We start from the raw sequence: 72,089 nt of genomic DNA, 5'->3' as shown, positions 1-72,089 counted from the left end.
GTATTTGTGTTACAAATGAATGCGTACTTGCACACATATGTATGAATGTATATAAGTGCGTATATAAGTAAAGTGTATATGCGCCAATAAATTGCTGTCTTAAGTGAGTTTGACCACAACTAACTTGGCTTTTTCGGGAGTTATGAACACATACAATGGCAACCCAACTATGATTTCCACTTCAGAAGAAGTAAAAGTACATTTCTGCAAAAAATTTCTCGATCTTTATAACAAATAATATTAAAATATTGTATTATTTAGAGGACTTACAACTTGTCATAACGCATCGTAAAATCATAAAATCGTAAATTTTTAGCCTTGTATAAAAACATTGTTGTGCCCAAAAAATAAGGTAACATTTGAATTTAAACTGCGCGCGTCGAAGGATTTGGAAAATTATTTTTTTTTTTTTAGGTTGGTAGTGCTGTCAGTCACTTTATGTTTATGTCAAATTTCATGTCAAAATATTCATTAGTGTTTGAGATACGTGTCCTTTTGTGAGCTTCTAAAAGCGAGTTTTTCGTTTTTTGTGATGTCGAAATTTGTTAAGCAAACAATTTGCATTAAATTTTGATTACGGAATCAATTTTCTACTGCGGATACGTTGAGAATGGTGCAGAAAGCCTTTGGTGATGAGGCTATGTCTAACAAGTAAGGAAGAGCTAAGTTCGGGTGTCACCGAACATTTTATACTCTCGCATGATAAAGTGATAATAATTTACATATTTTTATATTTTTCTGTAAAACTAATTAGATTAGATCAATTTGTGTACTTTGAGTATTAAATTGTATTTTCATTTCCTAATGTATATATTATACAGAGAATGCATCAGATGGAATTCAAAATAGCGTTATATTGGAAGAAGGCGTGGTTGTGAACCAATTTCACCCATATTTCGTACATGTCATCAGGGTGTTAGGAAAATATTACGTACCGAATTTCATTGAAATCGGTATAGTCGCTCCTGAGGTATGGTTTTTGGTCCATAAGTGGGCGACGCCTCGCCCATTTTAAATTAAAAAATAAAGCCTGGGCGCAGCTTCCTTCTGCACACTTTTTCCGTAAAATTTAGTGTTTCTGACTTATTTTGTTAGTCGGTTAACGCACTTTTAGTGATTTTCAACATAACCTTTGTATGGGAGGTGGGCGTGGTTATTATCCGATTTCTTCCATTTTTGAACTGTATATGGAAATGCCTGAAGGAAACGACTCTTTAGAGTTTGGTTGACATAGCTATAGGAGTTTCCGAGATATGTTCAAAAAACTTAGTAGGGGATGGGGCCACGCCCACTTTTCCAAAAAAAAATTACGTCCAAATATGCTCCTCCCTAATGCGATCCTTTGTGCCAAATTTTACTTTAATATCTTTATTTATGGCTTAGTTATGACAGTATATAGGTTTTCGGTTTCTGCCAGTTTGTGGGCGTGGCAGTTGGCTGATTTTGCCCATCTTCAAACTTAACCTTCTTATGGAGCCAAAAAATATGTGTACCAAGTTTCATCATGATATCTCAATTTTTACTCAAGTTACTGCTTGCACGGACGGACGGACCGAGAGACATCCGGATTTGAACTCTACTCGTCACCCTGATCACTTTGGTATATATAACCCTATATCTGACTCTTTTAGTTTTAGGACTTACAAACAACCGTTATGTGAACAAAACTATAATACTCTCCTTAGCAACTTTGTTGCGAGAGTATAAAAATATTTACAAGTGGTATAGTGAGTTCCAAGCCGGCCGTGAACGTGTCGAAGACGAAGAGCGTCCAGGGCGACCATCAACCTCAACCGACGAAGCTCACGTTCAGCAAATCAAAGATTTGGTGTTGAAAAACCGTCGATTAACAATTCGAGACCTTGTTGATGAAGTTGTCATATGGAAGGCTCAGCCAATACCATTTTGAAGGATGGTTTGGGCCTCAAGCGCGTCAAATCTCGATTGATACCGAAGACATTGAATTTTTTTGAAAAGGCGTCGCGTTGAAGTGTGTGAAACGATGCTTTCCGACTACCAGGGTGTCATGAAACGGATTATAACTGGCGATGAGACTTGAATCTATGCTTACGATCCCGAAACAACCGATCAGTCGAGCGAATGTCGTGCCAAAAGAGAGCCGAGACCACAAAAATCTCGCCAAAGTCGCTCAAAAATCAAGGTCATGTTGACTGTTTTCTTCGATAATCGTGGTGTTGTGCATTATGAATTCCTTCCAACCGGTCAAACAGTCAACAATGAATATTATTTGAACGTTATGCGTCGTTTGCGTAACGCTATCCGCCTAAAAAGGCCGGAATTGTGGAAAGACAATTCTTGGTTTTTACACCACGATAATGCACCATCACATACTGCCCTCGTAATTCGTGATCATTTCGCCAAAAACTCTTTTTGTTTTTGTTAGGAGTCAGAATAATTTAAATAGTTGGAAGCTCTGAAGCTATCATTAATTCATGAGTTTGGTTGCAAACTATCTTCGGCAGATGTACATAGGTTGTTGAAAAATCGCCGCAAACAAGCAAACGAAACTTTTCGGGAATACTTGTATCATCTCATGGAGGTAGGCAAACAGGTTAGTCTAGACGAAGAAAGCATTATAGATTATTTCATAGAAAGGGTTCCAGATACCAAGTTCAATAAGGCAATTTTGTATCAAGCTAAGAAGATAGAGAAACTAAAAGAGCAAATCAAAATTTACGAAAAAATACGGAATTAAAACTCAGGGATAAGAAAGATAATAAATGATACATCCTCTAATAAGACAAAAGAAGAATATGTTAAAATATGTTTCAAGTGCGGAGACAAATTCCACATAGCAGCTCAATGTCCACAAAAACAATATAAGTAAATGTTTTAAATGTTATGAGATGGGGCATCACTCGTTTGAGTGCAAAAATAAAAAGGCAAGGGATTTAGAGAAGTTAAAATCGAATCAAGTAGCATAAACACTTTAGGGAATACAAGTTTTCAACTAGTCGTTAATGAAGAATTACATTTCAAAACAATTACTTTAAACTGGTTTAGTTTCGAAGCTCTAATTGATTCTGGGTGTTCACTTAATTTAATACGTTACAATTCGCTGATACTAAGTGGGCTTAAACCAATACTAAGCAATGAGAAAAGAAAACTACATATATAGCGCTTGCTCAGATGTGATTGAGACAACCGTAAGTTTTGATTCTTTTATGAGATGAGTTATTGTTAAAGGCCAGATTTCATGTAGTCAGAGAACAAGATATTAAATTTGCAAGTATGTTAGGAAATGCTATCTCAAAAGACGTAGATATTGTTTTAACAGAAGATAAAGTAATATTTAAGAAAAAAGATAACTCGAGAGGTTATAAATCAGGTAGTTCCAAATTGAGGCATTATTCTAAACAGGTTATGAAGCAAGAACGCAATGCACCAATAGAAGCAGGAAATAAGTGGATTAAGGAATTTGATGCGATGAGTTTAAATGAATGAAAGGATGATACTAAATTGAATAAGGATATTTGAGTAAGGGATTAGCAAGAGAAGTTCAAAGCTTAGTTGATAAATAATACAACCAAGCACTTCCAATTATGCTTCACCAGTAGTGGTTGTTCCTAAAAAAGAATGAAACAGACGCTTATGTTGCGATTATAGACAATTAAATAAAAAGGTTCTAAGAGACAATTTTCCAATGGTTGTAATGGACTTTGTCGTATATAGCCTTCAAGAGGATGATCAAACGGATTTTCCACGCGCCATGTATTAGATTCATAATCTAGGAAGTTTACCGCTTTCGTTACCCACAATGGTCAATATGTTCCATTCGGTATTTCAAACTCACCAGCTGTCTTTTGTCGTTATGTTAATGCTGTTTTCCGGGCGCTAATCCAGAAGAGAACCGTAGTTACATATATGGACGATTTGATTATCCCCGCAATAGGCGATATTGAGGGTATTGAAAAACTACGAGAAGTTTTAGAAGTTAGCGAGTCGTATGGGTTAAAGATTAAATGGAAAAATTGTCAATTTCTTCAACGAAGCGTTGAGTTTCTGGGGTACATAATGGGAAACGCTACTTTCAAAATATCGGAAGAAAAGACGACTGCTGTACAAAAGTTTCCGCTTCCGTCTGACAAAAAAATGTTACAAAAGTTTCTGGGGTTGACGTCATATTTTCGATGTTTTGTATTGGACTACCTTTGGACTCTTGGACCCTTGTAGCATCTTCTAAGAAAAGATTCAGTTTTCCAGTTAGGCGAAGAGCAAGTCGCAGCATTTCAACAACTAAAGGCTAATTTACAAAAAGCGCCTATATTACAGTTATTTTCGCAAAAAGTAGCTACTGAGGTACAGACTAGTAAATGGGGATATGGGGCAATTTTGATACCTATAAAAAAGTTCGGATGATCATCTCTTACACCCGGTACAATATATGAGCCGGAAAACAAAGCCGGCGGAAGAAAACTATCCGGCGTATGAGTTAGCCGTACTGGCAATCATAGAGGCCTTAAAAAAATGGAGAATATACCTGTTAGGTATACACTTCAAAATTGTGACAGATTGTAACGCGTTCACTATGACTTTTAAGAATTAAGATGTACCGCCAAAAATAGCGAGATGGGCATTGTTTCTTCAAGACTTTAACTATGAAATCGAACACAGAGCAGGATCTAGAATGGTCCACGTTGACGCTTTAATTAGGGTGTACTGTTTAATGCTCGAAGACTCTTTAAAGTTTCGGCTTAAGCAAGCTCAACTGAATGACGAATGCACAAAAGCAGTACGTAAAGTTCTAGAAAAAAGACGAATACGAAGACTTTTACATAAAATTTTACATTCTTTTTCAAAAACCTGAAAAGAAATTAATTGTAGTACCGAAGCTAATGGAAGACAAAATCATTAAGTTGGCGCACAGGAAAGGGCATTTCTCTATAAAGAAAACTCTGGGTCTGTTAGAAAAGTCGTATTATATTCCCCAAGTCAAGGGTAAAGTTTGTCAGATAGTCCCAAGCTGTATTCAATGAATTGTTAATGAAGTCAAGAAAGAGGGATTCCTGAACAGCATAGACATAATCATAGAAACGACCAGTAAGTTGTAAAATTATATATTGGTGGTGGTGGATGCGTTCAGTAAATTTGTGTTGTTGTACCCTACTGAAAATACAGGAGTAGATGCAGTGTTAGATAGACTCACAAAGCAGGCAGCTGTATTCGGTAACCCAAGACGTATTATTTCTGATAGGGGGCCGCTTTTACATCAAATTTGCTTAGAGAATATCGTCAAAAGGAGAATTTTCAACATTTATGTACTAATAACAACGGGGGTTCCAAGACGAAACGTACAGGTGGAGAGAATTCATTAAATCGTTATACCTATGTTGTCAAAGTTGTGTACAGAAATCTCAACTAATTGGTATAAACATGTAGAAAAGGTGAACAGTTTATAAACAACACACCCCCTCGGAGTACGAAATGGTATCCCTTCAGGTTATTAACAGGACTTGACATTCGAATGGCCAACATGCCAGAGCCGAAGGACCTGCTAGAAGACACGGTTATAAATGACTTAAATGAAAATCGCGAAACAGTACGAAAACTAGCGAAAGAAAATATTTTAAAAATTCAGGAAGAAAACCGGAAGTCATATAATTTACAACGTCAGAGAGAGAAAAACTACAAAATTAACGATTTGGTAGCAATAAAGAGAACATAGTTTATTAGCGGGTTGAAACTGAAAAGAAAGTTATTAGGACCGTATAGGGGTGAAAAAGCTTAACCATGGTAGATATGAAGTAGAAAAGGTGGGGAAAGACTTCGACTGTCTCAGAATATATGAAGACATGGACTCAACCATTCGAGGATGAATGAAAACAGGATGGCCGAATGTGGTACCGAGTGTAGGATGAAGACGAAATACTATGTTACTGAACACGATAAAGACAAAGTACAACTATGGGCTGAAACGAAAACTCGTCGAAGCGTCAGAACGCTTGCGTCCAGTTCTAAGAAGCAATATAACGATGGCTGACAGAAAACATTCATTCTGAGACGGACTATTCTTATTATTATTAATTGGAGTAGACACCGCTTATGCGATTATAGCCGAGTTAACAACAGCGCGCCAGTCGTTTCTTCTTCTCGCTACGTGGCGCCAATTGGATATTCCAAGCGAAGCCAGGTCCTTCTCCACTTGGTCCTTCCAACGGAGTGGAGGTCTTCCTCTTCCTCTGCTTCCCCCGGCGGGTACTGGGACCTAGCCGGCGTAGCCGCTGCCTTTTAATTCGCTGAACTACGTCAATGTCGTACAGTTCATCGTTCCATCGAATGCGATATTCGCCGTGGCCAATGCGCAAAGGACCAAAAATCTTTCGCAGAATTTCTCTCTCGAAAACTCGTAACGTCGACTCATCAGTTGCTGTCATCACACAAGCCTCTGCACCATATAGCAGGACTGGAATTATGAGTGACTTATAGAGTTTAGCTTTTGTTCGTCGAGAGAGGACTTTACTTTTCAATTGCCTACTCAGTCCGAAGTAGCACCTGTTGCCAAGACCAATCCTGAGTTGGCTTTCCATGATGCCATTGTTGGGGCTGTTAATACTGGTTCCTAAATAGACGAAATTATCTACAACTTCAAAGTTATGACTGTCAGCAGTGACGTGAGAACCAAGTCGCGAGTGCGACGACTGTTTGTTTGATGACAGGAGATATTTCGTTTTGCTCTCGTTCACTGTCAGACCCATTTTCTGTGCTTCCCTGTCCAGCCCGGAGAAAGCAGAACTAACGGCGCGGGTGTTGAGGCCGATGATATCAATATCATCGGTATACGCCAACAGCTGTACACACTTATAGAAGATGGTACCTTCTCTATTTAGTTCTGCAGCTCGAATTATTTTCTCTAGAAGCAGGTTGAAGAAGTCGCACGATAGGGAGTCGCCTTGTCTGAAACCTCGTTTGGTATCGAACGGCTCGGAGAGGTCCTTCCCGATCCTGATGGAGCTTTTAGTGTTACTCAACGTCAGCTTACACAGCCGTATTAGTTTTGCGGGGATACCAAATTCAGATATCGCGGCATAAAGGCAGCTCCTTTTCATGCTGTCGAAAGCAGCTTTGAAATCGACGAAGAGGTGGTGTGAGTCGATTCTTCTTTCACGGGTATTTTCCAAAATTTGGCGCATGGTGAATATCTGGTCGGTTGTTGATTTTCCAGGTCTGAAGCCACACTGATAAGGTCCAATCAGTTTGTTGACGGTGGGCTTTAATCTTTCACACAATACGCTCGATAGAACCTTATATGCGATGTTGAGGAGGCTAATCCCACGGTAGTTGGCGCAGATTGTGGGGTCTCCTTTTTTATGGATTGGGCATAGCACACTTAAATTCCAATCGTTGGGCATGCTTTCATCCGACCATATTTTACAAAAAAGCTGATGCATGCTCCTTATCAGTTCTTCGCCGCCGTGTTTGAATAGCTCGGCCGGCAATCCATCGGTCCCCGCCGCTTTGTTGTTCTTCAGGCGAGTAATTGCTATTCGAACTTCTTCATGGTCGGGCAATGCAACGTCTGCTCCATCGTCATCGATTGGGGAATCGGGTTCTCCTTCTCCTAGCGTTGTGCGTTCACTGCCGTTCAACAGGCTGGAGAAGTGTTCCCTCCATAATTTAAGTATGCTCTGGGCATCGGTCACTAGATCACCTTGGGGTGTTCTACAAGAGTATGCTCCGGTCTTGAAACCTTCTGTAAGCCGCCGCATTTTTTCGTAGAATTTTCGAGCATTACCCCTACCGGCCAGCCTATCGAGCTCTTCGTACTGACGCATTTCAACCTCTTTCTTTTTCTGTCTGCAAATGCGTCTCGCTTCCCTTTTCAACTCTCGGTATCTATCCCATCCCGCCCGTGTTGTGATCGATCGTAACATTGCGAGGTAGGCAGCCTGTTTTCTCTCCGGTACGACACGGCACTCCTCGTCGTACCAGCTGTTCTTTTGCTCTTTCCGAAAACCAACGGCTTCGGTTGCAGCTGTACGTAAGGAATTTGAAATGCCGTCCCACAGTTCCCTTATACCGAGTTGTTGACGAGTGCTCTCAGAGAGCAGGAGTGCAAGCCGAGTGGAAAATCGTTCGGCTGTCTGTTGTGATTGCAGCTTCTCGACGTCGAACCTTCCTTGTGTTTGTTGGCGTGCGTTTTTTGCTGCACAGAGGCGGGTGCGAATCTTGGCTGCAACAAAATAGTGGTCCGAGTCGATGTTAGGACCTCGGGACGCACGCACATCTAAAACACTGGAGACGTGTCTTCCGTCTATCACACCATGATCGATCTGGTTGGTAGTTTTTCGATCCGGAGACAGCCAGGTAGCTTGATGAATCTTCTTATGCTGGAATCTAGTACTACAGATAACCATATTTCGGGCCCCGGTGAAGTCAATCAGCCTCAACCCAATTGAGGATGTTTCGTTGTGGAGACTGAATTTACCGACCGTAGTGCCAAAGATACCTTCTTTGCCCACCCTGGCGTTAAAGTCGCCAAACACGATTTTGACATCGTGGCGGGGCAGCTCTCATAAGCGCGCTCCAAGCACTCATAGAAGGCATATTTGGTCACATCGTCCTTCTCTTCCGTCGGGGCGTGGGCGCAAATCAGCGATATGTTGAAGAACCTCGCTTTGATGCGAATTGTGGCTAGTCGTTCATTCACCGGAGTGAATGATAGTACTCGGCGACGGAGTCTCTCTCCACCACGAATCCCACACCAAACTTGCGCTCCTTTATACGGCCACTGTAGTAAATACCACAAGGACCTACTCGTCTCAGTCCTTGTCCCGTCCATCGCATTTCTTGGACGGCGGTGATGTCAGCCTTTATTTGCGCGAGGACATCAACCAGCTGGGCAGCGGCACCTTCCCAATTAAGGGTCCGGACATTCCAGGTGCATGTCCTTATATCGTAGTACTTGTTTCGTTTGCCATGGTCGTCATCAAAAGGGGGATCTCTCATCCGAGGCTGTTTTGTCGTTTTCATTGGTACTGATTTTTACGCAGCGGGTCCCAAACCCAGCGCACAACCCTATGTAGGGGATGTTGCGCTTTCTCACTTTAGCTCGCCTTCGAACTGATGTCCTTCGGCTACCCAGAGGATACTTGGTCAAAGACCGGAAGTAGTGAGCTGCTTGAGCCATGTGTAAAAGAATCGTTTCTGTTCCCTCCCAAGTGAATGGCGATCAGAGAACTTTCCTCACTTGCGTGAACTTCTACACATGACTCCATCCTCCTGAGACGGACTGCATAAGAGAAAACTCAACACATAAGACCACAATGGACCCACTTATCGGAAGATAATCAAACTGTAATAAAACAACACAAGTAAACTAAATAAAATCATTCACGTTTTCCTACATATAAATGATCAGAGTGACGAGAAAAGATTCCGGTTGACTGTCTGTCTGACAGTTGTCCGTCCGTGCAAGCTATAACTTGAGTAAAAATTGGTATATCTCGATGACATTTTATATTTGGGTTCCTTGGTGCAAAAAAGAATTTTGAGTTCGTAGATGGGCGTAATCGGACCACTGTCACACCCACAAATCGCCACTAACCGAAAACACATAAACTGCCATAAATAAGCGCCACATTAAGATATAAAGCTTCAATTTAGTACAGAGAATTGCAGTAGCAATGGCACGCGTGGCCCGTTCTTTAGGAAGTTTAATCTACATATCTCCTAAATCAGTAAAGTACATCAACCAAATTTATTGAGTAAAAATTTTATAAGAACTTCTACCGACGATGTGAAAATTGATGAAAATGCACGATAACCCCGCTCCCTTCCCATATAACGATACTTTTAAAGGCGAGAGAAATCAATAACTAAATACGCCAGAGACATTAAATTTTACCAACAAGGTGGTATGAGAGAGCTTTATGAAAGCCGGGGTGAAAATTGGACGACGGGTGTAACACCGTTTTTAGTGAAATCTCATATCTTGGGATCCGACCAGCCGATTTCGATATTCATTCTTCTTACATTCTTATGTTACATTGTGAAAATGGACGAAAGCAGAAAACAACCACGCCTACTTTCCATAAAGCACTTTTTAAATAACATTTGATATTTTCAGTTTCCAGTAGACATATCAAGAAGCAATTAATAAAACGGGTTAAAACTTTGCACGAATAATGTTTCTAGTGTGTGTGTCATTAAGTCCAACAATTGTCTAAATTCAATAAAAACTGTTCAAGCCCCTAGGTACCGAATATTTGGATCCCAGTATCTATAGTTGACTTTTGATCGAAAATATGGGTCAATGAGTGATATATATAACTGAAAGTAAAGTGTAATCCTTTTCTTATAATGGTATGTCTGTATTTCAAAACTGGGTTGAATCGAACAAATACTTCTCTCAGCCTCACATACTTAATACATAGATTTTCGAACTTCGGGGTGACTTTGTACTGTACATATTGGCCAAGATGTGAGTTATGGGGGTCATCCCATGTGATGGGCTCAAAAAATCAACTTTTTTTTTCATAAATTGCTAGCTTAACATGTCTAGAATACGGTAGTAAAGGAATTTTTGAAAATTCCAAGTCGTTTTAAAGATACAGCTAGTAGAAGCAAGTGCTGTTCGGAGCGCTGAGTTGGCAGTTACGTCATAGTTTTAAATGGACTTGAAACTTTAAACGCGTTTTTCTCAAAACTGTGTTTTTCAAACTTTCCTCCATCGTATCTCAAAAACGGCTTGACCGAATGACTTGAAATTTATAGGACATACTCAATACATATAAACGCATCGAATGAACTATTATCAATGCAAAATTTCTATTTTTTTATCGCAAAAAACACAAAAAAAAAACGGAAAAATCGCAACTTTTATTTCAAATGTCTACCAAAAGTCCAGTTTTTTGTATATTCATTTGATAATAGTTCATTCCGTGCATTTAGGCATACAGTTTAAAACGCCGTTTTTTTTTCAGATAAGCCAATCAGCCGGAATTGTGGAGGAAGTGCAAGCTCATTTTTTCGAGACGGGGGTGTTCAGAACGCTGTAACTCTAGTTATACACAATATTTTTAGTTAAAAATTTATATTTGTATTGTCGAAATATATATTAATAAATAATATTAAACTTAAATCTCTATCTATTTACTGGTCGTAGAAAAAAAATCCTAAAAAATCCCTAAAAAACAGGCCATCACATGGGATGACCCCCTTATGCCAATGAAAATAAGAGCGCGTGTTTCATTTATAACAGTGTATGTTTATGTCAGTGGTCGGCGTGAGAGGATCTGTCACTGTGTTGGTGAGCACGAAAAAAAAGTTGCCCAGTGAGAAATTGGAATTAAAATTAAGCAAATGTTATAATTAATTAAGAGTATAATGAAAATTAACAAAAAGTCTTTTAAGGATATATTCCCTATTCTCTTTAAAAGACTTGGAACATAAAAGGCATTGCATGGCACCAAAGCCATTTAGAATCATAAAATATTTCTCGCAGGGCATATTTGGTTTTGCGCTATAGTCTTGCGTGATGTTAATTCGTTGCTGGCTCGACAACGACTGAACGATAGAGCGTAAGCGTACGTGTGAAGTTAGTTTGCAAAATTTTGCTATGAAATGCCGACCACTGGTTTATGTTTAAAATAGATAAATTTGAGCGAAGCCATGGTCTAGCCCCTATATAACTAATATCAATATTTTCGAACATACTGCTGACTTTACTCTATATGATTGGTTCTACATCTTGAAATACTATATTTTCCTGGATTTAATACTTGCAAAGTACAAGAGTATAAAATATTGACCTTATTTGTTTTAAATATATTTAAACCACAGATGCTTCTCCCTAATGTGATTCGTTCCGCCAATTTTGTGCTCTTAATCTCTATTTAGGGCTTAGTTGTGGCACTTTGTACTTTTTCGACTGATGGCACTTTTACTGAAGCTACCGCTTTCACAAGCGGACTGACTTGAGATATTGCTGAAGCAAACTGCAAAATACTCAATTGCATAACAGAGAATAGCTGCGATTGTGATGAAAACGTAAGTAGGCAAAAAAATAGCACACAGCCACATTCATATTCACAGCTTTTTACTGCCCGCTAACCGCCCATTACACTTTTTAATGGTTCACTTTCGCATGCTTTCCATCTCGTCTGATTTGAATCATGTGTGGCAAAAAATATATCAGCTTTGAAAATCTGCGCATGTTACAAATTTTCGATGCGTAAACAATGCAAATTCCATCGAGTGCGTACATACATACTATATACATACATTTATTGTATGTATGTACTCGATGGATTTTCCATTATACATATAACATGTGTATATATATACATACATGTATTTACAAACATATATATTTGAAACAGACAGAAGTGCACGAGTTTATCAGTGTTTAGGAGATGATACACAAACCGAACGCTGTCGATCATTTCAATTATTGAAGCATGAGTTTGCATCACTTCGGGTATTTTCTGCTGATGCGAACGTTCATAAACAAATCAGGTACATATAAGCTGATCGCCTGTGATTCAGAGTTGTTCTTTATCGCTGATTTGAAGACAAACGGTGCGCTTCGTGTACATGAACCGAACTGACAGAATCATACAGAGTAACGGATCAATACTTAAGTATAAACAAAAATTTATTACTCGTTGCAGTTCTCTGGCAGGGACATATCGTTCCACTTTGTTATACTTGTATGTTGTCATCGATGTTTTCGTTTCACCTTTCCAATTACGCGCTAATTTTTATACCCTGAACAGGGTATATTAAGTTTGTCACGAAGTTTGTAACTCCCAGAATGAAGCGTTGGAGACCCTATAAAGTATAAGTGTATATATAAATGATCAGTATGTTGAGCTGAGTCGATTTAGCCATGTCCGTCTGTCTGTCCGTCTGTATATATACGAACTGGTCCCTCAGTTTTTAAGATATCGTTTTGAAATTTTGCAACCGTCATTTTCTCTTCAAGAAGCTGTTCATTTGTCGGAACTGCCGATATCGGACCACTAAAACATATAGCTGCCATATAAACCGAACGATCGGAATCAAGTTCTTGTATGGAAAACTTTCACATTTGACAATGTATTTTCACAAAATTGGACATAGGTTATTTTCTATGACAACAATGTAATCTCCGAAAAAATTGTTCAGATCGGTTAACTATAGCATATAGTTACCACACAAATTGAACGATCGGAATCTAGTGCTGGTATGGAAAACTTTTGCATTTGAGGTGGTATCTTCACAAAATTTGTATGGATTAATTATAGCATATGGCTGCCATAAAAACTGAATGATCGGAATCAAATTCTTGCATGGGAAGCTTCCTCATTTGACGATATACTATCATCACGAAATGATATGAGTTATTGTTCATAGAAATAATGTATAATAGCTGCCGTACAAACGATCGGAATCTAGTGCTGGTATGGAAAACTTTCGCATTTGAGGTGGTATCTTCACGAAATTTGACATGGATTACTACTTAAGGTAATAGCATAAAAATTGTTCAGATCGGATTACTATAGCGTATAGCTTCCATACAAACTGAACACATAGTTACTAAAAGAAATACACCTGTGAAGGGTATATTAGCTTCGGTGCAGCCGAAGTTTACGTTTTCTCTTGTTTTTTTTTGTGAGTACATGTTAAATGTTTGTGTACATGTTTATCACTCATGTATCGCTAAATGGTTCTGTTCAGTAGTAATCAACTTTTTTCAGAATTAAATTAATACCTTCGTGTCTGTTTATTACCTAATCATTGTCACTTTTTCGTTTTCATATATTTCTTGTCTCTGTGGTTTGTATTTACTTGCTTTTTCTTGTCATTGTTTGGCTTTTGTCGCTTATTGTTTGGAGTTGCATTCATTATCTATTGTCAACTGTTTCGCAATTCTATTGTATAATTCATTTCGTGACAACTTAATTCTGAGTTTTTTGTTTTTTTTTTTATGTAAAGTGGTTATGTTATCTTGATTACCCAAACATATTAATCTAATTTCGACAGTGTGAGAACGCAAATACGTAATGACAAATGCCCATAAAAATATGTATCTGTTCATTGTAGTTACAAAGCTTCAACTAAGTTGTACTAATTTCATTGTCATAATTTATCATATAATGTGTATACTTATACTATATAAATATTTACCTAAAGGAATGGAATAAGGATATTCAGAAATTAGGTTCACATGAACCACGTTGTCCAAGGCTAATGATTAAATGTTTATACACAAATCTTTACATATGGAGCTGACTTGTCCGTAATATACAAGTATACTATTGACATGTCACAATATCTGATGCCGATCGAGTAGAAGAAAGCCCTAAAAAAACATCTTTTCAAAAATGTTACGTGTAAGAATTTTTGAAGTTCAATACTTCTTTATTGAGGGTTCTGACTGATTGGTGCACAGTATTATTATATACATACTATGCATACTATATGTTCTGAGGTTGGTATGTAACACAACTACATTTATTAACCAACTTTCAGCCTACGGCTTCACCAACAGCTTTAAAATTACCATTATCGTTAAGTCGCTGCAAATAATATATATATAAAGGTCGCTTTAACAACATACTGGTTTAAAAGCAAAAAAGAATAGTGAAAAAAGATAGAAACTTCTACAGATATATGGTTTTTTAGTCGTGCTGTTTTCAATCAAACAATCCTTCTTTGGATTTGGTATTTCTGACAGCTGTTATTTCGGAGGACAAGAAATAGGGAGACTTTTTAATTTAAATTTTGCACCGAAACTCATTCGTCGACATTTAATTCTTCTAGGTTGGTAGGACTGTCAGTGGCATCTGTGCAAATGAGTCATCTAAATAATTAAAAACTAAGTGTTTAGTGAACGCTTTTCTTTCTGAAGTAAAAGTAAAGTGCATTCGGCGATTTTACGATGAGTGAAATTATTCAACAAAGAATAAATTTTAAATTTCTGATGACGAGAAATTCAAAATGTTTGATAAAGCCTTCACTGAGCACTGTTTGGTAAAAATTATTCAAAAAGGGCCGAGAACGCGTTGGCGACGACCACGACGAGGACGGCCATTACCATCAACTGACGATGACAACGTTATCAAAATAAAGAAATTAATTAATTAATTTCTGGTGATTCAAAAATGAAGTATTGGATAAAACAAACTCATTTTAGGATACGTAGAGCAGCTAACTACTTACAGTATCATATGATCGCTTGAAGTCTATAAACAAGTGAAATGTCATAATATTATTTTTCTGCGTTTTTTCAGGAATTTGTCGTACTATACACATCTGAACGGAGGTGCCTTCTCCAGTTATAAATCCTGCTTGGTAGTCCCCTAGTTTTTTAGGCTATATTTTTGCACTTTATGACCAAAGCTTCTCCAAATCAAACCGAAACTGTTCAACTCCCTATGTACCGAATATGTCAACCCCAGTACCTATAGTTGACTTTTTACTCTAAATATAGGTTAGTGTGTAAGATATATGAATGAAATTTGAAGATAACTCTTTCTGATAATAGGACGTTTTGAAGCGGATCAATATCTCCATTAGCCCCCATATATCTAATATAAAGATTTTCGAGCTTGCGGTTGACTTTACATCACATAGACCACGCCAATTTTAATATAAATTTTTGCCAACTACTAGAGAAACATCCCCGCCTTTTGTTCTGGCAAGTTGCAAGGGTATAACGTGTTCGGTTACGACCGAACTTTGGCTTTCCATATTTGTTCCTTTATAAAAATCTACTACTTACATACACTCCACATAGTTTTAAATGAATTTTCTCTAAAACATGTTTATGTTTTTTTCTCAGATCAAACGGAAAGTAGCATATAGTCCGCTAACACATTGCCTTATAGTATTCACTCAATATCAACATTTTCAAGCAACTTTTTGCAAATTTGCATTATTATATTCCAGCTTTCTCATAGACAACTGTAACCGAATCATAATTAATCTACTTGACCACGCAGGCGAATAACTGAGCGGAAGCCAAAAAATAATAATAAAATGATTTCAGTCATATGTAAATTCTGCTGTGGAATGAAGACACGGCTGTTAGCTTATATGTTCTTGTATGTATACTCATGGCATTATCTGTAAAAAATATGTGCAGCATATAATAAAAGATTACACTGCGGAATTTGCCAATATCCAACTGAGCCTTAAGTGAGCGCGTGTGCGAAAATGTACAGAGCAGTGGGCGAATAATTTTAAAATTTATTTAAGTATTTGTTTTACAAATGTTTCGCAGTATATTTAGTGGTCTGTCAAAGTGGCTAGACGGATGGTCGCTTCACAATGGCTTTAATGTTGTTTAATGTTAAAATTAAACTTGTTATTTCAAAACAAAAAATAAATGCAATACAGAATCAATATTAATTAAACAAAAAACAATAAAGTTTCTCAAAATATAAAAATAAGTATTACTTTATATAGTGCTATGGAAAATCTAATATATTAGAAATTCAATCTATCTAGAATTATTGAATAACATTGACATTTTCCAATAATTCCACTAAAGGAAAACTGGAACGGATTTGTATTGATATTAAAATCTCCTAATTTTTACATCAGACTAGAATGACACTTTTTACATTAACTGCCAACAACTTCAAGTTGCTGAACAGATACAACTCACAGTTAGCGTAGTAGTTGATAAAAATAGCAAAGTTTGGCCTGAGAAAAACACTATTGCGTAGACAAAGGTCAAACAAATGCATAAGAACTGCAATGCGTCACGAATGACAAAACTTTACAAAACTAGTTCATTTGAAGTTTTATCGAAAATACATATTTGAAGCGTTATCAGACGTTTTTCTTACATTGTGTGAGTGTGCTGCGAAAATATTTTGGATTCGTATATCACATGGTAATGAAAATGTACATATTAATGCAATCAAAAGTAAAGTGAATTTATTTTGAAAATGTTAATTTCGAATTTATTCTTCTAAACAAATTTCGATCCCATAAATGTAATCCAAAGAACTCACTTTTGTAAAAATTTTTTCCAGTTCTTGAAATATTCGGATCAGTCCTTTTCTAGTATAGCCTTCAGAATCGTCTTCGATTCAAATTTTATCCCCTTAATCATGTCGAAATGACTTTTCCCTTTTCACGGCACCAAAACAACATTAAGGAGAACCGTAGTGTAACAACCAAAAAAAAAATCGATTTACGCAAGAAAAAAAATGAAATATTTTTTGAGTTATGCGGGATCTCCTACGTAGAAAACAAAATAATTCTTCTTAAACTAGAAGATATTTTATGTACAATGAACACAAACGTTGAATTTTACATCCCAAGTTTTTGGTGGTTTTTTGCCTGGCAAAATCCGATTTTTATCAGAACCAATGCAAATAGGTCACTATTTGTAGTTTATATGCTGAATATCCGGAAAAAAGGTCATGATGATTACGCCATTTGTCTTCGAGTTATCACTGCAAGAATTACGAAAAAAAATTTTTTTAGAAAATCGAGTTTAATAGCAAGTAAGGTAGGACTAAGCTCGAGTGTAACCTAACATTTCATACTCTTACAACATGCAGGATCAAAACCTATTTTTTCCATTTTGAGCACAAGGATGCACAGATAAACACGCACCCTTAATTTTGTCACTTATACCCTTAATTAATTTATTTATAATTTTAGTTCGAAAATCTTAATCTAAAGATATTCGGTATCTGGAGAATTGAATATTTTTCATCCGATTTAAATAATTTTTGGTAACAAAGTGGCTTACTGTTGGCTCATTCTTGATTTATATACTGGAAAATAAAAGAATCAGATGGACTTTAAATTGGGTCCTAAGATATGGGTTTTCGTTAAAACGCCAAATTTGGTCTTATGAAGTCCATTGATATTACCCAGGTATAAAAATTAGGGTCTCTGAAGTATTTTTTTTTATTTATCGCTCTTTCAGTATACCTTAACTGAATCGTTATAGAGGTAGTGGACGGAGTTATAACCCGATGTCATCCATTTTTCCATTGTTGGATGGATGGCTTTAGTGATTTGTCATGAGCTATTCGGATATTGTACCTGAAGTGGTTTAGGATATATGCACATTAAAGCTAGCGAGGCCACATCCATTTCTTCAAACTTTTTAGTTCACAGGTGACCCTTGCTACTGCGATCCCCTATGTCAAGTTACAGTTGAATATCTTAATTCAGGACTTAGTTATGTCATTTTATAGATTTTAATTTAATGGCGTTTTGTGGGCATGACGGTGGTCTAGATAGGTGTTCTACGAACTCGTCCTTACTGTTTTACAGGAAATACGTCTACTAACTTTTATCAGGATATCTTAATTTTTACTCAAGTTACAGCACGCATGGTTAGAAGAACGGACAGACACACGGACAATCACCTGAATTTTAACTCGTCTTTTCATCGTGATCATTTGTATATGTACGCATTCGTATTTTTAACGCAACATCTATCTCGATTAGTTTTAGGTGATAAGTACAACAGTTAGGTGAATAAAACTATAATAGCCCATAGTAACATGGTGAGAGAGTATAAAAAGAAATTTTGTTCCTGCTCTCTTTTGTTAGTTATTTTTTTGCTTGCAATCATATCACTTTATATTTATGACAGTGGTCGGCATTTCATAGCAAAATTTTGCAAACTAACTTCTCACGTACGCTAACGCTTTATCGTTCAGTCGTTGTCGAGCCAGCAACGAATTAATATTACGCAAGACTATAACGCAAAACCAAACATGCCCTGCGAGATACATTTTATGATTCTAAATGCCTTTGGTGCCATACAATGCCTTTTATGTTCCAAGTCTTTTAAAGATAATAGGGAATATATCATTTTGTTAATTTTCATTATACTATTAATTATTTAGATTAGATGCTTAATTTTAATTCCAATTTCTCACTGGGCTACTTTTTTTTCGTGCTCGCCAACACGATGACTGATCCTCTCATGCCGACCACTGATTTATGAATTATCTATGTTATGTATAAGGGTACTCACACGCTCATATTCTCAACCGTTCAACGATCAATACTGGAGTAAATTGTGTCGCATAAAATGTCATGGGCAATTACTTTAAGTGCTTGAACAGCCACTTGTTACGAGTTGGTACTTCATGGAGAGTGAAAACCAAACTACAAGAATGTATATACATACACTAAGCTAAATATATGTACAAATGCTTTTAACAATAATTGGTTATGTTTTTATGTTGACTTTATTGTCTATTTTACTAGAATAGTATATGACAGATTCATTTACTCCATAAAATATATGTGAAAAGAAAGTTCAAAGCTTTTGATTCGCGTACAATATACAGTTTAACTTTGACCTTCCTTGGTTGCCATGTCTGGCATTCTTGTAGACCTTTTGTGATGGGGTCTGGTAGTTTGTGTTATGACTCGGCGCAAATATCTTGTTTTGCACACACATATAGACACAAGTCTGTCATTGGCTATTGTTTGGGAATGACTTGAACTTGTTTGTAGAAAAGACTTGTCGTGTGAATGAAAGGCTGCGTTTACTTGTATTTACACTATACTGTTGTTTATACATACTTGCGATATACTGTAGCTACATTTTTTCTTTCGAAGCCCGTTTTTGCTGTGTAATGCAAATTTAAGAAATTTAATAAGATATTTAGGTAACTTGTTAATAGATCCAGAATAAGAATTCACTGGATTGGAATTTGAAAGGGAAGTACTTTTAGTGCGATTGAATAAAATGTTTATACCATTGAATTTGGCAAGAGTTAATACAAAAGAATCAACTAAAAATATTTTCTATTATTTAAACTTCTAACAAATAGTTTTAAATCTTTAAGAATAATACTCAATATTTTTAATTATCAATATATTTAATCTCAATTTAATTTAGCTCTAATTGCTCGACAATATTTTTGGTTAAGCCGTATTCAGCTAACATAAATAGATTCAACGGTTTTCCTACACGTGAACATGCAACATATAGTTGACCATGAGAAAAACATGGATTTTGGAATCAAAACCACAAATGGACATTGTTTGGCCTTGAGATTTATTTATCGTTACTGCAAAAGCTATACAAAATGGAAATTGTAGCCTCCTAAAGGATATCATAGAATCCGATGGTATCATTGGATTGCGGGGCAACAGGACCACTTCACCTTTAAACTTTCCAGATAATATGGTTCCTTCAAGAATATTTCCGGTGATCTTTTTGATAGCCAAACGCGCACCATTGCATAATTGAGGTAGATTCAAATTACGCAGGAGAAAAATAGGTGAACCATTCGTTAATAGAAGATTATGTGGTGGCATTCCGTGTATATCTGGTGAATTTAAAAACTCAATTGGAAAACTTACACTTTCATTTTAATTAATTTCTTTTAATTTTTAATGCTCTTTTAACACGTTTGCCTCTCTGCTTCGTGCGTTGTTGAGGTTACATTTTTTCGGTGGCATTCGACTTAGAATAATAATTTCAACGTATAAAAATTTAAAAAAAAATTAAAAAACATGCTATTATAACACATTTAAAAGAGGAGTGCAAAATAATTTTTAATAGAAGTTTAATAAAAATAATGAAAATAAAAATGTTTGCACAATTATTAAAAAATTATAGGGAGCTTTTTATAATTTTTTCATATATACTACTATAATCAAATTGAAAGGTGAATTTTTAATTTATACTTCGGGTGTTTTTCGAATCGGTAAATTGGTAGTACTGTTAGTGACATCTATGCTAAATTTCACGTCAAAATATTCATTAGTATTTGAGATACGCGTCGTTTTGTGAGGCTTTAAAAGTGAATTCTTCGATTTTAACTATGTTTGAATTTATTGAACAAAGAAGTGATATAATGCACCATCTCAATAATGATACTTTTCCGATTTACAAAAATTTATTTACCAGTTTGCAGAAGATTTAACGGTCTTTAATAATGCTATCTCTAAAAAATAATTAATATGCTACTGATATCAAATTAGAAGTTGAATTTTGCGCATTTCATCTCCTTCAAAGTAATCCCCTCCCACTGCAATACACTTCAGCCAACGATTTTTCCAGTCATCTATGCACTTGGAAAAATCCTCCTTTGTGAGGGCCATCAGAGCCTTCTTCCAGTCAGCTTTTATATCCTCTATTGAGTCAAAACGATGTTCTCGGAGTAGTCATGTGAATTTGCTAAATAGCCAGAAGTTACACGAAGGTAAATCAGGCGAATGCGGTGGTTGCAGTGCGATATTAGTTGAAAATGTGGCGAAATGATCGCGAATAACCAGTGCTGAGGCCTGCTCTCTAAATTAGAAAATGTCTAGTTCTAATCCTATAAATACCTAGTCATAGTCCTTTGATACGCTTGCTTCAACTTCTAGTATTATCAATTCTACTGTAAACGCTAGCTAAATTCGCCATCTCTTACTTCATTGTCACAAATGTAATGTAAATTCGATGCATTGCTATCTCATTTAATAGACCGATTGACAGGCAACTGAATGTGAAACAAGGCAATAGCTATGAAATCCAAAGCTGCGATTTTCCTTTTAATCTGGAAACGACAAAAGTGTAAAAATAGAGGAGCTGGAGAAACGAAAGAGGAAAACGAAAAAACGACACCACAATTAGCATGCAAATAAAAGTGTTGAGCATAATGGCCTTAGTGATGCTACCACAATACTGAAATGAGACAAATAGTGACTAAAATTTTCGAGAAAAACTAGTTAGTAATTTTATTGCTTAAATAATGAATTTTTGTTTCACTTATTTCTTTAGTTTTCAATGAAATTGGAATCTAATGTTTCGCTGGATTAGAATAGCTTTTATTGAACTCAAGTTAATCGTTTTATCTTTGCAACCAGAAAAGCCACTTTACTTAGAGGTTGACAATCAAAATTTAAACTAGAGGCGTATATTGAATTAAACTATATAAGATGCATTTGGATATTCAAGAAGTTTTCCGAGCCCCCACAAATACATATACAGTGCACTCGCGGTAACGTGAACACCGTCTAACGTGAACACCGGCTAACGTGAACACGCTTTTTTTTACATTGACTACTCTGTAACGTGAGCATACATACTTAGAAAGCTCAGTAACGTGAACAAAATTTTTGTTCACTACACTTTTTATTAACATACAGACAACACTGAATACATTAAATTTTATTTTTTAAGATCGAGGAATCCCCTAATATTGAAAAATTTGCGCAAATTTTTACCATATGACAACGACTTACTTCAGTTGAAGGTTTTTTCTTTCGCGGAGTGATCAATCAATCGAAATGAGTTCTAAAAAATCGAAGTGTTTGCAATTAAAAGAAAAAGCAGACATTTTAGACAGTCTGAAAAAAGGAACAAGTGTGACTAACTTAGCAAAAAAATATAATGTCGCTAAGTCAACAATATGCAGTATTAAAAAGAAAAAAGAAGCCATTTTAAAATGCGTGAATAATACATACCAAGGACCGGGAAAAAGAAAAACTTTAAAATCGTCAGAGCTTCCAGCTATGGAAAAAAGTCTATACCTTTGGTTCATTCGGATGCGCGAAAGGAATTGTCCTGTAAGCGGATTAATGCTAAAAGTAAAGGCTAAGGAATTGCATTTCCTACTTAAAGAAAACGCGACCGGATTCAATGCTAGTGACGGATGGCTCCAGAGATTTAAGAAAAGATACGGAGTTAGATTGCTTAAAGTATCTGGAGAAAAACTCTCATCGCAGCCTCAATTGGTTGATCCATTTAAACTGAAACTAAAACAAACAAGTAAGGAAGGGCTAAGTTCGGGTGTCACCGAACATTTTATACTCTCGCATTATAAAGTGATAATCGAGATTTCATTATACGTCATTTACATATTTTTCAAATACCGTATTTTTGTAAAGTTTTATTCCGCTATCATCATTGGTTCCTAATGTTTATACACGTAATACAGAGAAGGCATCAGATGGAATTCAAAATAGCGTTATATTGGAAGAAGGCGTGTGTGTGAACCGATTTCACCTATATTTCGTACATGTCATCAGGGTGTTAAGAAAATATTATATACCGAATTTCATTGAAATCGGTATAGTAGTTCCTGAGATATGGTTTTTTGGTCCATAAGTAGGCGAGGCCACGCCCATTTTTAATTTTTAAAAAAAGCCTGGGTGCAACTTCCTTCTGCAATTTCTTCCGTAAAATTTAGTGTTTCTGACGTTTTTTGTTAGTCCGTTAACGCACTTTTAGTGATTTTCAACATAACCTTTGTATGGGAGGTGGGCGTGGTTATTATCCGATTTCTTCCATTTTTGAACTGTATATGGAAATGCCTGAAGAAAACGACTCTGTAGAGTTTGGTTGACATAGCTATAGTAGTTTCCGAGATACGTACAAAAAACTTAGTAGGGGGCGGGGCCACGCCCACTTTTCCAAAAAAATTGCGTCCAAATATGCCCCTGCCTAATGCGATCCCTTGTGCCAAATTTCACTTTATTATCTTTATTTATGGCTTAGTTATGACACTTTATAGGTTTTCGGTTTTCGCCATTTTGTGGGCGTGGCAGTGGGCAAGGAATACGTGTACCAAGTTTCATCATGATATCTCAATTTTTACTCAAGTTACAGCTTGCACGGACGGACGGACGGACGGACGGGACAGACGGACGGACGGACGGACGGACAGACGGGCGGACGGACAGACAGACATCCGGATTTCGACTCTACTCGTCACCCTGATCACTTTGGTATATATAACCCTATATCTGACTCTTTTAGTTTTAGGACTTACAAACAACCGTTATGTGAACAAAACTATAATACTCTCGTTAGCAACATTGTTGCGAGAGTATAAAAATTGAGGAAATGGAGTTATGTAATGACCAATTGTATAATGCTGACGAATCTGGTTTATTCTGGAAGCTTTTGGCAGATAAGACCTAGTATGTATCATCGCATGAAAAAACTGCTCCAGGAACAAAGACGGAGAAGCAGCGTATAACATTTCTCTGTTGCGCAAATGCATCGGGTGCACATAAACTTAAACTTTTAGTAATTGGTAAGGCAAAAAATCCACGCAGCTTTAAACACCTACGGATTATAAGAACTCGAAATCAGCCTGGATGACGTCTGCCATTTTTAAACATTGGTTCCATCAATCTTTTGTGCCACAGGTAAACAATTTTTTCGCTTAATTAATAATTATTATAAATTCTTGCTTTTGGCCAGGTAAGATTGTTTCTAAAGCGGAAGAACTTACCAATAAAGGCACTATTACTTATTGACAACGCTCCCTCTCATCCAAGTGAAGCAGAATTAAAAACTGAAGATGGAAATATAATTGCCATGTTTATGCCGCCAAATGTCACCCCTCTTATCCAACCTATGGATCAAAATGCGATTAAAATAACGAAGTTATATTACAGAAACAGTTTGTTGGCTTCAATAGCAGCAAAAAACTTAGATTTGCTTGAATCAATGAAAAATGTAACGTTGAAAGATGCTGTTACCCTTTTATCTGTCGCGTGGGATCGGGTCAGCACAGAAACTCTTGCCAATTGTTGGAAAAACATTTTACGTTTAATGGGAAACGAGGAGGACCCTGAATATAACATTCCATTAAATATCCTGAAAGACAAATGGAGTGCAGAAATAAACTCTTTAATGCGAATGTCAGTTGATCTCCTTCAGGACTTGAGTCCTCAGGTAGAAGTTTTACGACTCACTTTGATATCATTATTACTTTTTTCTATTTAAGGTTGAGTTTACATTGCCAATGATTCGAGAGTGGAACGATGACCCTTGTGTTGATGATACCACCGAAATCCATGAAATCACCGAAATCCATGAAATTGAAGAAAGTGACGATGATGATTGTATTGCCGAAGACCCCATAAAGAAAATTGAAGCAAGTGAGGCAGTTGAAATCTTTAACAAGGCATTGCAATGGGCTGGAGATGCAATGGTTGATCAAAGCGACATGAGTGTACTTAGACGCTTAAGGGAGAAAGCAGTATTTCAGCTAAATATTAGAAAGGAAAAAGCAGCAGAAAAAGATAACCGATTTTTTTAATGAATAAATCTAATGTGAAATTTTATTCGCAATATAATAATCATACCCGAACTTTGCCCCTCCTTGCTTGTTAAACATAACCTTGCATAGCTGTATCTGAAAACAGAAGTTTCGTTAATGTTTCTGCATACTACTGGCCATTTTATTACTGCTTTTCTGCTTATACTACTCCATGAAGGAATTTATATAACACTCTTATTTCCATTTCTCCATTTATATGGTACATTCGTATTCACAGTTTTTGAATAACCAATTGGCGACAATTACTCCTTTTAACTGCACATTTTTGCAATCTTTTTTCTCACCCTTTTTGACGAATGCCCTTTTATCTGATCATTGTTGTTACATATTTTTAACTAGGCTATATTAATTTCATTTAAGTGATTAATTAGGTCAAATCGCGGGGTTCGGCTCGCGTGGAATCGGGACTGTCATAATAAAGTCTGATTTCGAGGTTCCCTAATTTTTTAAGGTAAAAACACAGAACCTTCAAATTGAATTGGATTTGTTTATTATCGTTCGAAAGAACATTCTTTGGCATTTAGTTTTTAAAAGTAAAGTTTTCGATGACTTATTGGAGCATATCGATTGGTAACTGGCGAATGACACGCGTAATGTTTTACTCCAAGGCCTGAGTCGAAGCGGGATTGTCCGCATGGACTTTAGACTTTACATATCTCCCCAGGAAAGTCTAACGGTGTGATATCACACGATTTTGGTGGCCAATCGACAGGCCGAAAACGTGAAATTATCTGCTCACCGAAGTGTTCTCTCAATAAATTCATTGATTAAAGCGATGTGTGGGAAGTGGCGCCGCCTTGTTAAAACCAAATGTTGCCAAGATCACAAGCTTCAATTTCCGGCATCAAATAGTCGATTATCATGGCGCGATAAAGGTCACCATAGACGGTTACGTCTTCACCGGCTAGATTTTGCATAAATATGAACCGATGATTCCATCGAACCACACCAAACTGTTTTTACCCTGCATGATATGACAGCTCTTGCATCTTTTCAGGTTGCTCTTCATCCCAAATGCGGCAAATTTGCTTTTTTACGTACCCATTGTTGAAACCAAATCTTGCTGAGACCATCAGCTTCAATTACAGGTATGAAATAGTCGGTTATCATGCCGCGATAACGGTCGCCATTGACGGCTACGTTTTCACCGGCATCATATATGAAGAAATATGATCCGTTGATTCCACCGACACAGAAACAACCACAAGCTATTGTTTTATATGGATAAAATGGCAGATCTTTAATCTCTTCAGGTTGTTCTTTGACTTAAACGAGGCAAGTTGGCTTGTTTACATATCTATTGAGCCAGAAATGGGCCTCATCGCTGATCAAAATTTGGATCAACAACACCGGATCTTCTTGATACTTTTCAAGAGCCCATAGAGAAAAGCGATGTCACTTGGGAAAGTTGAGCGGTCTCAGTTCTTGCATGAGCTGCATTTTTTACGATAGATTTCATAGCAAAAGCAACAAAGCCACTGTAGAACAGTGACATTATTCAGTTCAAATTTATTATTAATAATTTAAAAAACAAACATCTATTATAAAAATGTGTAATACAAGTCATTTAGCCCATCTAGAAACTTAATTCAGAAAATTCTCGTCTGACTTGTGATGACAAGGCTCACTTATTATTCAAAATGGCAGAAAAGAGTTAGCGTTTATTAATTTTAACATTTAAAAAAATTTTAAAAATTTCAAATGAATTCTTAATAGAAGCAATTATTATATAACTAATAATGTAATGAATTTAACTATTGCATAACTGATAGTAATATACATAAATATTGGGTTGACCGAAAAGAAACCGGTGATTTTGCATACAAACGGCGTTGACAATTTTTTGAACGGCTTATGACTCTGTTACTGCATTTTTGCTTTTGTCAAATATCAGCTGGCACTTTTACCTTGCCTTAGAAAAAAAGCGCGCGTAATTTTATTTATATTTGTTTGTTTAGCGGCAATTTTAAAATGGAGCCCACAAAGGAGCATTTTCGTCATATTTACTTTATTATTTCTGTAAAGGAAAAAATGTAGCTCAGGTTGCTAAAAAGTTACGTGATGTGTATGGTGACAAAGCCTTAAAAGAAACACAGTGTCAAAGTTGGTTTGTCAAATTCCGTTCAGGTCGGCCAAGTGCAGTTGATGATGACGTCATCAAGGCTTTAATCGAATCGGATCGTCATGTAACTGAGCGTGAGATTGGAGAGAAGTTAAATATACCACAATCAACCATACATGATCATATACGACGTCTTGGGATGGTAAAAAAACTAAAACTCAAAAAAATGTTTGAAAGAATCACCCGTTTCTTTTTGATCAACCTAATAGTATGTAATTATTGTAAAGAATTTTATGTGTAAAATAATACAAAATATTGCAGAAATTTGTAAATTTATAATATATTTATGCAATTACAAAAATTACACAGAGCAAAATGCGCCACTAATTGTTATATTCCTTTTATTTATGTATTATTTGTGGGAAATTCGAAAATGAAACCTTAAAACTAACAAATTCATTGAACGAAACAGGCCCTTTACCGTATATTACACTCAATGGATTTAGACAAATTGGCATAATTGTTACAGCTACAACTACAATAAAAGTAACTCGCCAAACAACGAGTTAAATATTGCAGCAATGGCAAATAGCTTAAAATATTCGTGTAACGAGACATACTTTGCGGCGTATTATTAACGTCACAAGCAATGACTCATATAAATTTCCCCAAAATTCTTCGTCTTTACTGCCGTAGACACCGCTTACGCGATTATAGCCGAGTTAACAACAGTGCGCCAGTCGTTTCTTCTTTTCGCTACGTGGCGCCTATTGGATATTCCAAGTCCTTCTCCACTTACTTCGCTGAGCCATGTCAATGGCGTCGTATAACTCATACAGCTCATCGCTCCATCGAATGCGATATTCGCCGTGGCCAACGCGAGTTAAGGAATGTATTCCTTATAATAGTAACAAACATCAAAACAACCTTTTGTTTCAGTAAACAGAATGCAGAAACAACCTTGAGTTAGAACAATTGAAGTGCACTGTCACTACAACAAATAATCCTAAACAAACAAGTATCAAAACAACATTGAGTTTGAATACCACAACCTTATCTTAGAACAAAGCAATTGTATCTAAGCAAGCAATATATATATAAACAAACCTAAACAAATAATATAATCTGTATCTTAACAAACTATCAACTAGTAATAAGTAAACATATTAGTTAGTATAAATAGAAGTAAGAACCATGTAATAAGTCAGTCTTAAAAGTATAAATAAAGAGTACACATTTCGATGCAGCTCAAAATATATACTTTTGACTCATTTTTACTTAATGTAAAAATTAACTGGTGGCTCAACCGGGATAGCAAATTTATTTGCTATACAAAAAGCCAGATTTTATTCCGAAAGGAATAAATCAAAAAATTCCACAGGAAGTGGGACTTCCAGCACTAAATGCCTGAAAAAAGTGCAGAAACAAATGGCAATGGATATAAGTAGAAGTCCTGTAACAGCGGACAATACTTCCAGAACGAATCAAAAGCAGATCCCGAAAAAACGGACAGCGGCGAATTCAGCAAGATTCACAACAGGCCCTGGAAGAGCGGACAGCGACAATTCCTGAAAAAGTGGAACAAGGTAAAAAAGTATAGGCCCTGAAATAATGGATAATACTTTCACCAAGATTCGCAATAGACTCTGAAAAAGCGGATAACGTTGAGTCCTGAAAAATCCTGAAACATTGGACAGTTAATTATCAGTTAGGAAGAAGCAAAGATGGTCCAACTCCAAGCACAAGTAACTGCATTGATGGTAAATATAAACAAGCAACAAGAGGAATTTATACAAATTTATCCTCAATCGAAAAGTGAAAATTTCCATAAGCAACACCAATTACCCAAAAAAGGCACCGAAAACAAGGCAAGCCAAAAAGGAAAATGGTTGTTGAGTTCTGGAAAATTAACGCTAATTCAAAACGAACTAAAAGAAGACATCATTTGAAACACGAAAAAATAATTAAGTATATAATATAGAAAGATATTAATTATAAACATAAAAAATTTTTCACACATATACGAAAAGTGAAAATTTTCACAAACACAGCCAATAATTCCAAAAAAAAGGCACCGAAAACAAGGCAACCCAAAAAGGAAAATGGTTGTTATATTTTAGAAAATTATTAAACTAATTAAACACTAAATTATAAGAGAAAGGAAAGCATTATGCAAAAATAATTATTTACTATATAATATAATATAAAAAGGTAAACTCAAAAAATTAATCAAACACATAAAATAATTAATTATTATAAGCCGACATCAAGCCTAGATGTTTTGAAATGAGGACATTTCATTTTAACAGAGGGGAGAGTTAAGGAATGTATTCCTTATAATAGTAACAAACATCAAAACAACCTTTTGTTTCAGTAAACAGAATGCAGAAACAACCTTGAGTTAGAACAATTGAAGTGCACTGTCACTACAACAAATAATCCTAAACAAACAAGTATCAAAACAACATTGAGTTTGAATACCACAACCTTATCTTAGAACAAAGCAATTGTATCTAAGCAAGCAATATATATATAAACAAACCTAAACAAATAATATAATCTGTATCTTAACAAACTATCAACTAGTAATAAGTAAACATATTAGTTAGTATAAATAGAAGTAAGAACCATGTAATAAGTTAGTCTTAAGAGTATAAATAAAGAGTACACATTTCGGTGCAGCTCAAAATATATTCTTTTGACTCATTTTTACTTATGGTAAAAATTAACTCGCGCAAAGGACCTTTCAAAGAACTTTTCTCTCGAAAAGTCGCAACGTCGACTCATCGGTTGGTGTCATCGTCCAAGCTTCTGCACCATATAACAGGACTGGAATTATAAGTGACTTACAGAGTTTGGTTTTGTTCGTCGAGAAAGAACATTCCTCAGACTTTCTCAGTTGCCTACTCAGTCCGAAGTAGCACCTGTTGGCAAGAGTTATCTTGCGTTGGATTTCCAGGCTAACATTGTTGGTGGTGTTTACACTGGTTCCAACATAGACGAAATTATTTACAACTTGGAAGTTATGACTGTCAGCAGTGACGTGAGAGCCAAGTCGCGAGTGCGACGACTGTTTGCTTGATGATTTCGTCTTGCCCTTGTTCACTGTCAATCACATTTGCTTTGCTTCCTTGTCCAGTCTGGAGAAAGCAGAACTATGTTCGGCATTAAGGCAGCTCCTTTTCGTGCTGTCGAAAGCAGCTTTAAAATCGAAGAACAGGTGTTGTGTGTCAATTCTCCTTTCACGGGTATTTTCCAAGCCACACTGATAAGGTCCAATCAGTTTGTTGACAGTGGGCTTTAATCTTTCACAAAACACGCTTGATAGAATCTTATACGCGATGTTGAGGAGGCTTATCCCACGGTATTGGCGTTCGATTGGGGAATCGGGTTCGCCTTCTCCTGGCGTTGTGTTCCCTCCACAATTTAAGTATGCTTTGGGCATCGGAGACTAGATCACCTTTGGGGGTTCTACAAGAGTATGCTCCGGTGTTGAAACCTTCTGTAAGCGGCCGCATTTTTTCGTAGAATTTTCGAGCATTACCCCTGTCGGCCAGCTTATCTAGCTCTTCATACTCATGCATTTCGCCCTCTTTCTTTTTCTGTCTGCAAATGCGTCTCGCTTCCCTCTTCAACTCTCGGCATCTATCCCATCCCGCACGTGTTGTGTTCGATCGTAACGTTGCGAGGTAGGCAGCCTGTTTTCTCTCCGCTGCGACACGGCGCTCCTCGTCGTACCAGCTGTTCTTTTGCATTTTCCGAAAACCAATGCTTTCTGTAGCGGCTGTACGTAAGGAGTTTGAAATGCCGTCCCACTGTTCCCTTATATCGAGTTGATGACGAGTGCTCTCAGATAGCAGGAGTGCAGACCTAGTAGAAAATCGTTCGGCGGACTGTTGTGTTTGTTGACGTGCGTTTTTTGCTGCTAGAGGCGGGTGCGAACTTTGGCTGCAACAGGATAGTGGTCCGAGTCGATGTTAGGATCTCGGAGCGTACGCACGTCTAGACAGTTCTCATAGGTTCGCTCCAAGCGCTCATAGAAGGCATATTTGGTCACATCGTCCTTCTCTTCTGTCGGGCGTGGGCGCAAATGAGCGATATTTTGAAGAATTTCGCTTTGATGCGGATTGTGGCTAGACGTTCATCCACCGGAGTGAATGACAGTACTTGGCGACGGAGTCTCACTCCCACTACAAATACCGCACCAACCTTGCCCTCCTTTATATGGCCACTGTAGTAGATATCACAAGGACCTACTCGTCTCAGTCCATGTCCGGCCATCACATTTCTTGGCCGGCGGTGAAGTCAGCCTTCAATCTAACGAGGACATCAACCAGCTGGACAGCGGCGCCTTCCCATTTAAATAACCGGATATTTCAGGTGCATGCCCTTAAATCGTATTCCTTTTTTCGTTTGCCATGGTCGTCATCAAAATGGGGGTCTCTCATCCGATGCTGATTGTTAATTTTCATTGGGGGTGTTTTTTACGTGACGGATCCCAAACCCAGCGCACAACCCAATGTAGGGGATGTTTCGCCTTCTGACTACAGCTCGCCTTCGAACGGATGTTCTTAGGCTGCCCAGAGGATACTTGGTCAAAGATCGGAAGTCGTGAGCTGCTTGAGCCATATGTAAAAGAATCATTTCTGGCCACTCCCAAGTGAATGCCGATCAGAAAATTTTTCTTACTTGCGTGAACTTCTACACATGACTCCATCCTCCAACTCCATTCCCCGTGATTCCAACAATAAAATCGGGGAGCATAATTGCTTTTGAGCAAAACAGAATGCAATTAATGCGCGCCAAAATGACGAGAGTGATAGCGTAAACAACGAGGATAGTGAAAATTACAAAAACGTCAAATATGAGTAGCAGTACCAAAACGGCCAATGCAAATAATACAAATAAAACGAAAAAGTAAAATATTAAAATTCTTTGATTTAATTACCACAATTTGTCTTAACAGCTCCTAGTCGTTGGTTAACGGTGATGGAGATTCTGGTAATAGTTTACTGCCGCTTGCCTACTGCGCGCATATGACTGTCAGAGCCTTCTCCTTCTAAATGAGTGGCGACCACTGGCAGTTTAGAGAACAATTATGCCAGAAGAGTCTGAGAAGCGCGATTATATCGCCCATCATTTTGTTAAGGTCAGCTTGTTGCCGGTAAGATTTTCAACCTAAAAGGGTGTACGCCAATAGGGCAATGGCCAGCTAGAACCGTCGCAACCAGAGAGAGGCTCTAGCTTTACTGACGGCAAAGAGCTCACTCGACCTATTGCTATCGAGTATCGTGGTGGTTGTGGTTTGTACCCAAATGCGGGTAGAATTGACTTTTTGTCAGTTAGATGTGGAGTTGCATTGCAACCGGGTGCCGGACTCATAGTACGGCAAAGGTTTTAGATGGGCCTCGAACCCTACCAAGGTGGTTAGTGTGTCCATTCCACACTGCCAATTGGTACTGAAAATGCCAGGCATTTTCAGTGCGCTGATCAACGCATTGATTTGATCCGTTGTACCTTTGAGTACCGTGGAGTAAGGCTGACGTCAGCAAGTACCTACGTAAAACATTCCGGTTGTTGATAAGGTTCAATCAGTTTGTTGAAGGTGGGCTTCAGTCGTTCACACACTATGCTCGATAAGACCTTCTATGCAATATGAAGAAGGCTTATCATATCATAATTGGCCTACATTGTGGGGTCCACTTTTTATGGAGTGGTAATAGTACACCAGGTTCCAATCGTCCAACATGCTTTTATCCAATGGACAATGGAACATCAATTCCATCGTCAACGACTGAGGAATCGGGTTCACCATCTTCACATGTTACTTTTTCAATATCGCTCAGCCGGATAGAGAAGTGTTCCTTCGATAACTTTAGTATGCTCTGAACATCAGCCACTAGATCATTTTTTTCATTGAGTTAGAAAATTCATAAGAAATAAAAAATTTTTCCAAAAATAGTCAAATTTCAACCGTTAATATCTTTTAAACGGTTGGGTTTACGAAAAAATCATACGAGACCATATTTTAGAGCATTCAATTTCCTACAAAACCTAATTAACAAGATATTTTTTCAAGTAGTTGGAATATATATTGTAATTTACTTTTAATCCATATATTGAAAACGTATGCAAATAAAAGCGCGGTTAATACTATTACCAAAAACTGTGATAGCATAGCATTTTGTTGCCTCAAACCGCGACAGTAGGTGAAGCTATGGTTGCCTACGAGCAGAGCCGGAACTAGCTGCTACAGCGCCTGTGGCAACAACCTTGCTTGCACCCTTACCATATAGTATAATGGAAACCGATGTTATCCAAATCAAAAATCATATATTTACAAGTGAAAGAACGTACATCTTATTTTCAATAATAATTTATACAAGGATCGCTTATATCGTTCAGAATAATACTTTTCTGGATTTCGCCTCTGCAAATAAATCGATTATTTTATCGAAATTGAGACGTGTTGTAGTATCCTTCTCAATCGACAAAATAGAGATATTCGCCAACCGTTCCTGGCCTAAAGAGGAACGAAGATAAGATTTGATGAGTTTTAGCTTACTAAAAGAACGCTCGCAAGTAGCCGTCGTAACAGGCATGCATAAGAATATTCTCAGTGCTGTTGTTATGTTGGGATATACATCCTCGAGCGACAGATCGAATATTTTTTCTAATACATTCAAATGGTTCATGTCTGTGGCTTCACTCATCAGCGTCGTTGCTTGAAATTTGAAACTCTCAATTTCTGATGAAAATTCATGCGGATCCAAGTCATCAGGATATTTGATAGCGAGATCTGCCGCTATTTTGGTGAGTTCAGTAACACTGGTGTTCACAATTGCTTGACCGCTCAAAAATGCGAAATCATCGGCAACTTCATTTAAAGCGATGAACCGGGTATTCATTTGGGCAATCATAAGATCAAGAACTTGGATCAATCCTGCTTTGAAATGAGTTTGGGCACTTATAGATGGAGATTCATCTTTCGCTTTTTCTCCCGGCATCATTTTCTTTGGTCGTTTTCGAGTATCTTGGAAATCTGGTGTTACTTGCAATTGTTCAGCTGTCACAATTGATGATTGCAAAATTGTTGTGAAGAAAGTCTCTCGGTATATGGTTAATTGTGACAGCAATCCTTTTATCATTTTTGCGGCACGAGCAATATCGAGTTTTTTGTCTTGCAGTGCGAGGTTGACACGATTGATTTGCGATAGAAGCGAATCCCAAAACTTCAGTAGTACTATGAATTCGAAGGTTTGTATCGACTTGAGAAGAGACTTGGCTTGTACTATTGTATCGCCTGTCTGATGATCACCTTCTGTCATTTTTTTTAGTATTTCCACAACAGTAGGCAGTTGAGAGTTCAGGGCGTGCACGGCATTAGCTTTTGACGACCACCGCGTGTCACAGGTTCCTTTCAACGTTATTTTTAGTTCTGCTTGCAAAAATTTCCAACGAGTTGCCGATCCAACAAAAAAAAATTGTACGTTTGTTGGATGATACCAAAAAAAGTTTGCATTTGCGGTATCACGTTGGCAGCATTGACCCCAATCAAATTTAGGCTATGAGTAGTACATGGAATAAACCGAGCATTCACGTTCAAAGCTAATATTCTCGACTGCACACCTTTATATTTGCCTGCCATATTAGCTCCGTTGTCATAAGACTGTCCTCGTACATTTGCAATGTCTAGCCCATCTTTTCTTAATTTATCAAGAATTTCTCCCGAAAGACCTTCACCGGTTTTTTCTTCGGTGTTAATAAACGTGATGAAGCTTTCTTCAATTGTACATTTCTTGTTTTCGATTTTAACGTACCGAATTATTTGAACCATCTGTTCTTTGTGAGAAATGTCGGTCGTACAATCGAAGAGGATTGAGAAATATTTAGCTGCTTTTATGTCGCTAATTATATGTGATTGCACTTGCTGGGCAGCCAAATTGATCAATTCGTTTTGAATCGCCGGTGAAAAATATGAGATTGTGCCTTTATTGTGTGTCTCGATATGTTTTTTTATTGTGGCATCATAGTGGCTAATCAATTCAATAGTGTTCAAAAACTTTCCACAGTCTGGTCGCCCAATTACTTCACTGCTACCTCTAAGGGCGTCGTTGTTTTTGACGCAGTGGAAAATTGCATCGAGTATCACTTTTAAAATATGTCGCCACTTTGCTCTTTCCTTATCAAATTCTTTGAGAAGATGGTCATCGATGAAACCGCCACATTTCAACTTCTTCTCAAATGTTTTCATTTTTATATAATTGGATCTATGAGACGTCGAGTTTTCGTGTCTCGGTAAATAGGGATTGAGATGTTGCCAGTCGTTGAAGCCGTTCAACCAAATGCTGCTCCTGTCATCGTTGAAGAGGATACACGGAAAACAAAACAGAGAGTCAAGCTGTTCACAGTAGATCAACCAGTTCCTGTGTACTTTCTCACCATTTGTCATAGTTCGAGTAAACCATTTTTTCTCAAAACGTCTATTATTTGTAACTGGGTACACGGAAATATCGTCACCATTGATAGGACCCTGTTCGATATATAATTTGATGGAATTTTTATCAATTTTCCATGTTTTGGGATTATTGAAATTGATTTCAATCGAATCTTCTTCCTGTCCCACTCTGTGCTGATTTGAGGAATCCGTCTCAGAAAGCGTATCGTTGCATTGCACTTCCATGTTTTGTTCTCTATTCAATTCATCATTTTCGTCTTCTGATTGCGATTGTGCAGTCTGCGTTGATGGTAATTTCCTCGTGAAGAATTGCTGGATATTACCACTATTTTTTACTGCTGCAGCCTTTTTCTCTTCGCGAATCTGCTTGAATTGAGCACCCGACAATTTCTTCTTTGGTGGCATCTCTATAAAAAGTAAATATTTATAAAAAATAATTGTTCAAAATACAGTTGAGAAAATTTTAATAACTATGTATGTTTTATTAGTTACAGTAGGTATACTCACTCGCAATTTTCTTCCGTTAAGTATTCAAATGTTTCCTGGCAGTACTAATATGGTATGGTGATGAATCTACTGCAATACTTATCAGACTAGAAATTCAATTTTGAGATCTAGAGTAAAATGAAAAATAGAACTAGAAAAAAGGCAGTGAAACGAGTAAAAAATCATAAATCAAGGAAAAAAGTAGAAAGAATGCGAGGGGTAGGGTTCGAATCCATGACCTCTGGATCCGTAAGCAAGCGCTTTGCCATTACACCATGCGGCTTGTGGAATACGCAAGTGTGGGGAGCGGAGATCAATCGCGCGCCGCGCACTTTCCACTCACGTTCGCTCGGCTATGAGTCGAGCGGCTCCGAGCCGAGCCGGAAGAACATACCGTATATTAGGAATCAACCCAGTGTTTCTAAAGAATTGCATTTACATTTTGCAATCTCTCCGTCACTAGTCATCTGTGCTCGACCTGAGTGAGTTGCGCTTTGAACGCAAAATACTACCAATTTTTGTTTTTCAATGGCACCTACATATTTTTTTTTTTGGAATAGGAACTAATTATCCTATACAATAACGTAAAACGACTAATGGCAAGTTTCCATGGATATTATAAATAGGAACCTTGATGTGTAGTTGATATTGCTAGATTAGGATACAATTTTCAAATACTATTTTCTTGGAATTTATGCACATTGTATATTATTCTAGAGGGGAATGAATGTTTATTCCAAAACTGAAGAAAAAACATGTATGTGTCGTTTGAAAGACAAAAATTGATAGTATTTCCGGCTAAACCGGAAGTTATACCGAAAATCAGAAAGCACCTTCCGATAGTCCTCATTGTCTATGGAAAACAAAATCTACAATTTGCACAATTTTACATCATTGCATCATATGTTATTGAAAAAAGCATGCGTTTTGTCACCTGGATCACAGATGAACACAGATTGTGGTTGACTGGCCTATAGCACAACACACGGCACGGCCGGCAGTGGGCACAGAAACAGGACTGGCAGACTCGCACTAATAGCGTGGCGCCCCCGATTTCTGGAATAGCACGTCCACGGGTGCCCTTGCTTTGTGCGCGCCTCGCGACGATTACATTCGCACTGGCACGTGTGGTACTGCCGCATTGCTGCCCACTGCACTGGCTCTGGCGCTGCAGTTTTTTCGGTCCGTTCGCGCCCTATGTCTCTTGTTTCGCCCGCCGTGGGTGACGCGCCAGTTTCAGACGGTAGCTCTTTCGGACGCTCAGCAACCGATATTTCGTCAGGCGTATGTAGGCTCAACCTACGTTGCGCCTCTGCGACTGTTGCGACCGTGGCGGGTGCCACCTTCGCCACGCCCTAGTTACGGCTCTGCCTACGAGATACGAAACAGGCAGTGAGGCAGCAAACCTTGTATTTTACTCGTACGTACAAGAACGCGTTAAAGACTAATCCCACTTAGGATGGCTATTAACCTCTACCGACGGGGGTTGTGCCAAAAAAATCAAAGATTTTGTACTTGAAAATTATCGATTTGCAATTGGGAACCGCGCTTATAATTGGAAAACAAAGATAATGCACCATGTTGATTCTTCGAGAGTCTTTTGTCAAAAACTGGACTAATGTTGTTCCAAAACCACCGGACCTTGCCGGACCACCGGACTTGCCGGATTTGCCTTTGTGCGACCTCTGACTATTCAGAAAACTCAAAAGGCCCTTGCAGGGAAGATGTCTTGACTCGTGAGGAAATAGAAACACAATCGAGGAAAGCTAAATCGGATAAGACTGTCCCGACTGTTTCGAGGACTGGAAAAAGCCTTGCGTTTTATCGGGCAGGGATGATTCTTAAGGCGATTAAATTGATTTGGTAGAATAAATAAAGAATTCAAATTTTACAAACAAATTCAATTTACTTTTTATTACAGTAGGATATATCGTTACCTAAATTGCAAACAACGTATTATCAAAAAATCGAAATTGATTTTTTTTATTTCTTACGATTCATTATATCATATTATATATATGTAGCATGAAATTTCAGTTTCCACTCTCAGATATAACCATTTTATAACCACAACTCAAATTTTGGTTCAATATGAGTGGCTTCTATTATATCGTTTTTTATGTATACTCTCGTAACAATGTTGCTAAGGAGAGTATTATAGTTTTGTTCACATAACGGTTGTTTGTAAGTCCTAAAACTAAAAGAGTCAGATATAGGGTTATGTATACCAAAGTGATCAGGGTGACGAGTAGAGTCGAAATCCGGATGTCTGTCTGTCCGTCCGTCTGTCCGTCCGTCCGTCCGTGCAAGCTGTAACTTGAGTAAAAATTGAGATATCATGATGAAACTTGGTACACGTCTTTCTTGGCTCCATAAGAAGGTTACGTTCGAAGATGGGCGAAATCGGCCTACTGCCACGCCCACAAAATGGCGGAAACCGAACACCTATAAAGTGTCATAACTAAGCCATAAATAAAGATATTAAAGTGAAATTTGGCACAAAGTATCGCATTAGAGAGGGGCATATTTAGACGTAATTGTTTTTGGAAAAGTGGGCGTGGCCCTGCCCCCTACTAAGTTTTTTGTACATATCTCGGAAACTACTATAGCTATGTCAACCAAACTCTACAGAGTCGTTTTTCAGGCATTTCCATATACAGTTCAAAAATGGAAGAAATCGGATAATAACCACGCCCACCTCCCATACAAAGGTTATGTTGAAAATCACTAAAAGTGCGTTAACCGACTAAAAAAAACGTCAGAAAAACTAAATTTTACGGAAAAAGTGGCAGAAGGAAGCTGCACCCAGGCTTTTTTTAAAAATTGAAAATGGGCGTGGCCTCGCCCACTAATGGACCAAAAACCATATCTCAGGAACTACTAAACCGATTTCAATGAAATTTGGTATATAATATTTTCTTAACACCCTGATGACATATGCGAAATATGGGTGAAATCGGTTCACAACCACGCCTTCTTCCAATATAACACTATTTTGAATTCTACCTGATGCCTTCTCTGTATAATACATTTATACATACATTAGGAACCAATGATGATAGCGGAATAAAACTTTACACAAATACGGTATTTGAAAAATATGTAAATGGCGGATAATGAAATCTCGATTATCACTTTATCATGCGAGAGTATAAAATGTTCGGTGACATACGAACTTAGCCCTTCCTTACTTGTTCTCCTATAAAATTATGAAAAGTTATGTAACGTTATTTTTTATTTTAGGTGACGATATGGTATTTTATGCTACTTTTATACCCATAGTGATAAGCTGGTACTAATCGCAACATCAAAGCATATTGGTGGTACAGGTGGTAGACTAATTCTTACCTCGGTTCAAAGGCATCTCACTATAAAATTCCATTTTAATACATTTTTGTTCATAACTGCATAGTGTTTTATTAGATTATTCACAAGCGGCAAGTGCTTTTACCAAAAATAATATGCGCAAAATAGTTTCACTTGAAATAAAATGGCAAGAAGTTATTTTGCAAGAGCTGATTTGTCTACTTACCTACATAGGTAGTTAAGTGAATTTGTTATTTGAGTAAAATGAAATGTATGCTTTTAAAAAGAGATCGTATGAAGGCAAATTTCAATTATAGTTTGATTACATAGTATGCGTTTCAGGGATAATACATATTGTTTTTTTATATTATGAAAATATCTGAAAGGTCACATAAAGGTTTCGAAATACTAAATTGATAGCTTCATAACTTCAAAGACATGTTTCTTTTGAATTTGGCAAGTATAAATAAACATCTGTAAACAATATCAAAAAAACACACTGGACACACTATGCACATATTGATAAATAAATGCGTTTACGGCTTAGTAAACTCATAGACAAACTGCGGAACATAGCTATTGACTGTGCACGGGTCAACGGTTGTTGACGGGAAGTCCAAGCAGCGCTTTTTGGTGTTATGGGTAATTTCCTTGTAGAAGTTGGCAACAAAAACCACGCTTGCAGAGTCTTATCTGCTGTAAATTTATCGCTTGAAAAAGTTGTGATCTCATGACAGAAAAAAAAGGTTACATCGCCAAGCTGAACTCAAGCAAAATGTAATAACAAATGCGTTAATGGGAAACTTTTCAAATATGAGAACTTATCAGAGGTTTTATATTATAATGCCTGTATATACATATATTTATGTACGTATATGAGTAATCAATTAGAAAAGTTATTACTGAGTCATTTAAGCCTCAAATAAAAGTCCTTATTTATACCTTATGCTTATACTTTTGGTATAAAGTAGTTTGTAGATTGAAACTGAGGTTAATAGAGTGGTGATGTAGGCTAATTACCCAATTTCTACGTTTCATGTAGGATTATTTCACCAATCAAACTTCAATGCAAACTTCGTATTTTAAAACGACGCTCTCTGTAGAAGCCGTAGGGCTTAACAAAACCTATGGTAAATAAAAATGTTTTCGCTTAAGCCAACGCTGGAAATAAATTTGCCAGCCTCTTAAATTCTGTTTTACTAATTTTTTCCAAATTACTTAAACTTATTGGACCTTATCGGTGTGGCTTTAGACCTGGAAATGCTACAACTGACCTGATATTCACCATAAGCCAAATCGTGAAAAATACATGTGAAAAAATGCTCGGCTCTCACCACCCCTTCTTTGATTTCAGAGCTGCTTTTGATAGCACGAAAAGGAACTGCCTTTAACACACCATGTCTGAATTTGGTATCCCCGCAAAACTAATTCGGCTGCGTAAACTGAGCAATAACCAAAGCTCCATCAGGATCGGGAAAGACTTCCCCGAGCCGTTCGATTCCGAACGAGGTTTTAAATACCTATCGTGTGACTTCTTTAATATACTCCTGGAAAAAATAATTCGAATTGCAGATTTGAATAGAGAAGGTACAAACTTCTACAAGAATGTATAACTGCTGGCGTATGCCGATGATATTGATATCATTGGCCTCAACAACTCTATAAGAAAGTAAAGCAAATGGGTCTGGTGGTGACCGAGGCAAGAAGAAATATCTGCTGTAATGAAAGAAACAGTCGTGATACTCGTGACTAGGTTCCCACGTCTCTGTTGACATTCAAAACTTTGAAGTCGTAGAAAGTTTCGAATTGTTGGAACCAGCATTAACACCAATAACAACGTCAGCCTCGAAGTCCAACGCAGAAAAATTCTTACCAAGAAGTGCTACTTCAAACTTAGTAGGCAATTGACAGGTAAAATGCATCCGTGACGAGCAAATGCCAAACTTCACAAGTCACTCATCATCCCCGTCCTGCTCTCTGGTTTAGAGGCATGGACGATAGCCACATTTGACAAGTCGGTGTTACGGGTTTCCGAGAGAAATGTTCTACGGAAGATTTATGGTCCTTTGCGCATTGGCAACGGCGAATACAGCAGTCGGTAGAACGCTGGCTAGGTCATGCCTCTCTAGAATACCTCTCTCCGCTAAAAATACCATTTGGGGAAGGAACTGGCTACACTTGGAATATCCAATTGGCGCCAGAAAGTGAAAGGGAAGAACGACTGACGTGCTGTTGTAAATTCGGCTATTACCGCGTAAATGAAAGTAATAAGAACAACTGAAGATCAAGGAGCTTGGTAAATTATTTGTGGGGATGAAAAATGGCGCCTTTCTTTTTGTATATCTTAATAAATATGTAGTTCACAAATCTAAAAATATTCCCTTTCTTACTAGATGTTCGTGGTGAATAGCTTCAAGGATCAGTCCAGAGAAAACATTTAATACTATCTCTAAACGTTGATGATGTATAAAATTCTAATACAACACTCATTTTTTATACACAGCGAGAACTCTGAATCTAAATACATTGTTGCGAACACGTTTATGAAAGTAAGCTTGATGAGTGTAAATTGTAAAGTGTGTAAAGTAAAGTGTTCCAAAAAAAAAGTAAAAAAAAAGGTGCGTGGAGTCCCTACGAGCGGATGAAGTTATACTTCTTAGTGATATTCCAAGAAATGCATATCATTTTGTATGAAAGAAAACTAGAAAACTTAAATTCACATTTTATAAATTTATTATGCACATAAAATGAAGAATAAGGCAAAGTCTAAATGAAGGAACTGTGACTAGAAAAGTAGTTCTGTCTCTTCGTTGCGGAAGAGAATATGCAGCGTAATCATCTCTCTTTTGTAATCCATCAACACGCGTTGAAGGCCCAGCAGTTATCGGTGAATTGACGACCGTTGATCAGTAGTTATAGATGCTCCCGCAGAGATTGATAGAACAGCAAACGTTGAATCTTTTTTTACGCGCTCTCTGCTATTCCGCAGCTGTTTTCCTCTTCTTCGTTTGACTGCCAGCTATCATTTCCAATCTCTCCTTTTCCCGCTCTGCTTTCTTTCGTGCTCGGTATTCACGATAATATTGTGCTGTTTTCCCTCCTCTTGAAACACGGGCTACACTGTCTTTTTCCGCTGTAAAATCAATTTAAAATCAAAACATTAAAATTTTTGCCAATCCAATTGATATTAGTTCCAAGGCACAAGTTTAATGTACAAGCCTGGAATCCGCTGTGTTATGCCTATTATCACTGTCATTTATTTTATCAACATTGATCGGAGGTCCAGCCAATTTGGCTGGCATATTGTCTTGTGAAGATCAGGTAGGTCAGAATTCGCCTCGCAATTTCAACATTTTTTACAATTCTCTCACATATTCTAACCGAGAATATGATGAGACAGAAATATATGTATTTATAAAATGATTTCTTTGATATTCCATAGGATGGAAATATGTATGTAGAACTCTTTTATTTTTGATTTATTATTTTTCAAATTATTTAATGCTAATTTGATCTTATTTTATAATTACTCATTTTAAATATATAGAAGATTTACCTAAACATTATGATGATATTTTCATGATTCATACGCAATGTACGAATGTAAGCAATTTCGTTTTGCCGTCGGCATTTCAATTTCTCATGCTTAAATTTTTGCTTTCAACTAAGAAATCGCAATATATGCCTTTGCGTTTTGCCGTCGGCATTTCCATATTGACATGCAAAAGTAATTATGTATTTCATTGTTTCGTTTTGGCCCAATTTTGTATATTAAGTCAAGTGTCAATATGTAAACATGTTTTAAACTTTACATAAAATTGAAGTGTCAATAATTGCACCAATTTTCATAAAGTTGGAAATTTTGCGCGAATCTATATTATATATTTTTTAAAGTTATATTATGTATATTGCTGTGATAAATTTAATTTCTATTAGTAAGAAAAATATTTATTTGTATAGTATACGATGTTAAAAGGCATACATCTTCTATCCTATCTTGTGTATCTGCACATGCTCATATGAGTGTATGTATACGCATGTGCGCGTTCAGAAATTGAAATCATATTTTCATCACTTATCAATATACTTATTACATGGCGCGCATTGACTTGCATGTTCATACATTCATATATACTTATATGTACATATATTTGCATAAGTGTAGTAAATTTTACAACAAAAACGATTTCATTCATGAACGCAGGCGCAAATTCCACAAGCGATCTCGCTTCATTCATAAAAACAGAGGCCGTAACATCTCCCCGAGCATGCCTTTGCCAACAAGTCGTCTTTTCGCGACGATGGCAAAAGCTAAAAATCATAAATTGCACAACTTTCTGGTGCTTCTCGCAAAAATCTGCGTCGATATGTATTCATGATCATATTTACGCATGTTTGTAGGCGAAGCTGCTACAGCGGCAAGGGATGGCAATCGGCGGCCATTACTTTACTTATGCCATAGAAATTCTATTGCTACGTATATGGAAATGACAACGAAATAATGCAAATATGCATATTTCTAAATGTCATTAATTTCTTTGAAGAAATGAAAGGAATGAATGATCCTGAGAAGTATAGTCTTAACTTTTCAACGGCCAACGCAGAGCATTAATTAATTTATTCATTAAAATCACCACTCAGAAGTCGTTTTATCCGTTGTAAGCGAATGATTTTCGAACAAACATCATTTCTAATATGCCACAAGACAAAATTAGAAATGAACTTCTTAAACCTCACGCTGTCAGATAAAACGATATACTTCGTCATTGCGGGTCGATTTCCAAAAAATGTAAATGAAGACTAACTACAGAAATGATCCTGTAAAATATAGCCTTAATTTTTCAACGGCCAACGCAGAGTATTTCACCCAAAATATACGCAAAATAGTTGAGAATTCGCAGAAATGAAAGACAAACGAAAGAAAAAGAAGCATAACTTCAATAATGCACAAGCATACAAACATACATATGCGCAGCAGCAGCAAGGAAAGAGGTAACAATCGGCGATCCATTGTATATTTCTTTCATGCATAACCAAACCATAATTAGGACAATGCAATACAAGTGTCAATGGTGGTGTTGGTGGTAAGCGCTTGAAAAGTTACGACGAGCACGTAGGTTCGAATCCCAACAGAATTCATTTTTAATTGAATATGTCACCAACCAAAAATTGAAACATTTTTCTACAAAAACAACAACAGCATAAGCATGGCAACATTGTGTTGTTGGTAGAAAAGCCGAGCTGTGCCGAAAGAAACGAATAAACGATCGCCGATTGTCACCGCTTCGCTTGCTGCTCGAATATTTTCGCAGACAAGGTTGCGTAGATTCATATTGAGCAAGGTTACGCAACCTAAATCTATCGCAACCTTTTCCGAACTCGTATAAGAAGTATAACTTCAAAAAAGTAAAGTGTGCAGAAATTGTGATGGTGCTCAAACCAGGTAAAGCTGAGAATGAAATCACTTCATATAGACCAATCAGTTTATTATCTTTATTCTCCAAAATATTTGAAAAAATATGTTTGCGTAGAATATTGCCACTACTGAAGGAGAATAAGGTAATACCTGACATCAATTTGGGTTTAAGATTCATAAATGCTGGAGTACCACAGGGTAGTGTGCTTGGTCCGGTACTTTACACTATTTTTACCTCGGACATACCTGAAACTGAAAAAGTATTAATTGCTACATATGCTGACGACACTGCTCTATTGTCGTCAAACCAGTCTCCTGTTGAAGCAACTAATTTGGTGCAAGAAGAATTGAATAAGATACAAACTTGGTTAGATTGCTGGAGAATAAAAGTAAACGTGAATAAATCAATGCATATTTTATTTACATTAAGGCGAAGCGATAGCCCTTCCTTGCTTTTAAACGGCAATGCAATACCTAAAAGTGATAGCGGTAAATACCTCGGCATGCACTTGGACAAACGGTTAACATGGAAAAAGCACATACAAGCAAAAACTATGCAATTAAAAATAAAAATCAATCAACTGTATTGGCTACTCGAATATAAATCGCCATTACATCTTGAAAATAAATTGCTATTATATAAAAGCATACTAAAACCTAGCAGCCAAGTATCCTCTGGGTAGCCTAAGAACATCCGTTCGAAGGCGAGCTAAAGTGAGAAGGCGAAACATTCCCTACAAGGGTTGTGCGCTGGGTTTGGGACCCGCCACGTAAAAAACACCCCCAGTGAAGAGCTACAACCAGCCTCGGATGAGAGACCCCCCTTTTGATGACAACCATGGCAAACGAAATAAGGACTACGAATTGAGGGCATGCACCTGGAATGTCCGGTCCCTTAATTTGGAAGGTGCCGCTGCCAAGCTGGTTGATGTCCTCGTGAAAATAAAGGCTGACATCACCGCCGTCCAAGAAATGCGATGGACGGGACAAGGACAGAGACGAGTAGGTCCTTGTGACATTTACTACAGTGGCCATATAAAGGAGCGCAAGTTTGGTGTAGGATTCGTGGTGGGAGAGAGACTCCGTCGCCGAGTACTATCATTCACTGCGGTGAATGAACGTCTAGCCACAATCCGCATCAAAGCGAGGTTCTTCAACATATCGCTGATTTGCGCCCACGCCCCGACGGAAGAGAAGGACGATGTGACCAAAGATGCCTTCTATGAGCGCTTGGAGCGCGCTTATGAGAGCTGCCCCCGCCACGATGTCAAAATCGTGCTTGGCGACTTTAACGCCAGGGTGGGCAAAGAAGGTATATTTGGCACTACGGTCGGTAAATTCAGCCTCCACGACGAAACATCCCCAAATGGGTTGAGGCTGATTGACTTCGCCGGGGCCCGAAATATGGTTATCTGTAGTACTAGATTCCAGCATAAGAAGATTCATCAAGCTACCTGGCTGTCTCCGGATCGAAAAACTACCAACCAGATCGATCATGTTGTGATAGACGGAAGACACGTCTCCAGTGTTTTAGATGTGCGTGCGCTCCGAGGTCCTAACATCGACTCGGACCACTATCTTGTTGCAGCTAAGATTCGCACCCGCCTCTGTGCAGCAAAAAACGCGCGCCACCAAACACAAGGAAGGTTCGACGTCGAGAAGCTGCAATCACAACAGACAGCCGAACGATTTTCTACTCGGCTTGCACTCCTGCTCTCTGAGAGCACTCGTCAACAACTCGGTATAAGGGAACTGTGGGACGGCATTTCAAACTCCTTACGTACAGCTGCAACCGAAACCATTGGTTTTCGGAAAGTGCAAAAGAACAGCTGGTACGACGAGGAGTGCCGTGTCGCAGCGGAGAGAAAACAGGCTGCCTACCTCGCAACGTTACGATCGACCACTACACGTGCGGGATGGGATAGATACCGAGAGTTGAAAAGGGAAGCGAGACGCATTTGTAGACAGAAGAAGAAAGAGGCTGAAATGCGTGAGTACGAAGAGCTTGATAAGCTGGCCGACAGGGGTAATGCTCGAAAATTCTACGAAAAAATGCGGCGGCTCACGGAAGGTTTCAAGACCGGAGCGTATTCCTGTAGAATCCCCAAAGGTGATCTAGTCACTGATGCCCAGAGCATACTTAAATTATGGAGGGAACACTTCTCCAGGCTGCTGAATGGCAGTGAACGCACAACACCAGGAGAAGGAGAACCCGATTCCCCAATCGATGACGATGGAGCAGACGTTCCATTACCCGACCATGAAGAAGTTCGAATAGCAATTGCCCGCCTGAAGAACAACAAAGCGGCAGGGGCCGACGGATTGCCGGCCGAGCTATTCAAACACGGCGGCGAAGAACTGCTAAGGTGCATGCATCAGCTTCTTTGTAAAATATGGTCGGACGAAAGCATGCCCAACGATTGGAATTTAAGTGTGCTATGCCCAATCCATAAAAAAGGAGACCCCACAATCTGCGCCAACTACCGTGGGATTAGCCTCCTCAACATCGCATATAAGGTTCTATCGAGCGTATTGTGTGAAAGATTAAAGCCCACCGTCAACAAACTGATTGGATCTTATCAGTGTGGCTTTAGACCTGGCAAATCAACAACCGACCAGATATTCATCATGCGCCAAATCTTGGAAAAGACCCGTGAAAGGAGCTGCCTTTATGCCGCGATGTCCGAATTTGGTATCCCCGCAAAACTAATACGGCTGTGTAAACTGACGTTGAGTAACACCAAAAGCTCCGTCAGGATCGGGAAGGACCTCTCCGAGCCGTTCGATACCAAACGAGGTTTCAGACAAGGCGATTCCCTATCGTGCGACTTTTTCAACCTGCTTTTGGAGAAAATAGTTCGAGCCGCAGAACTAAATAGATAAGGTACCATCTTCTGATATTGATATCATCGGCCTCAACACCCGCGCCGTTAGTTCTGCTTTCTCCAGACTGGACAAGGAAGCACAGAAAATGGGTCTGGTGGTGAACGAGGGCAAGACGAAATATCTCCTGTCATCAAACAAACAGTCGTCGTATTCGCGACTTGGCTCTCACGTCACTGTTGACAGTCATAACTTTGAAGTCGTAGATAATTTCGTCTATCTTGGAACCAGTGTAAACACCACCAACAATGTCAGCCTAGAAATCCGACGCAGGATAACTCTTTCCAACAGGTGCTACTTCGGACTGAGTAGGCAATTGAGAAGCAAAGTCCTCTCTCGACAAACAAAAACCAAACTCTATAAGTCACTCATAATTCCCGTCCTGCTGTATGGTGCAGAGTCTTGGACGATGTCAACAACGGATGAGTCGACGTTGCGAGTTTTCGAGAGAAAAGTTCTGCGAAAGATTTATGGTCCTTTGCGCGTTAGCCACGGCGAATACCGCATTCGATGGAACGATGAGCTGTACGAGATATACGACGACATCGACATAGTTCAGCGAATTAAAAGACAGCGGCTACGCTGGCTAGGTCATGTTGTCCGGATGGACGAAAACACTCCAGCTCTGAAAATATTCGACGCAGTACCCGCCGGGGGAAGCAGAGGAAGAGGAAGACCTCCACTCCGTTGGAAGGACCAAGTGGAGAAGAACCTGGCTTCGCTTGGAATATCCAATTGGCGCCACGTAGCGAAAAGAAGAAACGACTGGCGCGCTGTTGTTAACTCGGCTATAATCGCTTAAGCGGTTTCTTCGCCAATTAAGAAGAAGAAAACCTATCTGGACCTACGGTGTGCAGCTTTGAGGCACTGCTTGTAATTCAAATATCGAAATTTTACAATGATTTCAGTCAAAGACTAATTGCAAACCTGCCCCTTGGTTTATAACAAATAAAGCCATTCATACAGATCTCAATATGCCTTTTGTTAAAGCTGAGATTAAAAGATTCAGTTCAGCATATTTAAACAGAATCAGTTATCATGACAATCCTTTGGCAGTCATGTTATTAGATGACAGCAATGAAATTACTAGACTCAAAAGACAACATATTATATATCTCCCATTTAGGAATTATTAACATATATAACTAAGTTTGTTAATATAAGCACTAGAAATAAGAACATTTAATATGAATATTGTATATTATTATTGATATCACTGGATATCAATAATATAAGTCAGATTATGATATTGTTATCTCATTTGCTTATTATTTTTTTGTAAATAGATTGCAAATAAAACATATTAAAAAAAAAAAAGTGTTCCAAAAAAATTTAGTGCGGAATGGAAGTAAGTTTAATATGTAAAGTATTACGAGGTTTCACAAAGTACAACTACTCTGCTGTGCGGATTATCACTTCACTCCTGTACGTAGACATATTTTCATACAGTTCGTTATGCTGTTTTACCATCACGCGGTGGAAACACCACAATATGACTAACTGTACGTATGCACTAGCAAGCGAACAGATCCATAAGCACATTTTCCAATACAATTGCATACAGCATGTTATCGGAAAGCTTAAGTACTGCGAGATTCTCTAAAAGCGATGCTAGAAGTGGAGGAGAGAGGACCAAGAGTGAAAAGCGATTTATAAAAGCGTAAAGACGTGCGATAAGATTAAGTTCAGTCATTTATATGCAATTAGCTGGTGCAGACACATATGGTAGATACATTTTCTTTCGTAGACACCGCTTATGTGGTTATAGACGAATTTACAACATCGCGCCATTTTTTCACTGTTTGGCGCCAATTGAAGATTCCAAGTGAAAACAGGCACTTCTTCGCCTTTCCAACAGAGTGGAAATTTTCCTCTTCCTCTGCCTCCCGTCGCAATGTTGTCGCATACACTTCTATAAATCTTTCGCAGAACCTTTTTCTCGGAAACTCTAAACTCATCAGATGTTGTCTTCGTCAATGCCTCTGCACCATATAGCAGAACGGGAACAAGAATGACTTATAGAGTTTGATGTTTGTTCGTCGATAGATAATATTATTTCTTAATTGTCTACTCAGTCCGAAGTAGCACCTGTTGGCAAGAGTTATTCTGCGTTGGATTTCGAGACTGAAGTTCTTGTTGGTGTTAATGCTGTTAATACTGTAAGCAGTGACGTGGAAGCCAAGTCGCGAATACGACATCTGTTTGTTTGATGATAGGAGATATTTGGTCTTGTCCTCGCTGGCACGGTTGTTATGACGATAGGCGATTTAGCCATGCCCGTGTGGGACTAATCGGAATAAAGTATTGTCGCTGTAAGAGATAAGCTTTTCCTGACCTATAGATGTTGCAGAAATAATACCAAATAAATATGCGTATATAAATCGATTACAATACGCAAGGAATATATCTATGTTTACATATACATATGTGAACACGACTTCGACCATCAAAATTAACCTATTCATGTTTCATGTTCATGAACTTGTTTTTTCTCCTTTATGGTTGGTGTTATGTAAATGGGAAAATGCGTTCGACTCGACTTTAAACGCCCATAGCTGATTCAGTAAAAAATTGAGGCGGATATTAAGATGTATAAATACACAGCTAAATTCATCAACATTAGCTAGAATAAATTTGCGTAAATATATTTATATATATTGTACCAAGATATACATGTATGTGTGCAAATGTTAACTCAACGAAGTTTATTTAATCAAATACACCTATAAATAAATTAATTTTCATATGAAATTTCTTCTCTCTTTCCGTTCGCTTTTCAACACAAACTAACCTACACACTTCACATCTTCATATGGGTCTTGCACACCGTAGAAAATTCAACATAACTTCTGGCACATCTAATGGACAAATATACCAACCGATAACAAGCACGCCTGCCTGCACGAACCAATACAGGTATAAATAAAAATTAAGAAATACATACAAACGAAAACAAACTAATGAACAAACGTTTGTGTCCTGTGGCCAACGTAATATTAACGTGCTTATATGGAAATGAACGGGTTGCCACGTCTAACGTTATGTCTTACCCACACTCAAACGCACTCTCGCGTTCCTGTGCGGAATATGTTTATTTCGTTCACCGCCTAGATTGCGTGGCTGTGCGTCGGCCCACAAACAATACTGACAATACAAAATCATTTAATAACGACCGAGCATAACTCACACTGAGAAACGTGCTGGATATTGAGAATTCCTGATATGAAAGTAGCGGACAAAGGCTGGTACATGTGTCAGATCAATACTGATTCTATGAAGAGTCATGTTGGTTGCCTGGATATTGTGACTGAGTAAAGCAAACATAATTGGTTTGGTGTGAAAAGTTCTCTAAACGCCATTCACTAGGGAGTGGCTAGAGAAGATTTTACTAAATATGGGTCCAGCTTCCGTTTTTAGATCAAGTAACCTCTGGGTAGCCAAAGAACATTCGTTTGAAGGCGACATAAAGTGAGAAGCCGAGTCATCCCTCTCCAGTCTTTAGCGCTGTGTTTAAGACACATCAGGTAAAAATATCCCAATGAAAAGTGCAAAACAGTCTCGAATGAGAGATCATAACTTCGATGCCGTAGATAATGTCGTGTATTATCTTGGAAGTAGCATTAACACCAATTATAACGACAGCATCGAAATCCAACGCAGAATAACTCTTGCCAACAGCTATTACGTCGGACTAAATAGGCAATTGAAAAGTAAAGTTCATTCTAGACGAACAATAACCAAATTCTAGTTTTCGAGAGGAAGGTTCTGCGGAAGGTTTTTGGTTCTTTGTGCATTGGCAACGGCGAATACCGCAGTCAATGGAACATTGAGCTATATGAGACAGGCAGCGGCTCCGCTGGCCATTTGACCATTTGTATATAGTATACTAAAATATTATCCACACTGTGTGTTATGTTAGGTTAGATTAGGTCATAATGTGGATACTTGTGCCAAAGGTATCGCTAGATCTCACTTGAATAGCGGTGAATTCCAGTACTTTTTTAAAGAGGTTGGTATCACAGTCATTTTGCTAGGTTCGTCGAAGGTGTGAATATCGAGATATGTCATGCTCAGTCTGGTAAGAGCTGGACAGTAGAAGAGAAAGTGTCTAGATGATTCCACCTAACTTTCTTCCATGCACACTTGGTAAAGCGTTCGAGAAACTATTTAGCCGCACCAAACAATTAACTTACGTTCAACTTTAGGCTAGAAGGTGCTCACACGAAGTTCACAGGTGCAGCGATAGAAAAATTTAAGTGGAGCAACGTTTTGTCCAGTCTGAGGAGTTTGACTTAGAAATGCGTTTTCAAGTCAGCCCATCAGTTTTGCAGTTTCTAGCGTTGCAGCTACGGTCGGTTACCTTAATGGTTGACCATGATGTAACTTGATGTTATTGCTAGTGTAGTCAGGCTCTCTTCGACTAATCTTGAACACTCTGTCAGCGTCGTGTAAATAAAATATAAAACGGGTGCTTATATTAGTTGTGTGGTTCTGAATGAGACAATACTTTTACCTTTAGTGGCTGTTGCTTCATTTATACCCTGTTTGGTTTGCCATTTGATATCAAACAGACTTGCTTCGGAACCACGTTTGTAAGTTGTGCATATTTATTGCCAAGAATCTATACTACGCTCAACAATCGTAGATATTTTATTCCATTCACTTTATGGAAGATTTTGGGACGGATCTGCATTTTAGGGCTTACAAAATCTAACTCGTTCAAGCATTGAAGCCGAAGCACCAACAAAGCTTGCTAAAATATTCGACATACTCAAAAGCTAGTTAACTGACTTTAATGACAGCCTCTCAAGTCGTAATCAGCTCTAATGACTAATAAAAATAGTTTTAACGTATCTTTGATCGTTCGAGCAAGACTTCATTTTTCTGTTGTAGTCGTTTCATTTTCAATGTCGTCAGAGCAAATAAAACAAGTAAGGAAGGGCTAAGTTCGGATGTCACCGAACATTTTATACTCTCGCATGATAAAGTGATAATCGAGATTTCATTATCCGCCATTTACATATTTTTCAAATACCGTATTTGTGTAAAGTTTTATTCCGCTATCATCATTGGTTCCTAATGTATGTATTATACAGAGAAGGCATCAGATGGAATTCAAAATAGTGTTATATTGAAAGAAGGCGTGGTTGTGAACCGTGGTTGTGAACCGATATATTTCGTACATGTCATCAGGGTGTTAAGTAAATATTTATTTATTTTATTTATTTATAATAATTCATATAACAAAAAGAGTTTTATTATATAAATACATAAACGCAGCACTGGCTACGAGGCCTTCAGCCGTCTTGTAATTATAACTAGGTGAAAAATTCTATTTGCTAAGGGTTAGTAAAGATGTAAGTTGCTTAAATATATTTCAACAAATCGTTGGTTTTTAAAAATCTATATACAATCATCACGTTTTTTTCTGAAGGTTCACTTAGTAGTTTTATGAGATCAATGTTGCCAGAGTTGTGGGCTGTTGGGTGAAGCATCGGACAGAGTGTGAGTAAGTGTTTGATAGTAGCGGTGTCATCGCAAAGGGGGCAAATGGATGGGCTTTTACCCGATAGTAAGTGGGCGTGTGTTATGATAGTGTGTCCAATCCTTAATCGAGTATATGTCTTCATTGCGCTAGTTGGAACTGTTGACGAGTAGATTATACGATTTCTGGCTGGGTTTATAACCGCGTAGTGATGTTTAAATGTTTTCCATTCGCTTGCGTTTTTTTTTATGCCTTTTGTGCTTAATAAGGTTAAGAATGTCTTGCTTGGATGAGACGTAGTATGTTAAGGCGGGAGTCCTGGCTACATTTTCGCAGCGAGGTCTGCAAAGTGGTTGCCTGTAATACCAGCATGACCAGGCATCCACATTACTTGGATTTTCTGAGGGGGTCTCTGATAACTTCTATTATGGGATTGCGATTTGAAGGAGACGTTATTGCAGACATACACGATTTGCTGTCTGTACAGATGAGGAACTTTCCTTTAGTCTTTTTTGCGTAATTAACTGCATGAAGGATAGCAGATCCTTCAGCGGTAAATACAGAGGTCGTTGAGGGAAGAAGCCAATTGCAAATAATTTCTCCTGTGGCAGTGACAACTGCTAACGAAGTGGAATCGGTGGACTTGGAGCCATCCGTAAACAATAACTTCCAGCCATTATTTGTGTAATTAGATTCCAGTTCAGCAAAGGTTTGTTGAAAGACTTCGTTTGGTGTGTTTTGCTTGGACAAAAACATAAGCTTATTCTGAAGTATTTTATCATTGATCAGACAGGGAGGATGTCGAGTGGTGAATTTGCGGGTTGCGTTACGTAAAATATTATTTTCTGCAGCGAAACTTAAGCATCTCGAAATAGCCGATTGTATTCTTGGAATTTTTCTTTTTTTCGTGGCATGGGTGATAGTTGTATTTAGTAATGGGTTGGTGTTCTCAGCCGTTTCCGCAAGAATTTGAAGCGAAGAATCTATAATTTTATTTTGAATAGTTGGTAAACCAGATTCAGCCATTATCGTTTTTATTGGCGAGGTTGGAAAGGCCCGGAGACTTCGCCGTATTGCGCAATGGTAAGGTGCATTTAAAAGGTTGATACCGCTTTTGGAGCAATTGCCATAGATGGGGAGCCCATAATCTATTTTTGAAGTTAGCAAAGCTCTGACAACATTGACTAGTGGGTTCGGATGAATAAATGAATGCTTAGACGAGAGATATTTAACAATATTTAATCGTGTCATTAACGAGTTTCTGACATATTTACAGTGAGCATTAAAGTTATAATTAGAGTCAAAAATTAATCCTAGTATTTTCAGCTGTGTTTCACACTCGATGTTAGTTTGGTTGTGGGTTAGTGAAATACCGTTGCAATTTTGCTTCCTACATACATGAAGGATATGTGTTTTGTCTAAGGAAAGTGAAGCATCAGACTCCAGTCACCAAGTCTCAATTCTGGCGAGTATATTAGTAAATAAATTAACGTCAGAGACTTTTGTGTAGATTAGGACATCGTCAGCATAGATCTGGTGCTCAACTCCTTTGTAATTTATTATCATCCTACTAATATCATCGAAAGCAATGATAAAAAGGAGGGCTGAAAGAGGTGAGCCTTGCGGCGTACCATTAGAAAGCGGGAGTGTTGAAGAAAGAAAACCATTTACGTTGACTTTGAGTTTTCTGTTTGTGAAAAAGTTAGTAATAAAACGTATCATATGCTGGCCTATTTTCCATTTTCTTAGTTGTCGAATAATAATAAGGGCTCCAATTTTGTCGAAAGCTCTGTGAAAGTCCAGAGAAAGTACGGACACGTGGTTTTTGCTGGACAAAGCGTTAGTAATGAAGTAGTCTAGTTGGATTAAAGCATCTAACGTGCCTTGACCTTTTTTGTAGGCGACTTGATTCGGTGATATGAACTTGTTTCGCTGAGCATACCACATCAAGCGGTTAGCCACGATCTTTTCCAAAATTTTGCCCATACATGGAAGGAGGGAGATCGGCCTATAGTTAGCAAGTTCATCGGAGGATTTGTGTGGTTTAAGTATTGGTATGACACAGGACGTTTTCCAAAATTGGGGGTAGACACCAGTATTGAAAATTTTGTTATAAAGCTTTACCAATCGGAGCTTGAGGCTTTTTGGCATATGTCTGATAATTGGATAAGAAATTTTATCTTGCCCCGGGGACTTACCCTTAACGGTAGATGCAACGAACTCGAATTCAGACAGTGAAATGCTGGTATCTATTTGTTTAGCACAAAAAGAAAGAGGGGAGACAGAGTAGGAAGTGTCGGACAGTGTGGTGGTTTTAGAGGTTTGAAACTGTGTGCTGAATGAAATATCTGAGCTTGTTTCAGAATAGTGGTTTGCAAATAACTCGGAAAAATCGGATGGATTGGTTACCAAACCTGTTGGCCCCTTTACGCATTGAATGGTTAGATTTCTAGGCACTCCAGAAAATTTTTTTAAAGCGTTCCATATTAACTTAGGAGTAGACGAAGGATTTATTTTGCTTGTGAAATTCTGAAAACATTTACGCTTGGCCTGTTTCGCGGAACGACGGAAAAGAGCATTGGCTTTCCTGAAAGATATTAAGTTGACTAGTGATCGACCGCGTTTGTATTCATACCAACCTGTCTGTTTTTTGCCCTCAATTCAGCGATTTCTTTATTCCACCAAGGAACACTCTTTGTACTTGCTGTTGGCTTTGTATGAGGAATGCTAACATTCGCTGCTGAACGGATAATTTTTGTTAACCTTGCACTTTCTTGGTGAGGGTTGTCAGATATTGGGGTTTTATTGCCATTTATCTCTCAATGTGTCTGAAACTTCTCCCAATCAGCGTAATCTGTTTTGAATCCTTATTTAGTTTGTGGTTTTTAGTTGTTGAGCCTAGGTGCAATTTTAGTACAATGGGGAAGTGATCGCTTAAAGTAAATATTATATACCGAATTTCATTGAAATCGGTCTAGTAGTTCCTGAGATATGGTTTTTGGTCCATAACAGGCCACGCCACGACCATTTCCAATTTTTAAAAAAGCATGGATGCAGCTTGCTTCTGCCATTTCTTCCGTAAAATTTTGTGTTTCTGACGTTTTTTTGTTAATCGGTTAACGCACTTTTAGTGATTTTCAACATAACCTTTGTATGGGAGGTGGGCGTGGTTATTATCCAATTTCTTCCATTTTTGAACTGTATATGGATATGCCTGAAGAAAGCGACTCTGTAGAGTTTGGTTGACATAGCTATAGTAGTTTCCGAGATATGTACAAAAAACTTAGTAGGGGGAGGGGCCACGCCCACTTTCCCAAAAAAAATTACGTCCAAATATGCCCCTCCCTAATGCGATCCTTTGTGCCAAATTTCATTTTAATATCTTTATTTATGGCTTAGTTATGACACTTTATAGGTTTTCGGTTTCCGCCATTTTGTGGGCGTGGCAGTGGGCCGATTTCGCCCATCTTCGAACGTAACCTTCTTATGGAGCCAAGAAATACGTGTACCAAGTTTCATTATGATATATCAATTTTTACTCAAGTTACAGCTTGCACGGACGGACAGACGGACGGACAGAGGGACGGACGGACAGACAGACATCCGGATTTCGACTCTACTCGTCACCCTGATCACTTTGGTATATATAACCCTATATCTGACTCTTTTAGTTTTAGGACTTACAAACAACCGTTATGTGAACAAAACTATAATACTCTCCTTATCAACTTTGTTGCGAGAGTATAAAAATAATCAATTTTGATATTGTTCTCCGATATCTTTTTACTAATATAAGCGTTCAATTAGCGCTTATTTACAGTTTTTCTTGGTTGTTTGCTTGTTGGCGTTTCTTTCAAATATTCGCAAATATTCTCGTAAGTTGCATACTTATATCACTATTTGCAAAAGTTACGTATACGCCACGTATGTCACGTGGAATCCTTTTAATTTACCGCCTGCTTTTTTCAGGTTTTATGCGCAATCACAGATTTGCGCATATAACAGTATGTATGTGCGCTTACCTCACTTATGACCTACCCTCTATTGGTTTCAAAACAACAATAACTGGTCAACAAAGTTTAGTGGCAATCAAAGCAAAGTTTTCTTTCCAAGCTTTTTCATCGGTCACCGTATTTGGTTTGCTTTTCTGCAAGTGTTGCTTAATGAAAAGTGAGCTTAGCTAGAGGCACTTAAGAGAAATGTTCTTCGTTTCTTCAGAGAAAATATAGAATCGATAAAAAAAATTATTTGTGAAAGGGGTCGAATATGAAGTATACTTGTATAATTTTCGTCAAATTTTTATTCAGATAAAGAACTGATCAAAAATGGTACTAATATTCTTTAATAGATTGCTTAAATTATTGGGGGATGGATTCATGTGTAGAAGTTCACGCAAGTGAGGAAAGTTCTCTGATCGCCATTCACTTGGGAGTGGCCAGAAACGATTCTTTTACACATGGCTCAAGCAGCTCACAACTTCCGGTCTTTGACCAAGTATCCTCTGGGTAGCCTAAGAACATCCGTTCGAAGGTGAGCTAAAGTGAGAAGGCGAAACATTCCCTACAAGGGTTGTGCGCTGGGTTTGGGACCCGCCACGTAAAAAAACACCCCCAGTGAAGAGCTATAACCAGCCTCGGATGAGAGACCCCCCTTTTGATGACGACCATGGCAAACGAAATAAGGACTACGAATTGAGGGCATGCACCTGGAATGTCCAGTCCCTTAATTGGGAAGGTGCCGTTGCCCAGCTGGTTGATGTCCTCGTGAAAATAAAGGCTGACATCACCGCCGTCCAAGAAATGCGATGGACGGGACAAGGACAGAGACGAGTAGGTCCTTGTGACATTTACTACAGTGGCCATATAAAAAAGTGCAAGTTTGGGGTTAGATTCGTGATGGGAGAGAGACCCCGTCGCCGAGTCCTGTCATTCACTCCGGTAAATGAACGTCTAGCCACAATCCGCATCAAAGCGAGGTTCTTAAACATATCGCTCATTTGCGCCCACGCCCCGATGGAAAAGAAGCACGATGTGACCAAAGATGCCCTCTATGAGTGCTTGGAATGCGCTTATGAGAGTTGCCCCTGCCACGATGTCAAAATCGTGCTTGGCGACTTTAACGCCAGGGTGGGCAAAGAAGGTATATTTGGCACTACAGTCGGTAAATTCAGCCTCCACGAGGAAACATCCCCAAATGGGTTGAGGCATAAGAAGATTCATCAAGCTACCTGGCTGTCTCCGGATCGAAAAACTACCAACCAGATCGATCATGTTGTGATAGATGGAAGACACGTCTCCAGTGTTTTAGATGTGCGTGCGCTCCGAGGTCCTAACATCGACTCGGACCACTATCTTGTTGCAGCTAAGATTCGCACTCGCCTCTGTGCAACAAAAAACGCACGCCAACAAACACAAGGAAGGTTCGACGTCGAGAAGCTGCAATCACAACAGACAGCCGAACGATTTTCCACTCGGCTTGCACTCCTGCTCTCTGAAAGCACTTGTCAACAACTCGGTATAAGGGAACTGTGGGACGGCATTTCAAACTCCTTACGTACAGCTGCAACCGAAACCATTGGTTTTCGGAAAGAGCAAAAGAACAGCTGGTACGACGAGGAGTGAAATGCATGAGTACGAAGAGCTTGATAAACTGGCCGACAGGGGTAATGCTCGAAAATTCTACGAAAAAATGCGGCGACTTACAGAAGGTTTCAAGACCGGAGCATACTCTTGTAGAAACCCCAAAGGTGATCTAGTCACCGATGCCCAGAGCATACTTAAATTATGGAGGGAACACTTCTCCAACCTGCTGAATGGCAGCGAATGCACAACACCAGGAGAAGGCGAACCCGATTCCCCAATCGATGACGATGGAGCAGACGTTCCATTACCCGACCATGAAGAAGTTCGAATAGCAATTGCCCGCTTGAAGAACAACAAAAAGGCGGGGGCCGAGCTATTCAAACACGGCGGCGAAGAACTGATAAGGAGCATGCATCAGCTTCTTTGTAAAATATAGTCGGACGAAAGCATGCCCATCAATTGGATTTTAAGTGTGCTCTGCCCAATCCATAAAAAATGGGACCCCACAATCTGCGCCAACTACCGTGGGATAAGCCTCCTCAACATCGCATTTAAGGTTCCATCGAGCGTATTGTGTGAAAGATTAAAGCCCACCGTCAACAAACTGATTGGACCTTATCAGTGTGGCTTTAGACCTGGCAAATCAACAACCGACCAGTAAAGACCCGTGAAAGGAGAATCGACACACACCACCTCTTCGTTGATTTCAAAGAACGAGAAGGAGCTGCCTTAATGCCGCGATGTCTTAATTTGGTATCCCCGCAAAACTAATACGGCTACGTAAGCTGACGTTTAGCAACACGAAAAGCTCCGTCAGGATCGGGTAGGACCTCTCCGAGCCGTTCGATACCAAACGAGGTTTCAGACAAGGCGACTCCCTATCGTGCGCCTTCTTCAATCTGCTGCTGTAGAAAATTATTCGAGCTGCAGAACTTAATCGAGCTGCAGAACTTAATCGAGAAGAACACCCGCGCCGTTAGTTCTGCTTTTTCCAGACTGGACAAGGAAGCAAAACAAATGGGGTTGGCAGTGAACAAGGGCAAGACGAAATCATCAAGCAAACAGTCGTCGTACTCGCAACTTGGCTCTTACGTCACTGTTGACAGTCATAACTTCGAACTTGTAGGTAATTTCGTCTATTTTGGAACCAGTATTAACATCACCAATAATGTCAGCCTGGAAATCCAACGCAGGATTGCTCTTGCCAACAGGTGCTACTTCGGACTGAGTAGGCAATTGAAAAGTAAAGTACTCTCTCGACGAACAAAAGCCAAACTCTATAAGTCGCTCATAATTCCCGTCCTGATATATGGTGCAGAGGCTTGGACGATGACAGCAACCGATGAGTCGACGTTACGAGTTTTCGAAAGAAAGGTTCTTTGAAAGATTTATGCTCCTTTGCGCGTTGGCCACGGTGAATATCGCATTCGATGGAACGATGACCTGTAGGAGATATACGACGACATTGACATAGTTCAACGAATTAAAGGACAGCGGCTACGCTGGCTAGGTCATGTTGTCCGGATGGACGAAAACACTCCAGCTCTGAAAGTATTCGACGCAGTACCCACCGGGGGAAGCAGAGGAAGAGGAAGACCTCCACTCCGTTGGAAGTACCAGGTGGAGAACGACCTGTCTTCGCATGGAATATCCAATTGGCGCCACGTAGCGAAAAGAAGAAACGACTGGCGCGTTGTTGTTAACTCGGCTATAATCGCGTAAATGGTGTCTTCGCCAATTAAGAAGAAGAAGAATTTCATATTACGAACAGTTTTACATGGATGAAAGAAATTCGAACTCGAAAAGCAAATTAGCTGGATTGTAACAAAAGGTAAAACATTTAATTATTCATCAATATTTTTTTTATTCTTTCAAAGTAATCGCCATCGGTTGTAATACACTTATGCCAACGGTTTTTCCAATCATCGAAAGACTTTACATAAAATCGACTGGAAACAGATTATGGAATCGGAAGTGGAATGATGAAGCATGTCCAGTCTATTTACGGTAGGGGGAATTTTCGGCCACCTTATGATTTCGGTTAAAAAGTCACATAAAAGTTATTTTTTGTGAAAATTCCAAAGCATGGATTTGTAGTGCGAGTCGTAACCTTCCTTTTGATAACATTGGTTTGATAAAATTCTACAAAAATTTAAAAGTTATAGCCATTGACGCAAAAAACCTGATTTTGCGATTTTGAAAAAAGGTGGGGAATGTCCAGGTGGGGCCAGTCTGTAAATCGATTAAAACATGAGAGAGAGAGAGATTCATAAATAATAAGAAAAATAGGAATTGGCGAAAAAAATTATTCCGACTCGCAGTGGATGCAGGTGTAAGTGTTCGGGTTCGGTCCGGCACATTTCAAGTGAACCCCTCGATCACAAACGATGCAAGGGCCGTGTTTTGACGATTCTCGTGCTTCGGCATCTTTTTCTTGCAAATCGTGCAATAATCGAAGTCCTCTTCGATGTCGGTTTCGGTCGGAGACGGGCTTCTCTTCCGTGGCGTCTTCGATTTGCCACGGCCTTTTTGCTTCTTGGCTGCTGGTTCATCGGCTGCCTTCGTCAAATTTTTTTTTCGGCCTTGTCACGCAGATCTGCGACAACCTCAGGCGATGTCAAAATCGTTGACTCCATTGTCTTGCGGCCACGTTTTGATTTCGGCGCAGGTGTGCCCAATTTCAACGGGCCAACCGATTTCAATGCATCACGGAGCTGTGGAGCCGAAACAAGAGACAACGACGATGATGCAGCATCACTTGTTGAAGCTGGGGCACTTGTCGATGCCTCCGACGTTGACACCTCCTCATTCGCAGCAGTCACAATGGCATCACCAGAGGCAAGAACGCGACGTTGATTGTCGGCGTCTTTCTCTTCGTCACCGAACAAATTTTCGCCGCTCAGTTCCGAAGCGACAAAGTCAACTTCAGTGAAAATTTGCGGGTTGAACAGGTAGATGCCAGTTGTTCGAAAGCCGGATTTGATGGTTTTCGGCGTTAACATAACATCGAGGCACTGATCGACAAGGAGCGGCACATGATGCAGATCGAAAGTGACACCAGTGTTGGACTTTTTCCATGCATCATGCTTCACGGTCATCATGCCTTTAAATGGTGCAAATACCACAACATCTAGCGGCTGCGTTTTGTGCGTGCATTTCAGCGGAAAAGACGGCAACGTGATGCCATGATCCAACGCCAAATCTATCGCCTCGATCGATAAATGCGAACCGTGGTTGTCCAGCAGCAACATGGTTGGCGAATCGGCATTAGCACCGGTGTGCTTGATGAAATGACGCATGAATTGAGGGAATACGTCAGAGTTCATGTAACCAGAACCGTTCGCAACACCAACAGCGCCATGACTCGCATGAGTCATAAAAATCTCTTTCATGTTGACTCGGGGAAAGAGGAAGAATGGCGGTATAGACTGGCCACTAGCGCTGACGGCCAAAACATTGGTGCCTTTTTCGGCAGATGTTGATGAGCCGACCTGCTTTTGTCCTTTGCGCGCGATGGTTTTGACAGGTCTGGTTGGCACGGTCGGGCACCCGGTTTCATCCATGTTCCATATTCGGTGAGGTTCAAACGGCGTCTTACCGAGAACGGATGAAAGGTTGGCAAAGAATGCATCGACATTCTCTTTGTTGAATCGCTTCGCACGGCCCTGGCTTACTTGCTCTGGTGTTCGCAATGACAAATTTTTGTGGCGTTTCATGAACGCCAACTGCCAATCCTTACTCGCCTGTTGATTGTCGTTCCATGGATCCGGATACGACGCGCCAACTTTCCGAGCAAATTCAAACGCGAGCTTACGAAGCTCCATCAAACTAATTCCATAGTTGATGTCGCTGGACTGGAGAATGTAGCATGAAAGAAAAAGAAAGAAACCAGCAGAACTCACTGTTTTTGTGCCCATCGTCGTGCTTTCAGCCAGCAAATTCTTCATTACATCGGCATTGGCAGTAGTAACGTCGATGCTCGCACCATCAAATGCTGCAATATAACGCATCAGGTTGGTCCTCGGAATTTTGTGTGCCGTCGCAGATTGTCGAACGCTGTTGTGATGTATTTTCACCGACTTGATCGCCTCCAATATGTTGTTGAAATCAACAATTTTCTCTTGTTTGGGATAGTACCGCGGCATAATGACTAAAAAAAATTTTTCGGAGCACGAAACTATCAGGAAATGTTGAAAAACTATTGTGTTGTTGAAATTCTGCACGAAAAATCACTTATACACGTCAAATATATGAAGTTAGCATGTCAAATGTAAAAATGTGGCCCGAGATTCCCCAAACGCTCATATTTGCAAAATGGCGGTGGATAATGAACACAATGTAAATTCGTGCAAAATTTTTTTTTTTGTGTGTCGAAGGCTGAAGGCTCAACTAATATTATAAACATATTTACCTGGATGAATTTATTGGAAAATGTGAAATAAATCAACTGTACACAGAGTTGAAAAAAAAACTTTCGGAGTGTCGAATTTCTTTTTGTTGTCGCAGAGAGGTTATAACACGTGTTCACAGCTCGAGTGCTATATAGAAACTGAGCTTAGTATGAGACGAGCCGATGACAGTTGGTTGCAGCGGTCAACCTATACAAGGGAAAGAATGTCGCGCTGGCCCGGGATTCCCCATTCCCCACCTTCCCCTACTATTTTTTGAAAAAAAAAAAAAAAACAGTTTTATCGGAATGAGTCGAGCAAGTACGCGACGACACTTGGTTGACAATTTTCAAAACCATATTATTCACTTTTTTAAATCATATTTTTTCAACTGAAGAGGGGGAAGTTCATCCAGATTGATCTCTCTACCGTTTTCGAAGGCTTCGTACCTTTCGTAGGCTTGTGGTTTTGATAAAACTGAAACACTGTAAGCCGTTTTCAACATTCGCAATGATTCCTCACAGGAAATATGGTTTGAAATACAAAATTTGAAACAAATTTTTTGCTCTCTTTTTCATCCATTGTAAAAATCGCAACGTACTACTGAGGTATCCCGACTTAAACAGCTGCTGCAAAAAAACTGGTTGACAGACCGCGCTCATATTTACATTAGTAATCGTGGAAAGCCCTACCAACAACAAAACATCAGCTGACGGATCATGTCTGCGTGGGAAATACAAATGCTATTAAAATTTTCATGCAACCTTATTTCCGGCAACTAACATTTCAACGCTGCTGCTGCTACTGATGGTGCTACATAAAAACCAAGTGCCATGTCAAAATCAGCTGTTGCATCATCTTAATGTTAACGATGATGACTTCACTGGACAACATAACAATGACTGTGAAGATTATGTCACCACCATGCGACGCTATACAATGTAATATCAACATTACAGTTTTCACTTTTTGGTCCATAACTATTATGTATACTTGATTCGCTGTAGTTCCCGCATTCGCTTTTGATGCATTTAACGTAAGCAGTGCCACCTAATATCCTTAATGATTCCACCAGCACAGATATAGTGATACGAGAGGGTGCCAACATAACACTGAAATGTGAAGCAGCTAGCTCACCGACACCGACATTGACGTGGTGACCCTAGATGGTGAACAAATATGACTGCCCAACAATTCAGAAAGTGATTAAAGAATATGAATATTTTTTCCTGAAACATATTTTCGAGTCATCTTATGTACTGTCGATAAATAAAGATTTTGATAATATGTATATAGAATAATATGTATATAGCTGGGTATTTGAAATCGTGGATTTAAATTTCGAAATGAAAATTCCTCTTTTTACTAGTGATGATGCTTTGAATATATCGGGGTTGTCAATAGGTACGCTACAAAAGTAAACCGATAGGGACAGTAAACTAAGTCATATATGTAGTTTTTGGATTATGAAATTTATTAATTTAATATTTTATTAACTCACTTAACTGATTATAACTTTACATTTAGTTTTTGGTTTATTAAGTTTACATTTTTCACAACTTATTATAACTTCAATTGTCAGGCAGCGGATTGTCTGCCTCTCTTGATGCTTCTATACTACTGTCCCACTCAACTATTCTCCACTAAGCTCGATTGTACATTTCGAATATTGTTCGAGGGTTGTTCGAATTAATTTTTGGTCAGATGTGAATTTAAAAGGCACGCCCGCTACGTGTGGACCTTTGACCCACAGGTTCCACTCCCACATATATTTCGCCTTTTTTAACATTTCTCTTCAGTGGGGTTAGTCATTTCATCGTGATAAGATATGCGATCCAATAACGAGTCGAAATTACTAAATATTACCACCGAAATTCGGAGTTAGTGGCCTCTACTTTAAGTGTGGGGTTTTCAACAAGAGCGCTACAAAAGTTTTTCTAAATAGAACAAAAAGAGCTTAGGATATCAATGAAATTCTTTACTTCTGTGATAGTACATTGGAAGCCATTATGTATGGAGCCCGATTTCTTTTGCATGACCACTACGTGCACGTTTGCAGAAGTCTAGACGCTGAACCCAATTTTCGACGTTTCAGGCATAAATCGGCCGATACTGCTGAAAATTAATGTTCTATAATCGTACGAAGTACATCAATTGTTGCTTTTGTAGCGCTCTTACTGAAAAACCCGTCCTATAGTGTACTCTTTGAACGGGGTTTGTGCTTACGAAGTAGTGTTCTTCTAATAATCTCTTTAGTTTTATTTCGCATTTAAATAAGGTTCGCACAAAGGTTGATGAATATAAACAAAAGAATTAAAAAATTGATGGAAGATAACAGAAAACCAAGCAAACAAATCGCTAAAAATTCGAAATTATGATTGTCATCTTTTAGCTTCATATGAAACAAATTTAATGGCTAGCATTTCTTTTAAATTACAAATATTATAAAAATATGGGGAAACCGATCTGTATTTCTCAAGTTCCTAATATTATTCTCCTTATGTTGGGAAATTATATTCTTTATCTGGAGAACAGGGTGAACAGGGCCTTATACTATGGAACAAGTTCAGTTGGGAAGAGGTCTAGTCTCTTACTAAAAATGGTGATCTAGCCCTATGGAACCGTAGTTTGTTAAGCCTCGGAAAAACGCAGTAGTAAACAGTTGAAGAAGCTGTTTTTATCGACATTTATTGTTCGCTAAGACAACACCAACATTAGAACTCAACGCCATTTTACACGTATCACCTGTAGGCTTGTAGTGCAGCCTCCTTCAGAGAGATGTGCATTCAGAAATGATGTGCATGAATGATGAGCTTGCTAGTGGGATCACCCTTCCCCCAATTTCATCAAATTGGAATCAAGTCAGTTTTCGTACTCTGGCGCTTTGTTGCTTGACATATTTGAGCTCACCCAGAACTTGTTCTTCAGAAAAATTCTTCGGGACCAAAGTGAATCGGAAGAGGTCTTTCAAACTAGTTGCACTTAGCAAAGCCAATCTTGCAGCTGTAGAGAATCCATGGGAAGCTCTTTGCCAAAGCATATTCTCCTTTATTTCACTTTTTTTGCCAGACTGAGACTGAAGTATATTGACAGACAGACCTTTCGAAGATTTTGTGAAGTGGCTGGGGTTGATATTAATCTCTCAAATAAATTGGTGGTAGGCTTAAAATGTTTCATCGATCTATGGGGTAATACATTTTATGGAGTTTATTTGGGTTACATATATAACCATTATCTGTCCATTTGAGATCCATGGATTTTGGATCAACTCCACGACCCAAGCTACCAAACCATAGCTTTTATTTCAGCGTTGAGGTCATTTTAAAATAAAACAAGTAAGGAAGGGCTAAGTTCGGGTGTCACCGAACATTTTATACTCTCGCATGATAAAGTGATAATCGAGATTTCGTTATCCGTCATTTACATATTTTTTTATTTTGCTGTAAAATTAATTAGATTAGTAGTCCCTGAGATATGGTTTTTGGTCCATAAGTGGGCGACGCCACTCCCATTTTCAATTTTTAAAAGAAGCCTGGGTGCAGCTTCCCTCTGCCATTTCTTCCGTAATATTTAGTGTTTCTGACGTTTTTGTTAGTCGGTTAACGCACTTTTAGTGATTTTCAACATAACCTTTGTATGGGAGGTGGGCGTGGGCGATTTCTTCCATTTTTGAACTGTATATGGAAATGCCTGAAGGAAACGACTCTATAGAGTTTGGTTGACATAGCTATAGCATTATCCGAGATATGTACAAAAAACTTAGTAGGGGGCGGGGCCACGCCCACTTTTCCAAAAAAATTACGTCCAAATATGCCCCTCCCTAATGCGAGGGGATTAATAAATATAAATATAGTTAGAAAAATATTAATTATTTCTTTCAGTCAGTTTCAAACTGATTGCCACTAGACCAGAAAAACCTTAAGGTGACTAACTCTGCATCGATTCCTAAATTAATCAGATTTTAGCTTTTGTTCGCTCATAAGTATCTATTTTGGATTGCAGAGTGGAGAAACGTTGTATTTATTGATCGAAGAAATATTGGCGGCAAGTGAAGCAACAAAGACGCATCTGTCACCGCTGTATTCATTGTGGGGAATCGGTTATGGTTTGGGCTGGATTTTGTTTTGTAGGAAAGATTTCAATGTGCTCATTTCAACTAAAAGGAACGCGAAAATGTATGCTGACTTATTGAATGATGAACTAATCGAATTTGCGGGACAGATTTATGGCGATAACTGGACCTTTCAGCTAAATAACAAAACATACCAGAGGGTATGGGCCAGCAAAAAGCTCCGATTTAAACTCTATCGAGTACCTCTGGGATATACTTTTCTCAAGAGAATAGCAGATAATTCGAGACCAACAAAGTATTAGAAAAGGCATTAGCGCAAGAGTAGAACAACATTACCCCAGTTACACTAAAATCTTTGGTTAACTCAATGTCAATTCATCTACATCAGACAATAATTCAAAAATTAAAGTATATTAAAATTAAAATTACTTACTGTTAAAATAACAAAAATTACAGACAACCAAAATATATTACTAAACGAATTTGCGTTTGTTTTAGTCGTAACATTACTGCTAATCTGAATAATAAAATTTAAGAAAAAGATCTTTGGCAAGTGCATTTGTTTTCTTTAAATTTAAAATTTAAAGAATGCACAAATATACATTATGTATTTGAATGAGGTATTCATGTGTTTTTGATAAGGTAGGTATCCAGTCGTGTCTGAAATATTACTATTATTAATTTTTCTGCAGCAAGTTTATATATTAAATAGTTTACCACAAAATTGATTAATAAAAACGTAAAATACATATGTATCTTATATTGAATTGCCTGCGCTTACAAATAATTTAAGGAATAAATTAGTTGATGGTCATATGGAAAAATAATCAATGATATAGCAGAGCAACATCTTTTTATATTTTGTTTAACTTTGTATCCATCACAAATTCACTTGAAGGATTATGTTTACTTATTGTCAATTTGCGAGTATAACTTATTTGATAGTTTTGTGACATTTCAAACAAAGCAAAATTAAAATGATCGTCATCAACAATGATTTCAATTGCTTCTGAGGTTTGCATTGAATTGAATTTCACATAAAGTCAACAAGAATGTAGATAGGCATTAGTAAAAGGATTTTACATTTTTATTTGCAAAATGATCAGCCATAATAACAAAGCAAATTGTTTTCATATATTGTGTCGGCGAACGAAATGATTTGTAAATCACATTTGGAAAAGTTCTATGAATAATAAATGAAATTTCAACAGTTTCAGCTGACATTGAATTTAAAATGTAACTCGAAGATAAGTATATTATAGGGTTAATTACTTTTGAAAGAAACTTATTTACCAGATACGCGAAAAAGGTTTACTTTTCGCATATGTTTATAAAATGGAACACTTCGTATGCAAAAAATATATAGCTAAACAGACAGGAAATAAATAGAATAATAAAATCCGTGATCACAGGAAATTCCATCGAAACTGTGCGTGAATTTATCAAAAATCAGCCGAAGTCATCATTGAAATTCATGGAAATAGAACTGAACATCTCCAAAACATCGATTTATCGCATTTTGACCGAACACTAGGGCTTACGAAAAGTGTGTGCATGGTTTGTTCCGCATTGACTGACGATCAAAAATTGCTCAGAATCCAACATTCGAAGAATATCAATAAAGAGGTCAAAAAGAACAAAAACTTCCTTTACAATATTGTGATTGGTGACGAAACGTGGTTTCCAAAGTGCTGAATGGAAGGCACCGGACGAACCGAAACCCAAAAAATCGCGCATGGAGAAGTCAAAAGTGAAGACAATACTGATTTGTTTTTATGATTCCAAGGGTATTGTCCACAAAGAATTTGTTCCACCTGGCCAAAACGTTAATGCGATATTCTACCTTGGAGTTTTGAAGCGTTTGGTGGGCCGTATTCGACGTGTTCAGCCCGAATATCGCGAAGATGAAAGTTGGCGCTTGTTGCCCGAAGCGCATTACGTCTTCTCATCGTTCGACACTTGTGAGCAATTATTTGACCAAAAATCATCATTTTACCATTAAGCACTCCCCGTATTCACCAGATTTGGCACCGCGCTACTTCTTGCTTTTCGGAAAACTGCATTTGCCCATGAAAGGAAAGCGTTATGCAGACGTAGAGGTCATTCGAAAGGCTTGCACCGGCATACTGGCCAACGAGCTAAAACACTCGTTTCGACATGCTTTTGGACCGTGCAAAAAGCTGTATTGAAGCAGAAGGAGACTATTTTGAATAAAATAAATTACACTCAGTCCTTTTTTTACGCGATTATTGGTTCTGACACTAATCGCGTAGAAAAAAATCGCGTAAAAATGGTTAGTTTTCCAATATTAACTGACGAATTGGTTCCGAATATAAAAAATATCGCGTATAACAAAATATATGTACGCGCAAAAAAAAATTCAAAAACAATACAATAAGTTTCAAATTTCAGACTTATGATTTATTCATTCATAACAAACTAAAAAATACAAAACAAAACCTTATATAAAAGAGAAGAAAAAAGAAAATAGGTAGATTTATTGAAAAAAACGTTGAATTCTGTTTAATAACTGTCATTATCCGTAGTGGAAATTATTCTTAGCCGCTTATTTTGATGGCTGGCACTGATATCACTAGAATTTGTATCAGAATAAATAGTAAGAACTATGGATTGATGTTCTGATTGACTTAGCATCTCCGACTGAGTTTGCACCTAAACATCCTAAACAAGACTGACTCTACGTCGTTTTCTTCCTTTTGTGCTTACCACCGAACCACACTCGACGATAGCGACGCCACGCTGTCGCCCCGCTAAAACGGTACTTCTTGAAGAGACGACATGCAAACAACCAATCACAACACAATCAACGGCTGATGCAATAATGAGGACTTAGTCTTTTAACGAAATTCCCGAAACTGTATACCCATACACTCACTCTCACTCAAAAATTATTACGCGTAAAAATATGTAAACAAGCAAAAAACGAAAAAAAGCAATCGCGTTAAAGTGAGAAATTCGCGTAAAAAAAGGAATTTGCGCTGCGTAAAAAGAGATCGCGTAAAAAAAGGACTGAGTGTAATTTTGCCGAAAAAACCTTTTGTTCTGTTTTTTTTTTAAGTCCTGTTTACTCTGGAAATCACCTTTTAGTACATCTTTTTGCTTAAAATTGATAAAATTTAATTAAAATTTTCGGACGTTCGTCTTTTAGTATGTGGCACATTACTAGTATTTGATATTGGGAAAAAACGATAAAATCGACTCAAAACTACTCCAACTTCCATATGCTATATATGTTTGTATACTGATTTTTGTTTTTCTAACAAATATTATATCGAATATGTCGATCAGTGTATGAGTTACATGTATTTAGTATATGTATATACTTCTAAACTATACTATGTATTTAGTGTATATACATATACATATGTATGTATATACATATAAAATTGCTGCATTCCGATTATCGGTTGGTGTAAAACCTTAATGTAGTTACCTGGGCTTGATTTCTGAAAGTTGCAAAGATATAAAATGTTCGATTGCTCACGAACTTTGCCCTTCTTTACTTGTTTTTTGTGTTAAGACTGAGTGGCAGTGATTGAATGGGGCTGTCCTATGTTCTACTTAGGTGTATGAAAAAAATATATATAGAAATTTAAACATATATTTTTAAAATAAGCCATGAATATTGTTATGAATGTTCTGTAATGAACATTTTAACTTTTGCGGCAGCGACCGCTGGGTTTTAATTGAATTTTTTCTGGTGTGCTATCCGTCCTTTAATTGTATTAGCAATACATATAATATATGCAGGAGCCCAAAAAGCAACTGATATGCAATACTATGTGCAAAAACCGCTTCTTGTAACCGTTTGCGCTCATGCTCATATACAAGTATGTATTCTTTTATATGAAAGCTTTGACTACATTCTTTTGGCATCGCTTTCCTTCTTTTTTTAACCTCGTTACAACAATTCACTTAGTTTGCGCTTTAACTCAGTTTATGTGTTTTTTTTCTGTGTGTAGTTAGTTGCCTCTGCTGCAAAACTGAGCCACAAAGTTTTTAACACCCAGTAGAAAACGTAGGAGACTCTTTAAAGTATAGTATACATACATACTTGTATATATAAATATTTTGATGATCAGCGTGACTAGCTGAGTCGATTTAACGATGTCTGTTTGGCGGTTGGTCTGTATATACGTGAAATTGTACCTTAGTTTTTGATATAACGGTCTAGAATACATCCTTATCTTTCCTAGAAATAATCATTGGCTTAAATCGTCTATACCGGATCGGATTAAATACTACTTCTTATCTAGGAAGCTTTATTATTTTGCAAGATACCTTCATAAAATTTGGGAAGGGTTGTCTGAGGTACCGGTACAATTTTCGGAGTAATTGTTCAGGTCAGACTGCTATAACATATAGCTGCCTTACAAACTGACCTATTAAAATCGATAAAATTAACTTTTTATACTATTTTATGACGTAAGAAATGCATATGTGAGGGGCTTCGGTGCAGCCAAAGTCAACCGTTTTTATACTCTCGCAACAAAGTTGCTAAGGAGAGTATTATAGTTTTGTTCACATAACGGTTGTTTGTAAGTCCTAAAACTAAAATAGTCAGATATAGGGTTATATATACCAAAGTGATCAGAGTGACGAGTAGAGTCGAAATCCGGATGTCTGTCTGTCCGTCCGTCCGTCTGTCCGTCCGTCCGTCTGTCCGTCCGTCCGTCCGTGCAAGCTGTAACTTGAGTAAAAATTGAGATATCATGATGAAACTTGGTACACGTATTCCTTGGCTCCATAAGAAGATTAAGTTCGAAGATGGGCAAAATCGGCCCACTGCCACGCCCACAAAATGGCGGAAACCGAAAACCTATAAAGTGTCATAACTAAGCCATAAATAAGGATACTAAAGTGAAATTTGGCACAAAGGATCGCATTAGGGAGTGGCATATTTGTACGTAATTTTTTTGGAAA

At 38.2% G+C, this 72,089-nt stretch overlaps 3 protein-coding genes and 1 pseudogene across 4 annotated transcripts; 1 reads left to right on the top strand and 3 right to left on the bottom strand.

Moving 5' to 3' along the window:
* Nucleotides 1-23,985: 23,985 nt before the first annotated feature.
* LOC126753778 (jerky protein homolog-like) lies at nucleotides 23,986-24,986 on the top strand. Of its 2 annotated transcripts, none has more exons than XM_050465486.1 (3): nucleotides 23,986-24,087; nucleotides 24,143-24,619; nucleotides 24,672-24,986. In XM_050465486.1, the coding sequence occupies exons 1-3, from the start codon at nucleotides 24,037-24,039 to the stop codon at nucleotides 24,984-24,986; spliced, it is 843 nt and encodes a 280-aa protein (XP_050321443.1). In that variant the 5' UTR covers nucleotides 23,986-24,036. The 2 variants fall into 2 exon arrangements, with proteins under 2 accessions (XP_050321443.1, XP_050321444.1); XM_050465487.1 differs by having other exon boundaries at nucleotides 24,004-24,087; nucleotides 24,148-24,619.
* Nucleotides 24,987-33,470: 8,484 nt separating this feature from the next.
* On the bottom strand, nucleotides 33,471-34,397 carry LOC126753725 (zinc finger MYM-type protein 1-like). Its single transcript, XM_050465396.1, has one exon. The coding sequence runs from the start codon at nucleotides 34,395-34,397 to the stop codon at nucleotides 33,471-33,473; it is 927 nt and encodes a 308-aa protein (XP_050321353.1).
* Nucleotides 34,398-34,629: 232 nt separating this feature from the next.
* LOC126753724 (zinc finger MYM-type protein 1-like) lies at nucleotides 34,630-35,932 on the bottom strand. Its single transcript, XM_050465395.1, has 2 exons — nucleotides 34,699-35,932; nucleotides 34,630-34,634 (listed from the first exon to the last, which is right to left on the bottom strand). Exons 1-2 carry the CDS (start codon nucleotides 35,930-35,932, stop codon nucleotides 34,630-34,632), a joined length of 1,239 nt encoding a protein of 412 aa, XP_050321352.1.
* Nucleotides 35,933-43,951: 8,019 nt separating this feature from the next.
* On the bottom strand, nucleotides 43,952-44,154 carry LOC126754292 (small nucleolar RNA U3; annotated as a pseudogene).
* Between the last annotated feature and the right edge of the window lie 27,935 nt (nucleotides 44,155-72,089).

Source organism: Bactrocera neohumeralis, chromosome 3, assembly GCF_024586455.1.
Source record: "Bactrocera neohumeralis isolate Rockhampton chromosome 3, APGP_CSIRO_Bneo_wtdbg2-racon-allhic-juicebox.fasta_v2, whole genome shotgun sequence".
In the NCBI taxonomy this organism is placed as follows: Eukaryota; Metazoa; Arthropoda; class Insecta; order Diptera; family Tephritidae; genus Bactrocera; species Bactrocera neohumeralis.
The sequence above is the reverse complement of the archived record's forward strand: the minus strand, read 5'-3'. Positions and strand labels throughout refer to the sequence as shown.

Coding starts and splice junctions, on each gene's coding strand:
- LOC126753778 (XM_050465486.1), top strand. CDS start 24,037: ATGACGTCTGCCATTTTTAAACATTGGTTCCATCAATCTTTTGTGCCA. Junction 24,088..24,142: donor ATCAATCTTTTGTGCCACAG/GTAAACAATTTT, acceptor GCTTTTGGCCAG/GTAAGATTGTTTCTAAAGCG. Junction 24,620..24,671: donor TTCAGGACTTGAGTCCTCAG/GTAGAAGTTTTA, acceptor TTTCTATTTAAG/GTTGAGTTTACATTGCCAAT.
- LOC126753725 (XM_050465396.1), bottom strand. CDS start 34,397: ATGACAGAAGGTGATCATCAGACAGGCGATACAATAGTACAAGCCAAG.
- LOC126753724 (XM_050465395.1), bottom strand. CDS start 35,932: ATGCCACCAAAGAAGAAATTGTCGGGTGCTCAATTCAAGCAGATTCGC.